Genomic DNA, 70,889 nt, shown 5'->3' on the forward strand with positions numbered 1-70,889 from the left:
CCAGGCTGACACGGGAAGGTAAGCGGGGCTCTGTCGAGTGCTCCTGCCTGCTTCTCTGCAGCTGCAGGTGGGGCTGCTAGAGGCACCATGGGGGGCGGGGGTGAAGGGTGTCTTGGGACTCAAGGTGCTCTGTTTACAGCGGGGTACTGGAGCACAATCACTCCCTCCCCGTGAGGCCCGGTGGGCAGCCTTAGGCTCCTGGGCGGCAAGCAAGGGACGACTACTGCTCCCATTGCTCTCTGCTCCTCTCCCCTCTGTTGGGGCCCTTGTATTGGGTGACCTTGGCTAGGCCTGACTGCCCACCGAACAACCATTGACTGTGAGCAGGGGCCGGGCTAAAGCGTTTAGCTGCTAACTGAGAGGTCAGCAGTTTGAGCCTTCGCAAGAGAAAACTGTGGCAGGCTGCCAGCCTTGGACACCCATCAGGGTCTCTCTAGCCTCGCCCAGCACGTGGCTAAGAGTCAGAATCCCCTGGCCGTGCCCGTGGGTTTGGTTAAAGGTCTCAAGTGGATGCTCCTCTAAGTGAAACACATCTTGGAGCCTGAAATGGTCAGGCCTCCACTCTCCAGAAAGGCGTCCCCCGCTTGCTTCATGGGGACAGGAGCAATAGAATCAGCCCCATTCCCCTCGGATTAGTCCTCCATTTCCTCTTCCTGTCCAGGGCTGGGGAGTGTGAGTCCTCTGTGACAGGAGCGGAGACAAGGCTGGAGGCCACACAGGCAGGAGGGGTGGGCAGGGTGGGCACCTGGAGCCATCAGCCACCAAGCTAGCCCCTGCCGCCACCCCCCAACCAAGTCGTAGGGCTGCAGCCCACCCACTCCCGCCCAATGGCAGGCCCAACTACTAATGAGATGAAGGAAGCTTTTCAAGTTTCCCAGATTGGAGACAGAGGCAGAGCTGGTACCTACCCTTTCCCAGTGTTGGAAGGCCCTACTCGGACTCTGTCCTGACTCCTGCGTGGCCTAGGGGAAGTTGTGTGCTCTCTCTAAGGCTTAGCAAGGAGCCTCATCACCCGAACGGCCCTCAACTCAGATCTGCCCTGCTCCTTTCCAAGTGGCCTCCCTGGGACTGTGAGAGATGTGACTGGAGGGTAAGTTACGCCCAGATCGCTCCCTTCTTATGGCAGCAACAAGGGCTGAGACAGGCCAAAGCACTGAGCCCTGGCTCCCGGTCCTGCAGGGTCAGTCAGCACACAAGGCCTGCCAATCAATGCCGGGCCCAAGTTTGGGCAGACTCAGTCTCTCTCTCTCTCTCTCTCTCTCTCTCTCTCTCTCTCTCTCTCTCTCTCTCTCTCTCTCTCTCTCTCTCTCTCAACTACAAGTCACTTCTGAGACTGTGTCCTGCAGGGAAATCCTGCTCTGGTGCTTTCCTGAAGGAGGTAGTCTTTGGGTGGGGCTGAAGTCTGGGTAGAACTTTGTTGGAGACGAGATAGCTTCCTGAGCACAGGTCTGGACACGGACAGTTGCAGGGGGGCATCGGGATAAGCAGATTGTCTGGTGAAACTGAGGATGTGATTAAGGGGGTGCTGTTGGTGGATAAGTAGGGTCAGACCCCCAGAGCCTCAAATGCCAGGCTGAAGCCATCATACTTTCCCCTGACAGGAGGGCCCTGCAGCAGGGGAGGGTCCCACTCAGCCTGTGGCTCAGAAGGCTCCTCTCCTCTTGTTCTCAGTCTGGGAGGTCCCTCACAGTCTGGACTCTGACCCCCATCTTACAGAAATGGAACAGAGGCCTCCAGCAGGTGGACAGAAGTGCCCACGAGCCACACAGCTCCAAGGGCATGGCCAGGATTAGAACTCCCACCAGTGGGCTCCGATGTGGGGAGAAAGGATGTGCTACACTTGGGGTGGGGAGGGATGACACATCTGTCGGGGTACGGGGAATTCTGAGGACAGGGCGTCGTTTGCACTGAAGGCAGTGGCTCCCAGGAGGCACAAGATGCACAGGTCAATTTCGCCATCCGAAAAATGGCCAGGAAGGGCTCAGAAGGTCATGCCTGGACCTCGACATTTCCCCTGAGTGTGAGTACCCTGTCCTAACGTCCCCACCCCACCGGACACCAGCTCGGGGGAGTGCGGCCCCTCCTCCCAGTGGTCCCTCTCTCCAGACACTGCTCACCCCCCGTTACTCACCCTTGGTTGAAAAGCTGAGGCCTCCCAATGTCCCATCAGGGTCCACCCATGGCTGCCCCACCCTCCTCCTCTTCCCAGCTCATCTGTTCAGGGCGAGCTCCTGCCTGGGGGACTCCTCCCTGGAGAGTGGTTCAAGTGTGAGCTCAGATGGCTTCCTCGACTTCTCTGAACCTTAATCTCTCTTTCTTTTGTTCATTTCTTTCTTCCCTTGCCATCTCTCTTCAGCCCTCCCTGCATCACCCTTCCCTCTCGTCACAAAGACTTTCTGAGCGGGACACCACTGGACACCAGAAACGTGGGTCAAAGCCAATGGGGTCAGGAGAATAAACTGCCCGGTTGCTGCTGTTAGGGAGGTTGGTGACCCTCTGACTGAACCCCTTTCATGGGCCTGGGGGAGCTGGGTTCTGTGCCCAGCACTATGAGTCCTGACCTCTGGGGAGTGGCAGGCTGGGGAATTAATACAGGTGGAGGAGAACATGTCCCTTTCAGAGAAGGATGGACCAAGGCAAAGCCCAGTCTTTCCTTTGGAGTAGGGTTGGCTGACACTGGGTGGGGACATTTCAGCTTGTGGCCTTCCTTCCTTAAAGCCCCAGTGTCCTCTTTGAGAGCATACCAACTCTTTCTCTTGGAAGCCCCTGGCCCTCAGCACTGGGTTCTGGGACACCTGGAGCTTGGGTTCAGAGGCTTGGGGACCCCAGTAATGGAGATTCATCACACACCAGGTGCCCAACCTCCATCATCTCAGTTGAGTCTCAAGCCACGTCTGAGAGAGAGAGTCTCAGTCCCATACCTGTGCCCCCCCCCACCAACCCCAGCAGAAACTTGAATCTTGGGCTCTTGACTGATGCTTAACGACCCTGCTCCTTTCTCTGCGCTGCAGGGAGTTTCTGCATCTGTAAAATGGACCAATGACAGTGCCTGTCCCCTGGGGCTGGCTGTTTCACAGGGTGTATTCGTGAGTTCATTCACCAAGGCCCACTTGACTCAGGGATAAGTATCCACTCAATACAGTGAGTTTATTCTTTGTGTTATGTGCCACATGGGAACGGAAGTCGGAGTGGTTTAATAGCCCCAGTCCATCAATAGGTGTGGAACTTTGTTCCAAAAATGAAGGTTGGTGAGGACACAAGTCTTGGCCCCTCCAGGGCCTTTCCTTGCTCAGGCCTTTGCTTCCAGGACAAGCAGCACAAGTGAGCAGGGGAAGAAGGGGCGACCGGAGGCGGGGCCCGCAGAAGGCCGACTTTGCCTCTCCTGGCAAACAGAGGGGCCTCAAAGATCACTGGATGGATGGATGGATGGATGGATGGATGGATGGATGGATGGATGGATGGATGGACAGACGGATGATGGGTAGATTATCTAGGGTTTTGCTCAGGAAAGAGGTGAAGGTGTGTTCCGTCTATCTGGTGGCATGCCTGAATGCCCACATGTGGGTGTGCATGTACATATATGCCTGTCTGAATATTTGCCTTTTAGTGTGTCTTTGGTGCATGAAGGAGCCCTGATAGCATAATGCTGTGATCCGAAAGGTCTGAAGTTCAAAACCACCAGCCTGCTCCTTAGGAGAAAGAAGAGGCCTTTCATTTCCTGTAAATAGTTACAGTCTTGGGAATTCACAAGGGGTAGTTCTAAACCTGTTCTACAGAGTCTTATGAGTCGGCATTGACTCGGTGGCAGCAATGAGGGGTATTTTTTGGAGGGGGGTGTGTGTGCATGAGATAAGCACATCTCTCCCTTTCCATTTGAGACAGCATGCTTATCTCCACCGCATCTGACACTGTGTGGGCATGTGTCCCGGTGCATCTGAACACCTGTCCAAATAAAGACATGTCCTGCGTGTCCCAGTATCCCTGTGTCTATGTCCCAGTGTGTCTTTGTGAATCGAATTGGATTCTGTGTTCAATTAGGGCCTAAGTGTCCAGGGGTGTCCAAGTATGTCCCCGTGTGTCTGGACTGTGTTTGTATCAGAGAGAGAGAGAAAGAGAGAGAGAGAGAGAGAGAGAGAGCGCTAGTGCTGTGACCCGTGTCTGGGCACCCATGTCCGGACACCTAGGTGGGCCTGTGTGTCCCGGTCTAACTCTGAATCTGTTTCCCTGGAGGGTGTTCTATGTGTCTGGGCGTGTTGTGTTTCTGTGCCCGGGTGTCTCCACGACTCTCCGGGTGTCTCCACGACTCTCCCTGTGACCAGGTATCCTGTCCCTGCCCCACTCCGTGCGCTCCCCAGGGGGCGCCCGTGCCGAGCGGCCGCGCCCGTCTCCCTCCCTCGGGCTCCCGGCACCTGGGTGCGCCCCAGCCGGCGGGCGGCGGGCGGCGGGGCGTGGGCCGCAGCGTGAGCCGGGGGTGGCCAGACCGGGCCCTCCGCGGCCCCGCCCCCGCCCCGCCCGGGCGGAGAGCGGACTATAAATTAGTGCCCAGCAGGACCTCCGCAGAGCCCGCCGCCAGTGGCCCCGAATTCGAACTTCGAGGATCCTGCCCGCGCCCGAGACACCACCGCCACCGCCGGACCATGGCCGAGAGTGAGTCTCAGGGTCTAAGGCCGTCCTGCTAGGACCGTGGGGATCAGGACTCGGCTGGGAGGTCGTCAGTAAGCCCCGGGAGTGGGAAGCACTGGGGAGTGGGGAGCACAGGCTAGCGGGCTGGGCGAACTGCCTTGGGGTTCCAGCCAGGATTCTGTGCAGTCTCAGTTTCCCCCTACCCGGGGCATACATACCAATCCCTGCCTCTATGGATCCTAGGAGCCCTGGTACATAGAGGTTACACATTGGGCTGCGACTCAAAAGGTCAAAGGTTCAGAACCACCAGCTACCCCTTTGGAGAAAGATGGGGCTTTCTATTTCCATAGTTACTTCAACTCTCATCAACTCACAGGGGCAGTTCAACTCTGCCTTAGAGGGTCCCTGTGAGTCGGAATTGACTTAACGGGAGTGCATTTGGATCCCACCCCACCCCTGGAGCCGATAAGGCAATGGAATATGACGTGAAGGCGCTTGTACAGTGCAGGCCATTGTCACTGGCGCCCACTCAGATGACTGAGTCCCTGCTGTGCACCAGGTATCATCCAGCTTTGGAGGCCATGCTGGCCTGGCTTCAGGACTGACCTTTGATTAGCCCTTGCCGGCAGCATGCAAGCCAAGCCTGGCTGATCTCTAGGTTCAGGGGCTCCACAGGCCGCTCAAGGAGTGGCCTGTGTCTCGAGGTTCCCTTCTACCTTGAAGCTCTGCCACCCTAGTGGTTGGCTGATTGTGGAGTCACTGTTTGCCCTCTCTTAAAGTGGGAGCAATGGGTACATCTGTGAGGGTTGGGAAGAGAGGAAACTAGGCTCACATACTGTCCCACCCACCCCCTGCCACACAGTGCCAACACTGCCCTCCATCTCCAGTGGAGGATGTCCCCACACTGAGGCCACTTAACCCAGGGACCTGACTAGCTCGTGGGTCAAGTCTACCACAACTTCTAAGAAGGGTTGAGGGGATGTGTAGAGACACGGGAGGAAGACCTGTCAGGGCTGAAACCCAAACAGAACTCGCTGCCATAAATTCCAACCCATAGCGACCCTGGAGGATGAGAACTGCCCCTGTGGGTTTCTGAACCTGTCAATTTTTATAGAAGCAGACAGCCTCATCTTTCTCCGGAGGAGCTGCTGGTGGATTTGATCAGGCAACCTTACAATTAGCAGCCTAACGCTTACTGGACAGCACAGCTCTGCCTGGCCGGTTGTGCCTTCTCATGCTGCCTGTCCCTCTCAGGGACCCAGCCTCCTATAGTCCCACTAGGGATCCAAAGTCAACTTGGGGGTGGATGGGAGAACTCAGTAGGCCTGTGGATCCTAGAGATACCAGTTGGAAAGACCCCCGTGCACCATTGCCACAGTGGTCACTCCTTAGAGCAGAGGTTCTCAACCTGTGGGTCTCGACCCTTTGGGGGAGTTGAATGACCCCTTCATGGGGGGTCACCCGATTCATAACAGTAGCAAAATGACAGTTATGAAGTAGCAACGAAAATAATTTTATGTTTGGGGGTCATCACAACCTGAGGAACTATATTAAAGGGTCATGGCATTACGAAGGTTGAGAATCACTGCTTTGGGGGTTCCCATGGACCTGGTCCTTTCTCGGTGCAGAAATCCTATGATTCTAGACCCGAGCATATCTGTCCCTTTGGAATAGCTCTTTGGACAATAACCAGAAAAAATGGCTGGTCGGCCCCAGACCAGTTAGCCATTCCCAACCATCTCTCCAGCCCCCACCCCCACCACCCGCCCCAAGTATGTGAGTCACAGTGATCTCTGCCCTGCTTCAGTTTCTCCCAGATTGAAGTTACAAAAAGGATTTCCTAGCCCCAGCCAGCCAGCAGGATGTTCTTCCTGGTGACCCGCTGAGGTCTCTCCTGCTGTGATTGCTGGAGGGCTGACTTCCCAATGCCAATGCTTTGGACGTGCAGAACCGCCTCCTCCAGAGCTGGAGAACAGAACACGGGGAGGAGGCGGAAAAGGAGGGGGACCGGGAGTAGAGAACAAACTGAGGGGAGCGGTCACCAGTGCGGGCTCCAGAGTTCTACAGCCCTGGATTCAAGTCCCAAAGTGGCCACTGGCTATGTGTAGCTGTAGAGTCTGTGTGGGGTCCTCCATGGCCAAGCCCCTGCGGTGTCACCTAGCCCCTTACTGTGCTTCCCTTTGGTGACAGTCCATGGTGGGAGGGAGACCCGGGCTTCAGCTGGACCACATGCTCTCAGATAAACCACAGTCCTGGATGCTTCCTGCCCCCACCTGAAGGTCTCCCCAATATTGTCCTTGACTTTGCTAAGATCATGAGGTTTGTGCTGCCCTCAGACCTCTATCAAGCAGTCAGTCCTGTTGCTGCTCTGTTTCTCAGCTGCCTCTGAAGAACTTTCCACAGATCAACCTCCTCCCTTGGAGATATCTGAGAGAGAGGCGCAGAGAGGGGCAGTTGCTTGTCCAGGGTCTCCCAGTAAAACTCCACCTGGAGTCTGAAAGACTCTGAAATCCCTTTTAAAAACAACGCAAAACAACTTTTTAACTAATGGGGAATATTGACCTTACAAACAAGCAGGGGGAATAACCTAAGACATTCTTATGTTCGGCTCACCTCTATCCAGTCACCACCAGCCCCTACCCACTCCTGCCCAGGCCCCACCCAATTCCTCCCCAGAGGACACTGAAGCAAATTCCAGACACCATATCAGTTCATCTGAAAATACTTCACATCGTGTTTCTCAGGACGTCCAGCTAAACCCTCTGGCATTTGAGTAGATTCTGCTTTGAGTGACCCTATAGGACCCTGAGAGTTGATGAGCCTGAGAATCATTCCCGGAGCAGATGGCTTTTCAGCCTCATCTTTTTCCTGAGGAGCAGCTGGTGGGTTCAAACTGTGGACCTTGTGGTTAGCAGTCCAGCACCTTACCCATAGTGGACCCAGGGCTCCTTATGCTAATTCAATTCAGACTCACAGGACAGAGGAGAAGTGCCCTTTGGGGTTTCTATACCTGTAAATCTTCTGAGAGTAGATCGACTCATCTTTCTCCCACGGAGGAGCAAATGGGTTTGAACTGCCAACCTCACCCTTAGATGAAGATGTTCTAAATTCCTTATTATTAGACATGTTGCGGTTGTAACTGCCACAGAGTTGCGCACCAAATCCCCCACCCCCACTGCCATGCTGTGACGCTCTGCAATCAGACCATGTGATCCATAGAATTTAAATTGGCTGATTTGGGGAAGTAGCTCACCAGGCCTCCCTTTCAGCTGCCTCCTACGTATCCTGAACATTTCAGATATTCTTTATAACTCTAGATTCGACAACAGTCTGTACATCTCCTTGGGTTGGCGTGTCAGCTAAGTTATTTTCAGGCCTCTGAATTCAGGGCCTGCTGGTTTGACCTCTTGCTGGGATGCCGCCTTTCTACCCTGATAGGCTCCATCAGAATCTACAGTGTAACGGAATCCCTGAGAAGTTCTTATGTACAATTGTATGGCTTACACATCCCCATTGGAGCTATAGCACCCTGGGATCCTGTGATGCTGTAGATCTTGAATCAGTCTGTCTTGGTGGGGGAAGGGGGGACAGTCAGGGTCTCAGCAGGGGGTCTAACTAGATTGAACCAGATTGAAGTCCTGTTGTTGGGTTTGGTTTTAAACCTGTAGGTTCACCCGCCAACTTTCACTTTCATTTTTTTTCTTTTTTCCCCTTGCAATTTATTTGTCGAAGAGGCAGAATTCTTTGCCCATGGTTTCTCCATGTGTCCATCGCAGATGGTGACGTGTGTGTGACGTGTCCCTCTGTCCCCTGTGTTTCCTGTAAATTGAAATTTCAATCTAGAGGCAAAGCCCATGGGTGAAGATGAGTTGCAAAATATTGCTGCTGAGGGTTCCAGTTCATGCATGGGTTTATGCGGGACAAAGCGTGTTTAACCTGTCTCTGTGGACAGAGGAGGCTGAAGGCCAGCTCTCCGGGTGAAACGTCTGCCTGAGGCTTAGCCCCGTGGAGGTGCTGTCAAACCAAGGTCCAGTCAAAACTGGCTTCTGGGGGCTTGGCCGGACCAGTCCATTTCAAGGCCGAGGAGATGGCAGAAAGTGGCATGGGGAGTGTTTTCAGACTCCCAAGGGATCGTCTTATCTGCTTATCTCAAAAAACAAAACAAACAAAAAAATCACACACAAAAAAAACCCAGGATGGACATGGGAGCTTTATTAGGAAGAAGTTTTAAGGAAATTGAAAATTGCATTAGGTCAAGGAATGCCCCCCACCTACTCCCTTCACAATACACCTGCTTATTCGTTGAAGATACCAAGGGATGCCCCAGAGAATTTCATTGGGGAACCGTACCCTATACCTCCTACTGCCCTCATCTTGCCCCCGGAGACTTCTTGTTCCCCCAACTCAAAGGACACTTAGAAAGAACATGATTTGAGTCCCTAGAGGAGGCTCAGACTGCCTTCTCAGCCTGGTGTAAGTGGAAGAGCTCAGAGTCCTCCAGGGGAGGCTTGGGGAGATGGGAGCAGCACCCTCAGCAGGCCTACAGGGGTCTAGATGAAGGCCAGGCTGAGAACCAAGAACTTCGCCTTTTGCTACTTGTTGCTTCTTAAAGGTTTCTACAATCCGCCCCCCCCCAATCATTTTATCGGGGGCTCATACAACTCTTATTACCATCCATCCATCCATTGTGTCAAGCACATCTGTACATTTGTAGCCATCATCATTCTCAACACATTTGCCTTCTGCTTGAGCCCTTGGTATCTGCTCATTTTCCCCTCCCTCCCCTCTCCCGACTCCCTCATGAACCCTTGATGGTCTCTATGATTCTGTAGCAATACTTTGGCCTAAATAACCGTCCAACAACTTCATTAAAACTCCTGTTTATTGAGCATGTGTTGTATGCCAAACAGTTCAGATTTTGTTTAGTGATCAGACAGCCCTGTGAGGTCGGTCTTAGTGTCCCCACCTGTGGACAGATGAACAGAAAGAGATACTGAGGCTCAGAAGAGTTTCTCTGCCTGAGGTCAGGCAGCTAGGAGGTAGCAGAACCTTCTCCCAACATCACTACAGGGAGCATGTCGTGGTTGAAAGGCTTGGGAGATCCTGCCGCCACTAGCCGCTCTGTATTCACAGTGTCGGTGTGCAATCAAACACATGGGGAACTGGGGCAGCCAAGAGAGGGAGGTAGAGAACAAATCCTGAAAGGAGGGGTTTACCTCCCCAATGTCCATGGACCACCAGGGCTGGGAGGATCTGAAGACTCCCACCCCATCCGAATGGTCTTGGCTGGCTGTGATGCTGAGACCCGTGCCCTTCCCACTGCCCCGTAGACCTGGACCTGGAGAGCTGTAACCTGGAGCTGGAAAGCAACGGCTGCGATCACCACACTGCCGACCTCTGCCAGGGCAAGCTGGTGGTGCGGCGGGGCCAGCCCTTCCGACTGACGCTGTGCTTCGGGAACCGAGGCTACGAGGCCAGCGTGGACAATCTCACCTTCAGTGTGATGACAGGTGAGTGCTCCGCTCCACCTCCTGCCAACGCTGGTCTGGTCTGTGATTTCCTTGTGCCCTGGGCAGAGAATGGGACAGGTCACTGCATGCCTTTCCCCTTAGTCTTAAGGGCCCCGTTAGCACCATTTTACGGCTGAGGGAAGTGGAGCCCAGAAAGGGGAGCGTTATCACCCTGGTCATCCAGCCTGGTAAACAGCTGTGTCCTTGAACACTGGGATTCTGAAGTCTATTGTCATCAGGACTGGGGCTCAGCTTCCTGCTGCACAGGGCCACCAAGATCCTGACTCCTCCTTCCACCCACATCAAAACAACTTTCTGACCTCTTATCAGCCGTCACCTCCTGACATCCACAGGGCCCCACTGGCCCTCTGGAGTCGGGCCAGCTTGCATCTGGGTGGCCAGGAGAAAACCCAGCCAGTCCCAGCCCTTGGAGTGGGCGGTTTTGCATTTCAGAGGGTCCCTCTGCCAGTCTTAAGAGGAGGCTTCAGGCTCCAGGCCTGCAGGGACAGACCTGGGTTCCACGGTGGGCTGGGCTGCCCACCCTCTGGGTGACCTGGGACAAGTTGCTTAACCTCTCTGAGCCTGAGTTTCACCGTCTGAAAAGCACTCAGGTGGGAGGAATGTTAAGTGAAATGTAGACATTCACCGCCACTGCTGGCACCAGGGGTTACAGGTGTGTGTGGATGGACATGGAGGGCCCGGTTGCCCCGTCCCTAGATGCCCAGTATGGGAACCTGCTCTTGAATACCAAATCAATTCCTTTGGCTCCTGATGGGAAACACTCCCTCAAGGTCAGCAATAGACCACCTGGCTGAGACTTGAGTCCAAGGGTGGGAGAAGCTGGCTCTGGGGTTTCCAGGGGCAGAGAGAGCAGCAAGCAGAAGGCCAGTATGTACCTGTGAGTCTTTTGATAAGGCTTATCACAGAGCAGGCAGGCTGACCACGGATATCCCCCCCATGCTCTTCCTCTCTCCCTCCCTGCCTCCCATCCCTTCCCTTCCTGACAAAGATACACCCACTACCCAGGGTGCACACGCGCGCGCACACACACACTCCACCACACCTCACACCCTTTCTAACAGAGCAAAGGTACCCAGCAAGCCTCTGCATTTTTGAGCCTCAATTTGCCCCTCTGTACAATGGGAGACTGGAGTCCATGATCCCCGGCCGGATGTGACTGGCTGGGGAGAGGCAGACTGAGGTGGTGGGAACGGCAGAAACTTCAAAGCCTGGGCGTGTCATGAAGCCCATCTTGCAAATGGGACAACTACTTAGGCTTGGGAAGGTCAAGTCCCTTGCCAGAGTTCGGAACAGAGCAGGATTCCAACCCCACCCGTGAGGGCTTCTCATGGCTACGAGCCCGCAGCAGGCACATTTACCTCTTCACCCCAAGTGCCTGCTAGGCCTCAGTGTACTCCTCTGTGCAATGGGTAGTAGGAGAGCAAACCACTGGGCAGACTCTGATTTCCCACCCTTTTCCTTCCTCCCGCCTCAGAATGTCTCCTTTCTTCTCCTCCTTCTCCACTGTCTGGGAAGCCGGGCAGTGTGTGATTAGGCGTCCACGTTCTGGGCTGGATCAGGGGTCCCAGCAACTGATCTCTGTTTGTTCCTCACTACTGATATACCTCAAACCATGGCCAGCCTGACCTGGTCACAGCCCCCCAGGCAGCTGGAGACCCAAGGTCTCCGGGTGGGTGCTCACGCCTTCCCGATTTCAGCGACTAAGACCCTTGTCGGGGGCTGGGGAAGCCGGAGGAACAATACTGGGAAGCCAGGCCCCCACTTCCAGATCTGACTAAAGGCCACGGCCTGACCCCAGAAGATCTATCCGGGGCCTGTGAAAGAATATTCTAACTTATAATCAGCTCGGGGAAACTGAGGTCCAGAGAGGGGAGAAAGCTGATGGAGGTCATTTGACAAATGGAGTGATGATTGGCCTGGCCCCTAGCAGCTGTGTGTACACTCCCCCAGGAAGGTCGAGCCCTCGCTGCTGTGGATGAGGGTGCAGACCACACCACACAAATACCATCCTTGTTGCCGGCCTAAAGTTCCGCTTCCCTGGGAGGGACAGGGGAAGGGAGGGGTGTGTGCAGGGGGAATAAGGTTAGCCTGAGGAGTGAAAAGAACCCTTATGAATTAATAGAAGACTTGGCTCTGATGGTTCCCCTCTCCCATCCCCACCCTTACTGTGCCCCCACCCCACCCCCGCCACTGTCTAAAATTGTGGCCAAGCTTCTCCAGGTCCCCAAGGCCACCTTAGCCAGAATGGCTCCAGTGTCGCCCGGCCCCACAGAGCACATGGCACAGAACCACAGCCAAGGGCAGTGCACAGCCTGCTTACATGAGGGGTGGGAGTGGGAACTATCTGAACAGCCTGTCCAGGGCCCACCCTCCCGCGGAGGAAGGTTGGGGGAGGGCGGGGGCTCTCGTACAACGCCACCACATGACGGAGAAAAAGGGAAAGTGTGTTTCCTGACCTGCCTCCCAAGAATGGTGTGTCAATAACCTCGTTGGCTGTGGGACCTGGCCAGGCCCGTTACCACGGTGACCAGAAGATGGATGATACAAACAGGAACATTTCTGGGAACGAAAAGGGTGGCGGTAATAATTATGTCAGGGCCATTGGTCTGGGGTCTCCGAGCACCCTGGGACGTGTGCTCACCCTAGGTCACCTCTCCCAGCCTCAGTGTCCGTCAGTCCAATATGCTCCGGTCCAGTCCTCATCATAGCTTGTCGACCCTGAACATTCTGACTGTGCATGGTCCCTTGAGAGGACATTGAGGGGGTGTGATCGCATTTACTGCATGCTCCCTGTGAGCCAAACGCTGTGTTTTGGAGGCCCTGGTCGCACAAAGGCTTAGGTACTGAGCTACTGACCCAAAGGTGGTCGGTTTGAATTCACCCAAAGACTTGTCGGAGAAAAGACCCGGTGATCAACTTCTGCAGTCACGGCCTTGAAAGTCCCTCAGACGGCCGTTGGACTCTGCACCCTACAGAATTACCTTGATGGCAGCCAGGAGTGGCTGTTCTCGCTGCTTCCCAAGGACTTCTTTGGGGAATCCAGGCATTAGTGCCAGGAGGTGGTGGCCAGGACCATGACGGGCAATGGCAGCTGTGACTTACTGAGCACTTACTACGTGCCCCAGGGGCAGATTCTACACTGGGTTGCTAACCATGGGGTGCATTGTTCAAACCCACCAGCCAATTGCTCCACAAGGCTGCCCGCTCGCTTGGAAACTGAAGTTTGGGGAACCCTAAGGAACAGTTCTTCTCTGCCCTGGTGTGTTCCATGAGTCAGAATCAATTCCATGGCAGTGGGCTTGGAGATCTTGACTTGCCAGGTCCCGGATGCCCAGGTGTGCTATGCTCTAATTGGTTTTTCTCCAGCTCCCTCGTTGCCAATGGACACAAGTGAAGTAGGTGCCTCGGGGGGGGGGGGGGGTGAGGCTTGCCCCTTCCCGAGAAGAATCCCAGAGGTCTGCTAGGGAGTCAGAGCAGGAGCCGTGGCCACTGTCCGTTGTCTGTGGGGGGACTTTCCACTTCTGCTTCCTCCTTTCCCCTTCCACTCCCCCCACCCCCAGCCCCCTTTCATAAGGCCCCTTCCTGGCCTGCTCTCTGTACATGTGATCTGGCACTTAGACGTAGCTGGCAAGTTACGATTTCATCTGGGAGACAGAACAGAGGCATGCTCCTCCCAGAACACGAACTGGGCATGCCTGGAAATGATTCAATGTCCCCCCCCAAAGACAAGAACCCCACCTTGGGGGTCCCCAGGCTGCTCCTGTGGGCTGTGCCTCCCACCCCTATCTGGCTTCTCCCGTGAGCTGCAAATGCCGTTTGGTCAGACCCTCAGAACAGCGTCTACTCTGAGCTCTGCTCCCTCAGCTCCCTCACTGAGAACCTGTGGCCAGGCTGACGTTCCACCTGCCTCATCTTCAACCCTCATGAAAACCATATCAGGGAGGGGGAGGGGCGGTTTTCTGCCCTTGACTTCATTTTTCAGATGAGGACCCTGAAGCACAGGAAGCTAAATACTAGTCCAAGGGTACTTAGGCAAGACCTTCCTGGTATGGATTCTCAGCCTATTTCTGCTTCGATGAGAAACCTGCTGACCAGAGAGGCCTGGTGACTTGGCTGGGGTCACACAGCACTCAGCCGCTAAGGCAGGATCAGACCTGACTGCCCCTTGAGCCTCAGGACTGTCCAGTTTCTCCCTACAACCTGGACTCTGGAAACCGAGAAATGTTTAAAGGCTTCGTGGTGGCTCTGGCACCTGGCAAGGCCCGAGAGGTCTGCATCATGGTTGTTTAGTTCATGGTTATATTTGGACCTGGGTGTGAGGTGGAGCTAGTGGGCAGGGGAAGAAGGCCAGCGTGGGGAGCGAGCCCCTGGGTGAGCAGTGGCTAGGCAGGGCTGCAGGGAGGGAGATGGAAGCGTAAAAATAAACTCTGGACAGCCGCCCACGGGGACAGAAGGCTCTTTTTCTCCTCCCTGCTGCCATCCAATGACTCAGGCCTGCTTGTCCCCAGCCCTCGCCTTCACCTGAAAAGGCAGCTGTCTTTGGGGCCAGCTCTCCACATCCCTGTGCCTTTCAGACCCTCAATCAGAAGTATCCTCCTGGAAGACACGTGGGGCCACAGAGCCTATAACCCTGGTTAGGAGACTAGCATAGCTGCATACCTCGGGGAGATCTTGGGGCGATCCCTTCCTCTCTGAGTCTCATTTGCTGGTCTCTACAAGGGGTTCGGGAAGTGTCAAGGGCTCAAAGAGTAGGGAGGACTTAGGGGTGGTGATGAGGATGGTTCGCCTCTGCTCCTAGGAGTTACCTTTGGAAACATGAGGGGGCTTCAAAAGGTCTGTGGGGAGAGGAATGGAGAGAGAGTAGACTTTTTCCCATCAATGTTTTGAAGCCCCTCACAGTGCCTAGCAGTCAGTGGGGGAGGGGGAGGGGGGAGCCTCAGAAGCTATTGGGCCACAGCCCGTTGCTGTACACAGTAAGGGGCTCTCAGTCTAGGGCCAGGGAACCATCCTTGTCGGTGTGCTGGCTTCTTTTCATAAGGGAAGATGGGTGCAGGTCAAGGCTGGGCGCAGGACGACTCTTGAAGTGCCCTTTCTAACTCCTGCCCACTGTGGGTGGACGAAGTAAGTCCACCGGAGGAGAGCCTTGTCCACAGTCACCCGTGGGGAGGAGCACATCACTGAGCCCAGGACTGCACGTCCCCCGGCTGCTCTTCACACACTGCCGCGAACCACCCTGCAACGTGGGGGCTCCGACCCCCCACTTTACAGCCGAGGACATTGAGGCTCAGGAGATGAAACGTCTTGCCCAAGTTCCTCCAATGGTTAACGGCAGATGGGAGCACATGGGTGCGTGCCTGACCCTGCCCATCCCCCCCCCCCCTCACTCATAGCCCACGCATCCTCTTTCTGCAGGCCCAGACCCCAGCGAGGAGTTTGGGACTAAGGTCTGCTTCCAGCTGTCTGACGCCATGGAGGAGGGCACCTGGGGCGCCTCGGTGGTAGACCAGCAGGACACCGTCCTCTCGCTGCAGCTCAGCACCCCAGCCCATGCCCCCATTGGGCTGTTCTGCCTGGACCTGGAGACCTCCACCGGCGACCAGTCCTCCAGCTTCACTCTGGGCCACTTCGTCCTGCTCTTCAACGCCTGGTGTCCAGGTCAGCGGCACACCCAGGTCCACCCATGCAGACCCAGGGGCAGGAACGCCACGCAGAAGGGAGGTCAATGTGGATTGCGTGAGGCCTGTTGTGTGGCACCTCACAAGCACTGCATGCCCTGCGTGCTTTCGTGTCTCTGCTAACTGAGAGCAGCGGAGACAGGACGGTGCCAGACCGAGCAGGGTTTCCTTCTGTTGGATGTCGGAGGGTCACTGTGAGGCAGAGCCCACTCGAGGGCACCTAAGAGTAATAACAACGTCCCCCAAGTGGGTGACTGTAACAAACAGAAATCCATTTCTTCACAGTTTAGGGCGCCAGGAGGCCTCACTATTAACTGGAGCCGGCCCTCGGGGCAGGCTTTCTCCTGCTCCATCACAGGCTCTGGGAAGCCCTGGCTGTAGTGGTCAGCACTGGGCTGCGATCGATCCTCATGGTGGGCAGTTGGGAACCACTAGCCGCTCCGCAGGAGAAAGAATGGGCTTTCTACTCCCATCCACAGTTACCGTCTTGGAAACCCACGGGGGTGGACTGTGAGTCAGCACTGACGCATGGCCTTGAGTTTGGTTTTTCCAGTTGAGCCATGTTGCTGGCTCCTTGGCGGATCACCCCTCTCTCTGATTCCTTGTTGACTCTTTTTTTAAAATCATTTTATTGGGGGGCTCGTAAAACTCTTATCACAATCCATACATCCATCCATTGTGTCATGCACATTTGTACATGTGTGGCCATCATCATTCTCGAAACATTTTGTTTATACTTGAACCCTTGGTATCAGCTCCTCATTTCCCTCCTCCCTCCCCCTCCCTCCTTCACAAACCCTTAATAATTTATAAATTATTATTATTTTGTCATGTCTTACACTGTCCAGTGTCTCCCTTCCCCGACTTTTCTGTTGTCCATACTCCTGGGAGGGGGTTATAGGCAGGTCATTGTGATTGGTTTCCCTTTTCTCCCCCCACCTTCCCCTTCCCCTCCTGATATTGCTCATCTCATTATTGGTCCTGAGAGATTTATCTGTCCTGGATTCCCTGTGTTTCCAGTTCCTATCTGTACCAGTGTACATCCTCTGGTCTAGCCGGATTTGTAAGGTAGAATTGAGATCATGATAGTTGGGCGGTGGGGGGGGGGAGTAAGCATTAAAGAACTAGAGCAGTGGTTCTCAACCTGTGAGTCTTGACCCCTTTGGGGGTCAAACAGCCCTTTCACAGGGGTTGCTCAATTAATAACAGTAGCAAAATGACAGTTATGAAGTAGCAACAAAAAATAATTTTATGGTTGGAGGGTTACCATAACATGAGGAACTATATTAAAGGGTCAGAGCATTAGGAAGTTTGAGAACCATTGAACTACAGGAAAGTTGTATGTTTCATCCTTGTTATACTGCACCCTGACTGGCTCATCTCCTCTCCAAAACCCTTCTGTAAGGGGATGTCCAGTTGCCTACAGATAGGCTTTGGGTCTCCACTCAGCACTCCCCCTCATTCACAATGATATCATTTTTTGTTCTTTGATGCCTGATGCCTGAACCTATTGACACCTCATGATCACACAGGCTGGTGTGCTTCTTCCATGTGGGCTTTGTGGCTTCTCAGCTAGATGGCCACTTGTTTACCTTCAAGCCTTTAAGACCCCAGACACTATCTCTTTTGATAGCCGGGCACCATCAGCTTTCTTCATCACATTTACTTATGTATTACTTTGTCTTCAGCAATCCTGTGGGGAAGGTGAGCATCATGGAATGTCAGATTAATAGAACAAAGTGTTCTTGCATTGAGGGAGTGCTTGAGTGGAGACTCAATGGTTGACTCTCTTTTATATCGCAAAGAAGGTTGACTCAATACCCCACCCTCACCTGAGCTCGTTAACATAACAAAGACCAACAAAGCTTGCCCAAAGGGAATTCTAACCGCCATTGTTCAGTGTCCCTGAGCGGAACCTTACCATCATGGTGCAGCCCCTGTGTCAATCCGTGCCATGGGGGCTCTTCCTCCATGTCACCGACCCCCTACTTTACTGAGCAGTGTCTTCTCCAGGGACTGAGCCCTCAGGGTGACATGTCAAAAGTGTGCGCGAGACAAAGTCCCATCATCCCTGATTCTAAGGAGCATGCTGGCTGTACTTGCCATGTACGGTGGATTTGTTTGTTCTCCTGGCGATCCCCGATAGTCCGTATCTCCACCAACATCACAACCCAAATGCACCAGTCCCCCTCTGGTCTTCCCAGCCTTCCCAGGCTTAGGAGGGCTGGGGAATACCACTGGCCAATCAGGTTGTTTACTTTAAGACTAGTTTTTATGCACTGCCTCTGAGAACAAAGAGCAAGCAGCTGGGCCATGGTTCCCAGAACTCAGCCACTTTCACATTTGTTTTCCTTGCTAGGATCCGGGGGAGGGGTGGGTATCCGGGTGGAAGACCCACTCAAACAATAGATAGTACAAGCAAAGTGCTATCTTTGCTTGTGAACACTTTATAATCTGTGCATCAGATTTGCCCAATCATAGGCATTGAAAGCACACACACACACACACAAAACCCCTCCAAATTCACTGCCATCGAGTCAATTCAGTGTCTCTATCGGGCAGAGTAGAACTGGCCCTGTGGCTTTCTGAGACTAATTCTTTAGGGGAGCAAAAAACTCCGGCCTTCTGCCCCAGGACAACTGGTGGTCTCCACCTGCTCCCCTTACAGTCAGCAGCCCGAAGTATGACCACGCCACCAGGCATGTAGGGGTTGGAATTTACATTTATTTGGAGGACACAAGTCAAATCCTGACATCTTTTTACCCCAATTTATAGACGAGTAAACAGACTTTGGGAGGTTACAGGACACACCCAAGGCTACACAACCCCTAAGGAATTCCACCCCAGTTCCTTCCGAGGCGAAGGCCCAGGGGCTCCACAGCACCGAGAACTGAGGCAGGCTGGCATCGTGGGTCCCTCCCAACTCAGGCCCAGAGCCATAGCGCTAGCCTGGTCCTGGCTCTGTTTCACAGACTCTTTTAAATCTTACCAGACTAGTGTAGGGAGGGAAACCGAGGACAGTGAGAGAAAGGAAGGGAGGGGTCCAGGAAAGGTGGGTAAGATCAGTCTAGTTTCTGAAGCCCCTCCTTGCACATCTTCTCAGTGACTGCTCTCCACAGTCCCAAGGGGAGACATTAGCGGTCCCTTCTCCCAGACAGGAAATAGAGGCTCAAGTGTTCAAGTGGCTTTCAGGAGCACTCTCACTAAGTCAGGAGCCCTGGTGGTGGTGTGGTTATGTATTGGGCTGTGATCTGCAAAGTCAGAAGTTCAAACCACCAGTCCCTCTGACTCCTGTAAATAGTTAGCCTCAGAAACTCAGGGGCAGTTCTGTCCTGTTCTATGAGGTCACTGTGAATTGGCATGGGTTTGATGACTGTAAGTTTGGATGACTTTTGGTTCACTCAGCAAGTCAGTCATCAGGGCTGGAAAGTCCCCAGGAAGCCTTGGGGAATGCTCCTGGGACTGCTTGAGCCACAGAGAGGCTGTGGGCCCCCTCCCTCCTCAGGCCTTGTTTCCCTATTTAACAACGGAGGCGTTTGGATCTGACAGTGGTTTCTTCCTGCCCCGACACTGTGGGAGTGGGTCCTGCCCTTAGAATTGGCAGCTCCCCACTTCCCCTCAAAGCCTGGGCGGGTGGTGGAAATTCTGACCTTCCCAGCCCTGGACACCATGGTGGCTGCTTCCTTTCTCAAAACTTCAGCTTTTCTTCCCCACTTGGGGGCATTTTATAAACATTTGAGCAGAAAGATTTGTTTTCCTCTCGTTTACATCTTCTGACTTTCGTGTCTTGTTATTACAGCAAGATAATAGGCTACCAGATCCTCCTTATCAAAGAGCCAAGCCCCGGACTGGTGCGAGCGCCACATCTCTAGCCCCGCCTCCCTTTTTGTTTGTTTAAGGGACACCACTGAGGGCCTTGTGGCAGAGGGACATCCTCTCGGGGTCATCGTGTGGTGTGTGTGCTTGAGAAAGTGCCATATTTGGCTTTCTACTCCAGTAAAGAGTTATTCTCAGAAGCGAGCCCACAGGGGCAATTCTACTCTGTCCAGTTGGATCGTTAGGAATCAGAACCCACTTAATGGCAGAGTTTTGGTTTGGGGCATCTTCAGACATAAAAAGGGCACCGTATATATATACAGTATACATCCGTGTAAAAGGGAGAGGGGGCGTGCCAGGGAAGGTCGCTGGGGAGCCATTCCCACCCATGGCGTCCCCGCGTGTTACTGCGCTCCACCGCGTGTTCTGGGCTTCCATCTTTCCGGAAGTGGATGTGCGCCGGGCCGAGCTTCCATGGTGCCGCTGTCTGGATCCGAACAATCCACGAACTTGTTTTTCCCTTCTACTGTGTGTCTTGAGATCGTGCTGTATAAATCTGCATCCATCCTTCTTCTTCGCTTTGAGAGCCCCAATGCCTTGCTTGGACCTTCCCGGGCATGGGGACCCCTTCCAGATGGCTCCCCCGGGCTGCAGGGAGCAGCACTCCCGTGTCTGGTGTCCGTCCACAGGGAGTGGTTCCAGGCGTGTTTGGAATGGGTGCCCGTTTATAGGGGCTGAGACTAGTTGGCAGCCCTGCGCCAAGCATGCACCAGCTACAAAAATGGAAGGAGTAGTAGGGATCTGGGAGGGCCCCTTTCCCCCCACATTCTCCCCTCCCTCCCTCCCTGCTGGCGGAGAGTTGAGGTGGCGGTCAGCCAGGCAGCAGGGTGGCTAATGTGACCCATATCCCAAGGGTGGAACTGGTGATCAGGAGGCAGGAAACTGTGCAGAGGGTTGGGGGGTGGGGAGGAAGTGCCAGGGAATTGCTCAGAATTGGGGGGAGGGGAGGGACAGAGACCCTCTTCCCCCTGGTCTCCCAGACTGACATAGCTCAGCCCCAGTCATGTGCTTCTTGTCCCCAATGCCCCCAGGGACCTTTGCCAGAGTGAGACCAGCCCAGGGCCTGGCTGGGGGCACTCTCCCTGGGCTGGTGAAAGCCTGATTTTCCTTTCTTTTCTGATTGGCAGAATCAGGTGGCTACTGTAAGACTCATTTTTACGCACTGCTGGCCGTGGTTCCCAGAACTCAGCCACTTTCACATTTGCTTTCCTCGCTGGGATCGGGGGAGGGGGTGGGTAGACCGGTGGAAGATCCACTCAAACAACAAAACTCAAACTGACGGCCGTGGAGTGCATTCAGACCCATAGCAACCCTGTGGGGCAGCGCGGAACGGCCCCTAGAGGTTTCTTGAGACTAACTCTCCACCTTTCCCCTGCAGTGCAGCTGGTAGCTTTGAAAGACAGACCTGAAAGTTAGCAAGCCCAACGCATATCCACGCTGCCAGGGCTCCCCCAGAGTAGCTTGGGTGCAGCCTGTCCCTTCAGGGAATGCTTGGGGGCCAGAGGGCTGACTTCCGCCCTCAAAGCCCAGGGGCCGGGTCTGGACGTGTTGCTTTTGGAATCAGAAGAAAGCATCCTTTTCAAGTCAGAGAAGATGTCTCTAGATAGGCACCTCTGTGGGTAGATGGGGAATCTCTGGGCAGTGCAAGGTTTAAGGGGCTCAGTGGCTACCCTCGAGGTTTGTGGGTCCAGCCTACTCAGAAGGCCCTGCTGAGCTGCCTCTGCATATCCAGTCTTTGGGGTACAGTCCTACACACGGGGGCACCTGAGTTTGGGTCGCTGCAATATGTGGTTGTGGTTACTGCTATCGGGTGCCAGGAGTCATGGTGACGGAGTGGTTACACATTCGATCTGCAGGAGAAAGAAAGATGCGGCTTTCTAGGGTCGCTGTGAGCCGGCAGCGAGTTTGGTTTAGCTGGTTGTTATTGTCAGGTGCCATCGAATCAGCTCTGACTCGCAGCCACCTGATGGACAACACGACCAGGGGTCATCCGGCACGGTGCCACCCTCACGAACAGTAATATAGCTACTGTTACCCAGTGCAGTCCTAAGAGGAAAGTGTTTAGTTTTCAGTTATCCTTTTTTGATGGAGGGAGGGTCTCCACGATAGCAAAAACGCCCAGGGCTCACCAGCAGCCTCAGGCGGCCCCGCGTGTCTGGCCTCAGTTTCTTCCTCCGTGAAGTGGGCTGTAAAGGCCATCCAGCTTCCAGAGCCCCTCCCTCTGGCCCCAGGACTGAGTGCCCTGCATCTTCTGAGGGGGTGTTCCTTAGCACTCTCTGTCCTCGGCCTAAAATACTACCCCTCCAAGTACCCAAGCCTTTGTCATTTAACAAGACAGATGCCACCTCCAGGGAGCCCTCTGGGAACCCACCCCTGAGTTGGACAGGAGTCCACTGCACCTGAGCTGCAATCTCCCTTGGTTGGCTTTCCCCTCTTGCACTGAACTCTCTCCACCTTGAATTAGAGCATCCCTGCTTTGTGCCGGCACCCTCGTGGTGCTAACTGAAGGGTCACCAGTTTGGACTCACCGGCCATGCCGCCGGAGAACGATGCAACAGGCTGCTTCCGTAGAGATTGTTGTTGTCATTAGTTACCGTCGAGTCTGCTCCAACTCGTAGTCCAACCCCGTGCACAACAAAAGGAAACAGCGCTTGGCCTCCTTGGCGTCTGGCAGCCTCACCTCGTCCTGATGTTTGAGCCCATAGTGATAGCCACTGTGTCCATCCATCTCCTTAAGGGCCTTCCTCATTTCCATGCCCCTCTACCAAGCGTGGGTCCTTCTCCAGGGACTGGTCTCTCCAGACAACATGTCCAAAGTATGTAAGAAGAAGTCTGACCATCTTTGCCCCTAGGGCGCATTCCGGCCGTCCTTCTTCTGAGACAGGACTGTTCGTCGGCTTGGCAGTCCATGGTGCTTTCAATATGCTTCGCCAGCTCTACATTCAAATGCACCGATTCTTCGTTAAGATCTGGAAGGATTTTTTTTTTGGTCTGGATTTTTAAAGACACGATATATTTCAACACAGCCTATCTCAAGAAAGAAATCAACAATTTCTTTAACAATAGCCTGTTAAACCCTCCATATATGTGGTTCTGTTTCTCCTCCTCCTCCTCTCAATAACCTTCCCCCATCCTCTCTCTGTTCCCACCCTGGTCCGTAGCCTTCTTGTAGTCATCATCATGGTCTTGTCTATTGCTTTATAAACCACATTTCTTTGTTCTTTTCCCCCTCTCACTGCAGTGGTGCTGTTTATCTTTGTTACAATTGACTGGGTTTGCTAAGCATCGTGTCTCAAGGATTAGTTTTCACCATCACAAGAGAGAAGAGCTTTGGAGCCACCTGCCTGGTCTGGGGAGGTGGCACCCTGCTTGCATGTCTGCAAGGACCCTGGGCCGCACCAGCCCCAGAGCCATTGACCCTTCCTTCCCACCCACAGCGGATGACGTGTACCTGGACTCGGAACAGGAGCGGCAGGAGTACGTCCTCACTCAGCAGGGCTTCATCTACCAGGGCTCAGCCAAGTTCATCAAGAGCGTGCCCTGGAACTTTGGGCAGGTAGGCTACGCTGTCCTCCATCCCTCACACTGGTGCTCGCAGGCCCTGCTGGGTGCCAGCCCTGGGCAGCCAAAGGTGCAAGCAGGTGCCAGGGAGGCCACAGAATGGCTTGGGGCTCAGAGAAGGCTGACCTGACTACCAAGCTTCAAGGTGGGGAAGGCACCAGGAGGGAGGGGCAGGCAGGGCCACATACCATATCACTGGGGAACGCCCACTGTGGGCTGTGGCGGTTAAGCCACAATCTTGGCCAGTGGACCTCAAATGTGAGTTCACATCACAGCCTCAGGGTGAGTGAATTAACACCCCTGGACAGACTCCACCCTTGAAGTGTCTGATTCAGCAGGTTTAGAGTGGGACCTAGGGGAGCCTTGATGGCATAGTGGTTACCCATGAGCTGTGATGCGCATGGTCAGCAGTTCGAAACCACCAGCCACTCGGAGGGAGAAAGACAGGGCTTTCTACTCCCGTGAAGTTACAGTCTCGAAAACTCAAAAGTAGCAGTTCTACCCTGTCCTATAGGGTTGCTGTGAGTCGCATCCACTTGATGGCAGTGAGGTTTGTTGTCTTATTTTTTTAATAACAGTGGGATCTGAGAATGTGTGTTTCTAGAAGGTTTGAAGGTAGCCATGAGGCTGGGCCAGGAAGCACACTTTGAGAACCACTGGATTAATTGTATGAATTAGCTATTGCTAAGTAACAAAGGAGCCCAGAATTTAGATGTTTAAAAAACCACCACTTATTTCTACTCAGGGAGCTAAGGATCAGCCAAGGACTGGCTGTCTGACCTGGGGAGTGGCGGTCCGATGGGAGAGCCCTTGAGCATGGGGGAGGGTGACAAGAAATGAACTGGAGTGGTGTAATGGAAGGTGACAGGGAGTGGGTCCTGCTCTGGATACAAGATGGCGTTTGACTTTTGACCCTAAGGATGAGAAGGTGGGAGCCAGGCACAGAGCAAGCCGTGGGAAGAGCATTCCTGGCAGACGAAACTGCCAAGACCTGTGTCCTTTGGCAGTGAGCCTGGGGCAGAATGAGTGTTAAGTGGTGAAGGGTGAGCTCACACTGGTTATGCAGGGCCTGGGATCCACCTCAGTTCCGAGTCGAGTGAGGTACGGGCCTCTCTGTGCCTCTGAAGGGTGAGTGGGGCCCTAGGACAAGTGGGGGATTCAGACGAGCAGCAAGGGTACAGGGTACCCTTGTGGGTACAGGGGTCATGAGGTGACTGAGGGTTTCTGGGTTCCCCTTTCTGTAGATCCACTCCCAATTCCCAGGGTGCCCCATTTGGGCCCTCAATGCAGGTGCATTGGCCACCCCTTCCCTCCCTTGTGTCACACATCCATGGCCTACTCAGTGGCTGCCTGCACCCTCCACGGCCCAGAGACGCTGGCATCTCAGAGATGGGGGTGACACAGACTGGGCCCCTGTGTCCGCTGTGTGAAGTGGCGTGGGCAGGCAGGGCCTCAGCTGCTGGGGCCTTGGAGGGGAGCTGACGTCTCACGCCCTTCGTTCTCCCTCGTTTCCTGGGTCACAGTTTGAGGAGGGGATCCTGGACACCTGCCTGCAACTCCTCAATGTCAACCCCAAGTTCCTGAGAAATGCCAACCGAGACTGCTCCCGCCGCAGCAGCCCCGTCTACGTGGGCCGGGTGGTGAGCGCCATGGTGAGTTGCGGGGTGGGGGGGAGACCCCCCCACCGGGGTCACATCCCACTCAACCCCGGGGTCAGGACTCCTAGCACCTCCCTGGCTGTGATAACACAGGTCTTGCTCTGTGCTGGGCAGCAGCAGGAGGAAGACCCAGGAGATGGGCAGGTCTGCGTGTTTGGGAAGACCAGGTTCCCACAAAAGAGAGTGGCACCAACCAGCCCCCCAAAGCTCCATTCCACCATTTGCCAAATGCCACCTGTGCCCCAGGCACTGCAGATACCGTTGGCCACAAGATATCCGCGGTCTCTGACTTCTCCGAGTGGAGGGAAGCCAACACTGGCCACGCTATCACAGGCCAATAATGAGAGCAGCCAGTTATTACAAGGCATGACGCGTATGATTGAGAAGCCCTGAGTGGGGGAGCCTCAGACCACGGCGGGTGGGGGTGGGGCTCAGGGAGGACCTCCCAAAGGTGGGGAGGCTGGAGCTGACTCAGTAAGGGGGAGGAGGAGGAAGAGTGCAGCCCAGGCTGAGAGCAAAGCTATGCAGAGGCTCCAAGGAGGGTTTGGGGACAAGAAGGGACGCCAGTGTGGCTGGAGTGACATGAGCCAGGGGCCTCCAGCATACAGAGAGCAGTGGGCAGGGGCCAGACCAGGCATGGACTGTGACCAGGAAGCAGGATCTTACTCTGGAGGTGATGGGAGTTTGCGAAGCTTGAAGGGAGGGAGGAGAAGTGGGGCCAGGGTGGATTTTTGTAAAACTCAGATCATACCACATCACCCCCTCCCTAGCGGCCCAGCACTCCGCAGACAGACCCACATCTCCAAGCCGAAAACTCTTCATGGTGCCAACGCCTCTGCACCTCTTCTCTTCTCCCTTCTTCTCCCCACCTCCCACAAACTGCCATCTGTCACACCCTGGTCCCTTTGCCCCTGCTGCCCCCTCCTCCTGTAACTCCGTCCCCACTCATGCCCATCGGAGTGCAGCAGGCACCTCTCCCAGGCTCTGGCCCCTCGTGACGCACCCCCGGGTTGCAGGTCAACTGCAACGATGACCAGGGCGTGCTGCTGGGTCGCTGGGACAACAAGTACGAGGACGGCATCAGCCCCATGTTCTGGATCGGCAGCGTGGACATCCTGCGGCGCTGGAAGAGCGAGAGCTGCCAGCGGGTCAAGTACGGCCAGTGCTGGGTCTTCGCCGCTGTGGCCTGCACCGGTGAGTTGCACGATCAGCAGGTGGGAAGGGCCTGGGACCTGCCCTTGGCCTCTATGCCCCACCCCCCCTAAGTGGAGTCAGAGGAGCCTGGTCCTGTCTCTTTTGCGTGCTCTGCAGCTGGCCCCGCCCTCTCTAGCCCTGTTTCCAACAACTGCTCTGGGCGGGCGTGGTAATTCGAACCAGGGGACGTGGTGGAGAGCCCTGTGGGCTCTGGATGGAGAACATGAGCTCTGGAGCGAGCCAGTCCTGTCTGCAAACGCTGCTCTGTCATCCCCTTGCCCTGTGACCTTGGGGAAATGTCTCCTCTTTTCCTCACCTGTAAAACGGGAACAATAACAGAAGCTACCCCTAGGCTGGTTGTGACATCGAGGCTGGCCCAGTGCGGCTCTCAGGAAGCGTGAGTTATTAGTTACTGGATCATCATGAGCACGTCATCACTGTGGAGAAAGCAAGCGGTGCCTAAAATGCAGAGGAGGAAAGAGAAAGCCAGTTTTTTGCAATAGAGAAACAGATCTTTTTAAAAAAAAAAGCCCATCTTGAAAATTCAAGCCCAGGGACTACGCAGGGCTGTTCCAGGGTTGATGATGGTGCTGGTCTGAGTGGAGGAGCATTTTTGAGTTAAGCATGTGGACTGTGGGCGTCAAGACCCGGGTTGAGATCCAGACTCTGCCTTTTACCCGCGTGTGGCTGGGAGAAAATCATTGATGTTCTCAGAGCCCCAGTCCCGGGATGGTTGTGAAGATGACAATGACTAAATCTATGTGACCTGCTTAGGATGCTGACAAGCACATAGAAGCAAAGACATAGTAGCTATGTATCTATCTATCTATCTATCTATCTATCTATCTATCTATCTATCTATCTATCTATCTTGCTATTGCTTCCTAGCAGGATGACTGTTTGTGTGAGGCGGGCTGCCTACAGAAACAAAGCCAGTGACGCCCATGCCCACATGTGTAGGAGAAAGAACATTATATCAAAAAGTAATTTCGTTGCAAGAAGGCAGCCCAGCCCAGCCCAGCTCCGGCTCAAGGCCACAGGTCTGATGCCAGCCAGAGCCCCTTCCTCTTCAGACGAACAGAGCTGCAGGCCAATGATGCAGGAGGGGGAAGCAGAGAGCAGAGAGCTCACAGGCTGGTGGATACAGAAGCTCATGGATCCAAAGTCGAAGGGAACACGGCCAGGTGTGGGCACTCTCCAGGTTGGTGACCCACCTGGGGCCACAGCTGGAGGCAGACACAGAATCCCAGCAAGGAAGAAGGCGAAGGGCCAGAGAGAGCATTTTTTCAGTCTCTCTTATTAAAAAGACCACACCCCCAAGGGGGCATCACAGGCTGTGACCTGATTGGTAGGTTGGACTCCACCCCTACCCTTTCCCACAGGTGCAAGTTGACATAAAATCTAATTACCACACTTATCTCTAATGGGCTCAGGAAATCGAAGGTCCCTGGTTTTTCTGACTCACAGGCCTGAGGGGACTCTGGGAGTTGGCCAGCATTGTTTTCCACCCTAGCAGGTAGGGACACCAGCTGGGCTGAGCTTGATCCCTGTCCCCAATCTCCTGACTTATTGCTCCCTTGTGACCTCTGAATTCCCTTCCTCAGGGAAATTTCCTCATCCCAGACCCTTTGCTCAGAAAGACCGAAAGCACTTCTCAGAGAATCGCCCGGGGAAACCACACAGACCGTGGCTTTGGTCACCAGATTTCCCCTTCGATGCCCTTTCACCCTGAGCTCTGACCCCTCGGAAGGGTCAGCAGCAGGTCTTGCTCTAGATGGTCCTCTGCACACAGCAGGCCCGGCCAGGGTCATGGTTGCCCCAGGCACCGCCCAGGCCCAGTGTGTAACAGAGGCAGGGACATCTTGGTCAGCTGAGGGGCCTCAGTGAGCTGTTTCTGTGGGCAGCTCGAATCCCAGCTCTCCCCTCAACCGGGGGGTGGACTCAAGCAAGCGAGCGGATGTCCCCAAGCTTCCGTTTCCTCACCCGTTTCCTCAATGTTGACGCCCTGACTCCACACCTCCTGGGACCCCGGGAGATGTGGCTGAGCCATCTCTCGCTCAGGTTAGGTTTGCGTTTGGGGGTTTCTGAGGGAAGTTGGGGGTCCAGCACCTTCAACAGGATCCCCAGGCATTGTCTCTGTGTCCACAGGAACTGGGCAGGCGTTTGCAGTGACAGGCAAAAAAAAAAAAAATCCCCTAAACTCACAGCCTTGGAGTCAATGCCAACTCATAGGGACCCCCATAGAACAGGGTAAAACTGGTCCTGTTAGTTTCCAAGAGGGTAACTCTTTATGGGAGCTGAAAGCCCTGTCTCTCTCCCAAGGAGAAGCCAGTAGCTTCGAACTACTGACCTTGCAGTTGGCAGGCGGATATGCGATTACTATGCCACCGAAAGCTCCATGTGGTGTCAGGCACTGTGACGCAATTCATTACTCCACAGACTGCCCAGCACCTCCTCAGGCCCGCCCTAAGCTGGATACTGACCATGCAGAGACGGGCAGAGGAGCGCTGCCCATACCCAGGGTTCCTCTCTGAATCATCACACCATTCAGAAGAGCTGGTATTTATGATTCGATCCTCTCTCACAGGAAGAAATAGGCTCAGACAGGGGAAGTGGCTGACCCTAGGTCACACAGCTGATGGGTGGCTCAGCCAGACATGGAATCAAGTCTGTGTGGATATGGGACACCTCTTGGCCTTTGACCGTGACGGTGAGGCCTCCCAGGCCATCGTGGGGCAGCAGTGGTGCCTGGCTGCCCCCCAAGCCTCTGGCCCAGACACTTAGGCCTGAGGTTGGAGCCCCACCAGGGAGGAGGGTTAGGGGAATTCTGGCTCCTGCCCTGACCTCGGGGCACAGGAACTGGGCAAGAGGTGGGGCCTGAAGATCATAGAGGATCCTCCCAGTACCCACAAGACTCCTGGCCAGAGTCCAGGGCCATGGGCAGCTCTTGTCCTGGCTAACAGCAGGCCCAGGGCAGAGGTCACAGCCTGGGCCCACCCAGGGGATCCACCTCAATTGAAGCATGGAGGAAATTGGCCTTTTAGTTTCACTTGCCTCTTCAGATGTCCTGTTTCTCACTGTCTCCGGGGAACCTGTGACTTAGAATACAGATCAGGAGCACACTGAGAACGAGGGCTGGAGCTCTCAGCATTCCTTATCTAGGGCTCCTGCGACACATTCGCCGCCCCCAGGAATGTGTGCTGCCCGCAGCCTCTGCACTCTTTCCCTGCAGAGCTGACCTGGGTCAGTCCTCGCCAGCTGACCTGCCTTCTCCTCCCCCGGCCCGGTCCCAATATTTACCCACCTGTGTTAGTCTGGGTGGACTAGAGAAACAAAGTCATAGACACTCATCTGTGTAGAGGAAAGCTTTATATCTAAGAGTAATTGTGTATTAAGAAAGCATCCCAGTCCAGATCAAGTCCATAAGTCCGATATTAGCCCCCCCATATACCCAGTACCAATCTGTAAATTCTTCTTCAGACTCTTGCAACTCGTGCATTGACACTGAGGCCAGGAAGTTCACAGGCCAGTGGGTGGAAAGTCTTGTGGACTTTATCCACGTGGCTCCTCCTGCTCCAGGGCTCTGGCTGCCATCAGCATAGCTCCATGTGACTTGTCAACAGGAATGTCTCACAGGGAGCGAGCGTGTGTCCTGCCTGTAGCGAGCTATTTATCTCCTTAGCGCCTCCAAATGAGGTCATCAAGCTGGGACCTGAAGGACAGGCTAAACTCCACCCCTTCACACTTAATAGTCTGAAGTGGACAACAGATTATGTAACTACCACACCCCCTCTGTAAGCAACCCTTGGTCATGAACCCAGACCCTCCTCCAAGAAGCTGATGTGGTGACCCTGGTCAGTAGGAGGAGAAAACAAGACCCAGAGAGGGGCAGAAACCTGGCCCAGGGCAGAGGGCCAGGAAGCCACATAGCTGGGGTTCAGTGGCAAGTCTCCTGACCCTGCTCTCTCTTCTGCTTGCTTTTCAGGGACATTCTGTCATTCCCTCCCTCCATCTCTGCGTCTCCTTGCCCCCCTCTCGCCTTCACCCCACCTGACAAAATACCCAGTGCCCAGGGTGCTGGGCTCTGGGGCTGTAAGAGGAGACCGACTCCTCGCCCTGCTCTAAGTAGGGACTCCCCACTTCCCCGGGCCAGGGAGATGGTGCTGAGTGCAAATGCTGCGGCGAGCTAGGCCTGGTGGCGGGGCCTTCCAGGCTCAGGGGCAACAGGTGCCAGTGCCCTGTGCTTGGCAGGAGCGCTCCAGAGGCTAGTGTGCCAGGCGCAGAGTATGTACTGAGTGACTAGGGGCTAGACTCTACAGGACCAAAGTGCCACCCCGGGAGATCTGTGCTTGACCTCACGGACCATGGGGTGCCACTGAAGGTCTCTCAGGGACGTCTTGAGGTCAGGTTTGCATTTCTGTCTCCCACTGGCAACCATGATGAAAGGGACGTAGTGGACAGGATGTCAGCCTCGGGCGAGGCACCCTTGTCCAGGAAAGAGGGGGTGGTTCTGACCCCCCCACTGCCTGTACAGTGCGATCCTAATGAGAATGCCAAGGCCCAGGCAGATGCCTCCAGGGTCTCAGCCCATCCACTGACCCCTCTGTCCTTCCTCTTCCTCCCCTTCCCCAGTGCTTCGGTGCCTTGGCATGCCCACCAGGGTGGTGACGAACTATAACTCAGCCCATGACCAGAACAGCAACCTTCTCATCGAGTACTTCCATAACAAGTTTGGGGAGATCCAGGGGGACAAGAATGAGATGATCTGGTGAGGATGGGACCATGGGGCGGGTGGAGGGGGGACAGAGGGACATCTGGGGAGGCTTCCTGGAAGTAGGCCTTAAAAGATGAGCTGTGTCTAGACAGGAATAGAAACAGATTTGGGGTTGGTGAGGGTTGGGGGGAGTCATCCCAGCAGAGGCCCAGCAAGGACACAGGCTTGGGGACAGGCTGTCAGTGAACATACATGGAGAGGCGGCCAGAGGTGGGGGAGGAGACACATATGGGTGAGGAGAGACCATTAGGGGGCCTGGGTCAAAGATGAGGGGACAGGGTCAGGGGCTCGGGTCTGGACAAGACAGGGCAGAGCCAAGGAATTGACAAGAACATAAATGTAAACCCACTGCCACCAATGCCTGTTGACAGCGACCCTATAAACCAAAATCACACTCACTGCCACTGAGTCGATGCTATCTCATAGCAACCCTATTGGGAAGGCAACCATCGTCCCACTGAGTTTCTGAGACTGTAACTGTTTATAGGAGTAGAGAGCCTGTCTTTCTTCCTCAGAGCGGCTGGTGGTTTCAAACTGCTGACCTTGCAGATCACAGACCAACATATAACCACTACACCACCAGGGAAACCCTATAGAGCAGAGAAATGCCCCCTCTGTGTTTCCATGAATGTAAATATTTATGGGAGCAAGCGGCCTCCTTTTTCTTCCATGGAGCGCCTGGTGGGTTTGAACCGCCAATATTTCAATGCATCAGTTGACAAGAGGCGCCACTGAAGCAGGAGGTGAAGGAGGCAGGGGTTTGAAAATGACTTCTGGGTGCAGGAGTATTGAGAGGAAGCACCAGTTCAGCTTTGCACAAGGCCCTGGGTGTCTGGGATGAGCCCCAGGGAGGTGCCCAGGAGGAAGGCGGGCAGGAAGTCCCCCAGTTTGCCGTTTGGCTAATGTTCTGCTTCATTGCCCCAACAGGAACTTCCACTGCTGGGTGGAGTCGTGGATGACCAGGCCTGACCTGCAGCCGGGCTATGAGGGGTGGCAGGCCCTCGACCCCACACCCCAGGAGAAGAGTGAGGGTGAGTAGCAGTGGACCCATTCTCTAGACGAGGAAGCTGAGGTTCAGAGAGCTGGAGGACCTCCGCTCAGGAGGGCCAGAGCTGGGATGCTAGCCTGGGTCTGTTTGACGCCCGAGACCATTGGCTAGATATTTCCATATCAGTTTGTGGGCGGGTACGTGGGTGTGTTCTTGGTCAAGGCACTCAGCTGCCAACCAGAAGGCTGGAGCGTTACAAGGCCCAGACGTACGTACGCTGAGAGAGATACACGTGTTGTTGTTGTCAGGTGGCACCGAGTTGGTTCCAACTCATAGCAACCATGGTGCGCAACAGGACGAAACACTGCCCGGTCCTGTGCCATCCTTACCATTGCTCCTGTGTGTGAGCCCGTGGCTACAGCAGAGATGTGTGCGTACTCTCACTCACTGTCTTGTAATGCCAAAGAATGCCAGTGGTGTTACAATATCATAAGTGAAAGTTTTATTTTTATGTGGTATATTATGCTGCCTTTTTAAGTTGGGATTTTATACATATTTAATAAAAAAGGTACAATTGCTACCATAATCAGTTTCCAAACATTCCTTTTCTGCATGGACTTCTTGACATTACCTCCCTTTTACCCCCTCTCCCCCACTGTATCACTTCCCCCTGAGCCCCTTATTCTACTGACTGCCCCTATAGGTTGATCGATCCTGGGTTGCATATAAGCAACTAACACAGCATCAGGAGGTTGACCTCCATTGACATAACTCCTCTGAGCTAACACTAAGATGAATAAGCAAAAACCAAAGAAAACAATCAAACCAAAAATACAGAAAATTTTGGAAACCAGGTCAGGTCCAACCTGCATCATAGGGGAGAATCTACTGACAATGTTTTTATTGTTCATGTCAGATTTCTGCCTTTGACCTTGTGTAGTCCTCTCTCCCAAGCACTCTGTTTAGTGACCACTTTCCTCCCATTCCCTCAATTTCAGATGCAGGAACTTCTTCGGAGGTTTATTTCCTGGGTAGTTCCACAAATGAATCTTGGGCTCCCACTGTCTGCCCGCGAACGTTTTATGTTTAATTTGTGATATCAGAATGCATGTGCTCCTTCCTAAAACGGGAATCCGTAGCTCCGTAACTTCCTGGTAGACATGGGTGTAAAGGGCATCTCCAACCATCCGTGACCATGCTGAGGTGTGCTGTCTGCGTGGCTTCATCCCCCTCCCCGTGACAAGTCACAGGTGCAGCTGACACTGCTGTGTGGTGCTTGGGAGCCTTCGTTTGCACTTGAAGGAAATTCACTGTTCCAAAAACAGTGACAAAGGATGTGATATTTTTTTCCCCCAACCAAGTTCGTGGACCCCTGAATTCTATTTGCAGCACCAAGGGGATCCATGGACCCCAGGTTAGGAATTAGGAACTCCTGATGCTCCTGCTCCGCCGGTCCCCCACATAGCACTAACATTTCTCCCTCAGTGAACATGTTCCATGATTTGAATTGGGATCGGATGTTACCATGTCCAAAAGAGGGATGTGCTATGGCATAGCTGGGCAGCCCCTGGTCTGCAGCGCTGAGATCACCTTTCAGCAGTCCCCATGCCCTAAGGTCAGCTGCCTGCGGGGCACAGACTTCAGGTTCCCCCGAACATCCAGCAAGATGGCCACACTCCTTCCAATTGCATTGGCTACTGCTTGGCTCCAGCCTGGGGATCCAGCCTTGGGATGCACGTCAGATTTCTACGTTCAACCCTTAGATGGCATTTAGTGGGTGCCCAGAGCCTTACGCATAGAACTCCTGAATCCTCATTGCTGGGAGGTGCTTCGGAATTGTAGCCGCCTCTTATACAGCAGGACACGAAGCACTGCCCAGGCCACCCCGTCCTTTGTTGTCACATCCGATCCCATTGTTCCAACCCCTGTGATAACCCATCTCCTGGAGAAACTTCCTCTCTCTCACTGATGTCCTTCTGATAACACGGCCAAAGGACACATGACCAAGCCTCGCAGGAAACAGCAGCTGAGAGAAGTCCAGTAACTAGCCCAAGGTCACACACAGGGCTGGGCTGGTGTTCGAACCCTGGCAGCTGTGCTCACGAACCCTATTTTCAATCTTGACTGCCCTGCTAGGGATGCAGTGATTGGGTCAAAGGACCCATGGATTTTTTTTCTCCATGTAGTTGATATGTGGAAGGGCCTGGAGGGACCCTCCTCTTCACCCCAATCTATCTCCCTTCTTTTTACCCCAAACCAGGGACCTACTGCTGCGGCCCAGTTCCAGTTCGTGCCATCAAGGAAGGCGACCTGAGTACCAAGTACGACGCCCCTTTTGTCTTTGCCGAGGTCAATGCCGACGTGGTGAACTGGATCCAGCAGGACGATGGGACCATGCACAAGTCAGTCAACCACTCCCTGGTCGTGGGGCTGAAGATCAGCACGAAGCGAGTGGGCTCTGACGAGCGGGAGGACATCACTCACACCTACAAGTACCCGGAGGGTAGGCACCTGCCTGCTCAGAGCCCTGGGCCCTTGCCTTGCAGATAAGCATCCCATTTCCTAGCCCACCGGCAGCGTGCCAGCAGCCTGGGCCTTTTTAAGTGCCGACATGCACTAACGACCTGTCGGTTACACTCTGTTGTTAAAAGTCCCTTAGCAGCTAGTACAAGTTTAGCAGACACCGTAGGGGATGGTGGTAAAAAGAGTTAGTCACATAGTTTAAGGGTTATGAGTTGGGCCGCTAACCTGAAGGTCAGCAGTTTGAAACTACCTGCCACTCAGCAGGAGAAAAATGAGGCTTTCTATTCCCATGAAGAGTTAAAATTTCGGAAGCCCACTGGACAGTTCTACCCTGTCCCATAGGGTCGCTGTGAGGCCAAATTGATGGGATGGCAGTGAGTGCGTTTGTTTTGTTTTTGTAGAGAACGCCAGCGTCCATTAAATAAATTTTTTTAAATAACAAAATCATTGGCTGGTGTCAACTCTGACTCAAAGCTACCCTATAAAAGACAGGGTAGAGCTACCACTGTGGGTTTCTGAGACGGCAATAGAAAGGCCTCATCTTCCTCCCAGGGTGCCGTTGGTGGCTTGGAACGGCCGACATTTCGAAGACTGATTTGTTGTTGTTGTTGTTGGTTGAACTCTTACTAAAACTGAAGGGAGAGGTATGCGTCTTAACAGCCACCGCCCTGCCCGTGTGGTGTGTGGCGCTGCTCGTGGACGCGGCGTTTATTTTCCGTACCGGGAGGACCTGCCGCTGACAGGTGCCTGCTCACGTTCTCTTCCTTGGCGGCACGTCCCACAGAAGTGTGGCAAGTAGGGACTCCCTCGGGACCTCTCTCAGAAGCCAGTTTGCCGTGCCCATGCTCCATCCCATTAGTCCCTCGTCCTGTCGTGACGAAATTCCTCCTCCACAGGGTCCGCAGAGGAGAGGGAAGCGTTCTTGAAGGCCAACCACCTGAACAAGCTGGAGAAGAAGGAGGAGACGGACATGGCCATGCGGATCCGTGTGGGCCAGGGCATGAACTTGGGCAACGACTTTGACGTCTTCGCCCACATCACCAACAACACCTCCACCGACCAAACCTGCCACTTGCTGCTGTGTGCCCGAACCGTCAGCTACAATGGGGTCCTGGGGCCCGAGTGCGGCACCCTGGAGCAGTCCGAGGTCGCCCTGGAGCCCTTCTCCGGTAAGGCTCAACCTTCCCGGGCCATTCCTAGGCCGTTCCTGGTTCTCATGAGCACTTAACACTTACACTTGCCTTACACTTTCAAAACCAAAAGTACTCACCGTCCGCAAGTTGATTCCAACTCACAGTGACCCTATAGGATGGAGTAGAACTGCCACTGAGGGTCTCCGAGACTGTACATCTTTATGGGAGTGGCAAAGTCACCTGTGGTTTTGAACTGCCGATCTTGCTGTTAAAAAGCCCAGCATGTAACCTACTATGCCACCAGGACTCCTTGTATATCGCTTATTCTGGGTGAGGCCATATTCTAAGCACTGGGCAAAAGCACTGAAACCTTATCACCAAAGTGGGTGTTTGATTCTAAATAATGGAAACACCCCATTTCCCAGACGTGGAGACTGAGGCACAGAGAGATGGAGCCATTGACCCAAGATGAGAGACTTGGGAAGTGGCAGAACCGTGAGCTGGACCTGGATTTTAATGATGACCCTCTTCTACTTTGTTGTATCTCCCTGGGGTCTGAAAGACCCAATGGCAGTAAGAGCTCAGTAGCTCAGACCTGGAGAGGAAAGTCAAGTTTCCCAAGAACACAGAGCAAGTGAGAGACAGAAGGAGGAACCACCTGAGCTGACAGGGTGGGGCATGGGGGGTGGGATCAAGCAGCCATGTCCTAGAGGTGTCCCCTGGCCTCTGGAAGGCCCAGGCTCGCTCATTCCCTTTCTCCTTGAGTTCCCTCAGTGGGGCAGGAGCCCTGGTGGCATAGTGTGGTGAGTGTTGAGCTGCTAACTGCAAGGTTGGTGGTTCAAGCCCACCTGCTATCCCATGGGAGCACAATGAGGCCGTCAGCTCCAGTAAATGTTTATAGACTCAGAAACCGTCAGGTGCAGCTCTGTGAGTTGGAATGGAATCGGCAGCAGTGGGTTTGCTTTTTGATGTATTGGTGGTGGTCGTGGTCGTGGTGGTGGTGCATCATCTTTCCTTCAACAGCAAGGACCTGGTATCCCTCCCCGACCCCCACCCCACTTTTCCTCCCGGAAGTGGTGTCAGTGAACTATGGCTGCATAGCAAGCCACAGCACCCCCACCTCAGTGTCTGAGTGTCATCCATGTCTGCGGCTGCTCACATGTCTGACCTCTGAGCAGTTCTGCAGACATGGGCCAGGCCTTACCCATGTGTCTGTAGCCAGCCAGTGGTCAGCTGGAGGCTAGCTGGCCTCCGGTGGCCTCCCTCACGTGCCTGGTCCTAGCTGGAGTCACCGTGTGTAATGATAGTTTCACGAGAGGGGGAAGACCACACAGGGATCGGTGTGACGATTCTATCAGTCTGGCATGGGTGGCACACAGTGCCAGTCTCTGTGCAGGGGAGAGGAGTCCGTTCCAGGCCCTTGTTGGGGAACCCCACTTGAGAAGGGCAAAGCTGGAGCAGGCTCGGTCGCCTTGTCTGGTTATCTTCCAATAATGCACGTGAGGACCCAAAGGTGTCAGGGCTGCCTGTGGCTGCACAGAGCCCAGACTCGAACCCAGGACTCCTGGCCCACAGCACCCAGTCCCGTTCTCTTCAGCTTGGAGCCCCACATGCACAAGTTAGGCAGAGGGGTCCTGCAGCTGGGGGGGCTGTCGAGAAGGCCTTAGATGTGCTTAGAAGAGCAGCATGATCATGGCAGCGATTCGCAGCCTGTGGGTCACAACCCCTTTGGAGGTGGAATGACCCTTTCACAGGGGTGGCCCGATTCATAACAGTAGCAAAATTACAGTTATGAATAGCAACGAAGATAATTTTATGGTTGGAGGGTCATGAGGAACTGAGGAACTGTATGAAAGGGTTACGGATTTCGGAAGGTTGAGACCCACTGCGGTAGAGCATCTTCCCTGGTGCTCAGGGAGGAGACTGTGTCCCTCTTCCAAGCCCTTGACACGTCCTAGCTGGCAGCATCTCAGGCTGCCCTGCACCCTGGGTGGGACAGCACATCAGGGCTCATCCTGGGCCCCAGGAGTGGTCTGCTGCATGGGGACTGAAGGGCCCCAACTCATCCCAGCTTGCTGTGTGGCCTGAGCAAAGCTGTGTGACCTGCTCTCTGGCCCTCGTTGGACCCAGCAGGCATCTTGTACGTGCAGTTGGCACTCAGTGTAGGAGCCGTAAGATCACCCCTTGGGACGGGGTGGGCCCAGGGCAGAGAGATGCTGATTATGTTTTAGGGGTCTGCCTGCCTCCCCCACTCCCCCACCTGGTCGCTCCAACAGGGCCAGTCTTTATTCTCCCTCAGCCCACAGGTGATCAGGCACAGCCTGCGACGTTGCCTTCCTCAGAAAGCACCTGCAGTAGGCAGAGGCCACCTCTGAGGTCTGCCTGGGAACTCCTGGAGTGCCAGCCCACCCAGGGCGACCCTCCATGTCTGCCAGTCAGTCCTGAGTTGGGCTGAGCCCTCCATGGGCAGAGCCCTTGGCACCAGGGACAGATCCTAAAGCCAACCAGACTGGGCTTGGAACCCGGGGCCGTGGGTGTGGCAATGGCTAGGTGACTGAGATGCTCGGGCAGGCTTTTGCACACAGCGTGGTACCCTTGCTGCTCACTTGATTTGCAGGGCACGAGGAGCAGAGCACCCAGCAGGGCAGGAGGCCAAGGAGCCCCTGGGACCTCTCCCAAGCACCTGCAAGGCTAGGACCCTCAGCCCTGTGTGCCTCGATGAGCTGGAACAGGGGCTGTGTGTCTACTGATCTGAGATGTGTGGGGGTAGTCAGGATAGCCACCCCACAGGTCCTGAGAGTCAGCCAGGCCTGGACTCCCCTGTTTCTCTCCTCCCGCCAGGCCTCGGGCCCCCACTTTGGCACCGGTGGCTCCATCTTTAAGGGTGCTCGCCACCCTTTTGTCTCCATGCTGATCAGCGCCTTCTGGTGCTCAGAGCCACTCCGATGGGGACGCAGCCTCTTTCCTGGAAGGTGAGGGGGCAGAGGTGACCTCCAGGCCTGGGCCAGGTCTCCGTCAAGTCACTCTTCTCTCCCAGTTACCACTGGCCCACCTGGGACGAGCGCCCAAAGGGGCTTCAGTCAAAGGGGCTTCAGTCAGTTTTTCTTATCACCCTGGGACGTGTCTACACGGCATGGGTCCTTCCTCCTGCTGGACTCCCACAAGGGGCCCAGACTTGGGGTGCAGGGAGAAGGGGGTGAGAAGGCAGAGACCGTGCATGTTGCCCACCAGCTGGAAGGTGGAACTGGCTCGAGATGCCCCCTTTGGGGCCTCCCATGTGAAGCTCAGCTGAGACAGACCCCACCACGCCTTGGCTGAGTGGCTTGTTATTCTTTGTTGATAAGGGCTGGAGATTTCCATGTGCCTGTGGACAGGAAGCCAGGCCCAAGAGAGCAGAACAAGACCCGGTCACCCCCACCCCTGTCGCTTGGCTCAGCTGTGCTCCCCCTTTTCCCGTCCCTGCCCTCCCTGCCTCCCCAGGTGGCTCACTGGACTCCAAGCCTCATGACCACCACCACCACCCCCGGGGCAATCTTCCAGAACAGGGCAAACTGAGGAATGTTTGGGACACACTGGACACAATGGCTTTTCCAACCAGCGCCTGGTCCATGCCTGGGGATCGCGGCTCTCAAAGGCCCGCCCACCCTGGCCTCAACCTCCTGGAAAAGTCAACAGGGGGTGAGGGGCGGTCACATCCTCAAAGCTTTTGGAGGACATTGTTGGCTTTCTGTCCTGGGGAGCTGCCCAGAGTTTCCACTCTGCACCCTTGACCCCTCAGCTGGTCCCCTCTTTGCTTTGGCAGACCTCTTGATTTCTTCTCCCCACGCCATCAGATCCACCCTGGAAAGACTCAGGCTGGGCGGGTCAGGGCAGCATCGCCCAGCGCTCCAGGACGCGTGGGCACAGATGGGTCCTAACCCTTGAATCACACGCTGATCAGGGGACCTCAGGAGGAAGGCTTAGCAGGTGCTACCTGGTCTTTAACATCCCTGACCCGGGGCTAATTTCCCACTTAACAGCACATTCGGGGCGAGCTCCCTGCAGACAATAGTATCCAGCCAGAAGTGTCTAGCACAACGGTTTGCTTGTATTCTCCCACTCCTATAGAGATTCAACCGGCTGCGATCGAGTCCATTCTGACTCGTAGTGACCCTATCAGACAGAGTAAAACTCTCCCTGTGGGCTTCTGAGGCTCTCACTCTTTATGGGGGGAGACAGTACCCTCTTTCTCCCACAGAGCTGGTGGGCTTGAACCACTGACCTTGTGGCTAGCAGCTCCGTGCAGAGGTTCTCCTCCATCCAACGAGGTCGCTCTGAGTCAGACGTGGATGTGCTGGCACCCCACAAGGACCGCCACCTTCCACTTGGAATCAAGGAGAGTGACGGGCTGCTGCAAGGAGCCCTGGCAGGTGTGGGCGGGGAGGTTCCATGTTGAGCTGCTAACCACAAGGTCAGCAGTTTGAAACCAGCCAGTCAATCGATGGGGGAAAGATGAGGTTTTCTGCTCCCGGAAAGAGTTACAATCTGGGAAACTCACAGGGGCAGTTCTACCCTGTCCTGCAGGCTCGTTGTGAGTCAGCATCAACTCGACGGCACTGAGTTTGGGCTGGGGGTGCACTGCAGCTAACAGTGAACGGTACCTAAGAAAACAATAATTTAAAAAGCCACACGGAACCAATTTAAAGATAAATGATGAGCAGTTGCTGAGGAAACAGACAGGATTCTGAAATGTGCATGGTTGGAGTTTGGAAAACTCTGGTCTCCTGGGGAGGGGGAACTGGACACAAAAAAGGAGGCAGCATCATGTCCTGTGCCGGTGCTGACCCCACCCTCTTGGGATGACTGGCCCCAGGTTCATTGTGAGTGGACAAGCAGGGCCTCTGGACTCTCCATCCAGTGTTTTTTTTTTTCATCTCTCCTGCCTACTGCTTATGAGCGCGAGCAGATCCATAGTACCTGGGGCTTCAGTATTCTTGCCAGAAAAATGAGATTAAAACACACACACACACACACACACACACACACACACACACACACACTCCAATTCCTCCTGGCTTCTTTCTTGTTTCCTCATCACTGGGCAGTTTTTGCTCCAATACATGTTCTGGGCTTCGTTCTGCCCAGCAGGCACTGGCTATCTCAGGGAGCAGAGAGGGCAGGTCATCACAGCCCAGCAGGTGGCCGAGCAGAGGGTGGGGGGGCACTGAGGCCAGGCCTCCAAGCTGTGTGCACGCAGGCAGGCATGTTTCTTCATCAGTAAAATCCTGGGGGCAGTGAGTTCCCAGCCCTGAAGGGGGTGCTGGGGAGTATCGCTTGTGCATTTCACTCTGGGTCTACCAGCTGCCTGGCCAGGACAAGTGTCCTCACGGCTCCACCTCAATGTGCTTATCTGTGAGTTGGGCACTAATAAACATCCAACCTGTGGGTTTTTGAGAAGGAGGCTTTGAGGTGGGGAATATGTACCCGGCACTTTCCCACTGCCCCCTCAGCTCATGCCCCTGTGGCCCTCACCCTGGGCACAGGCGAAGCAGCTGAGGTCCTGAGGGGCAGAGGCTTGCCCAGGGCATCGGCTAGCAAGGGACGGAGGCAGGGTTAGAAACGGCCTCTCGGAGCTCAAGTGCTCCCCCACTGGATTCTGGTCCTGCCTCCCCAACTGCTCCCAGAACTAGAAGGATTTGTGGGGGTGCAGCTCGGCAATCACACGCTCCCCTTCTCCCTCCTGCAGAGAAGAGCATCCCCCTCCGCATCCTCTACGAGAAGTACTGCGACTACCTGACCGAGTCCAACCTCATCAAGGTGCGGGGCCTCCTTATCCAGCCAGCCCTCAACAGCTACCTGCTGGCTGAAAGAGACATCTACCTGGAGAATCCGGAAATCAAGATCCGGGTAAGGGATGGGCTGGGCCCCCCAGAGAGCACCCCACAAATGCATGCACCTGCAGCCCTGTAACTCCCAGGCCTTTAGAGTCTCGGGCCCCCAAATCGCAGCCTCATCAAAGTAAAGCATTATGAAGGCAAAAGAATTAGGGTGAGCTCTAGAACCTCACGATGATGCATCCTTGGGGCAGATGAAAGAACATTGCCCCAGTGCCCCTTAAAATGCTAAACTAAAGCTGGGCCCGCCAGGCTCTAGTGGCCCATGTGGGGTGGGGTAGGGTGGGAAAGCAGGGGCTAAGGGGTTAAGGAATCAGACTGCCTGGGTGTGTGCCTGAATGGCCTTGAGTTCAATACTCCACCTTCCTATGCCTCAGTTTCTTCGTCGGTAAGATGGGGTTACTAATATGCCCATCTGTATGAGAGTTGCATATGCATGTAGATGGAAGCAGGTGGAAGAATTGCGGGCATATTATAAGAGCTTAATAACAATGGACTACTGGCACCATCACCATCGCAGCAGTTCAGGCAATGGCCCCTCAGCCCAGAACCCCACGTGCAGCATTGCAAATAAATGGTCCACCGCTGGGGCCTGGGCCCTGAGCACTGCCGGAGTCTCCGCCCGGAGCGAACCCCGCACCTGCGTTCCGCTAATCCTCATGAGGCCTGAGTTCAGGCATTTCTCTCCCATGAAGACAGCAGGGTGGCCGAAGCGAGATCAGCAGCCCACCGCTGATTGCTTCCAGGTGGAGGTTCCGGCCGACCTCTTCTCCAAAACACATCTACCAATTGTGAAGGCAGCATCCCTCCCGCGGCGCTCTGCTCTGCGCTGCTCCGCAGGCCTCAGCAGTGCATGGCAAGGGCCACACAGTACTCACAGAGCTGCCCCGCCTCCTCTGCCAGCCATGCTCTGGCTGCTGTTCCAAAGCCCTTTAGCTCCCTGAGGCCCCCACTCTGCCATTAAGTCTCAGTCCGAAGGCTCTCAGTTTTCTGGCTCAGGGGGCCATGGAGCCCCCTCTATTCTGTCTCTGTTGCTACCCTTTCTCTGTCCCCGTTTCTCATTGTCTCCACTGTTAACAGCTCTCTCTCTCTCTCTCTCTCTCTCTCTCTCTCTCTCTCTCTCTCTCTCTCTCTCTCTCTCTCTCTCTCTCTCTCTCTCTCTCTCTCTGATGGTGAGGTCCCATACCCACCCCACCCCCTGCTCTGAGATTGGCTCCCTTCTAAGCATAGCAAAGATCAAATTTAACCAATCCCCTCATTAGAGTTCCATACACCTTATTTGCATGATCTCACCCCTACAAGGGTGCCATGCACCTTATTAAGATCATGCATTTTTAGCAAGTTATCCAGGCCCCCTGGTGGGCGGGACCTCATGGGCATAGCCCACCCATGCCTGGCGGAAGTTACGAGACCATGTCTGAAAAGCCATATCAGAGCGATCCGCTGTGCCATACCAAGGTTCACAGGGGATAGCCATTTCCCCAGGGTCACACAGAGGAAGGAGCAGGGGCCAGCCCAGCCCCCCACCTGTGATCTTCCCACTGCAGACCCTAGAACAAGCATACGCTTTGTTTCCCATCCCCTACTCCCACCCAAGTCACAGGGCACCCCAGGCAGAGGATTCTCATCCATGCTTTCCAGATGAGGAAACTGAAGCACAGAGTTAGGAAGTGCTGGTGGCAGCCCGGGGCATGGCCCATCGAGCAAACACTGAGCCGAACTGTCGCAAATGCTGAGATGGCCCAGTCAGTGGGCCCTGCGGCCTGAGGGGCTCTGGGCATGGCCTGCTCCGTACTACCTGACGCTGCTTCACCTCTTGCCCAGGTCCTCGGGGAGCCCAAGCAGAGGCGCAAGCTGGTGGCCCAGGTGTCTCTGAAGAACCCACTCACGGTGCCCCTGTCAGGCTGTTGCTTCACCGTGGAAGGGGCTGGGCTGATCCAGGAGCAGAAGACCGTGGAGATGTAAGTGCTGGCTGAAGTGGAGGGTGGGTGCTGATGGGGTGGGGTATCCTCCCCTGGCCCTAAATATCTCCATGCCATCCCCCAAAGACACCCTCTCACACCTGCTAATCTCTCCCCATGTCTACTCAGTCACCCAGCTTGCCTGGTTCCAGCCCTCACACCCCTGCTCAGCATCCAGTTCAGCTCCAGAACACATGCTTCTCCACACCCCACCCCCACCCCAGACCAACAAACTCACTGCCCTGGAGTCTGTTCTGAAGCCTAGTGACCCCGTGGGACAGGGTAGAATTGCCCCTGTGGGTTTCCGAGATGGGCACTCTTTATGGAGTAGAAAGCCTCCTCTTTCTCCCAAGGAGCAGTTGGTGGTTTCAAACTACTGGCCTTGAGGTTAGCGGCCCAAGGTGCAACCCACTACACCCTCAGGGCTTCCCGGGTCCTCATGTAACCTGAGCATTGCACCCCAGATGTCTACAGGCCTATGTGCACACACGTGCCTGTGTGGACGTATCCTCACACAAGGGTATTCACATACATACCCCCGCCCCAGCACCAGCACTTACACATTTTACTTTCCAAATTGTGAACTAAAAGAGAGACGATATCAAGAAGTCCATGTAGAAAAACAAAGTTTGGAAACTGATTGAAGTAGCAATTGTATATTCTACTTGGCGTGATTGAGATTTGGTGATATGATATATGTATTAAATCACAACTAATAAAAAGAAGAGGTAGGCATTTTCAGTAACTGGATGACAATTGGGAAAGTTCATCTAAATCAGTGGTTCCCAACCTTCCTCATGCCGCGACCCTTTAATACAGTTCCTCATATTGTGGTGACCCCAACCGTAAATTGTTTTCATTGTTACTTCATAACTGTAGTTTTGACACTGTTATGAATTGGGCAACCCCTGTGAAAGGGTTGTTCGTTCGACCCCCAAAGGGAGAACCACTGGCCTAAATCAAAGGAAGCCAGTCTGAAATAATAAGTATGAAATATAAAATAAATTGAGATTGAAAGCCAAAATGAACAGACCTGAAAAACAGTATTAAATTGGCTTAACAAAGCCTTTTCTTGTAACGGAGGTTGAAACAATCAACCTCAGTTGAAATCCTAAAAAAGGAAATGTGACAGAAATGGTTTCTGGGGTGGACACTACAGTTTCTGATGAAGCATGTGTGCCCAGCCGTGTTACCATGTCCAGCTGTGGCCATCTGGCATTCCCCCTCTGACCCGCAGGGACATCGTGTCCCCAGTGCACACATGGGCATGGACAGAAGCAGGACAGAGTGTCCAGGCCCCCAATATGGTGAAGGGACCTGTTTCCTTGTTGCCATTCATCAGCTGTTTGTCGTACGGCCTAGGGTGGGGGGAAGCAGGCCTGACCCCTCTCCTCACCAACCCCACCATCTCTCTCCACAGCCCGGACCCCGTGGAGGCAGGGGAGGAAGTTAAGGTTCGAGTGGACCTGATGCCACTCCACGTGGGCCTTCACAAGCTGGTGGTGGACTTCGAGAGTGACAAGCTCAAGGCAGTGAAAGGCTACCGGAACATCATCATTGGCCCCGCTTAAGGCCTCCTGAGCCAGCCCCCTTCAGCCCGCTGAAAGCCCCCAACTAGACCCCAAGCTTGATCCCAAGTTCATAAGCAAATTCTGCCCCTCAAGCCCCAGACCCCACGTGCCCACTGGGGGACCCTCTGGAGTGAGCCATACTGGGAAGGGGGGTGCACAGCCTTCAGGGAGGGTGCTGGGGAAAGCCCTGCTGACAGCCAGCACTTTGCAGCTTCGCACAGCTCCGGGGACAACAACGTGAGCCTGCATGCAGATGTTCTGTATAAATAGCGATCTGTTGCACTACGGTTGGGTACACGCTTTGGGGTTTCAAGCAGGCGGTAGATATGCTTTGAACCACAGGAGCCAGCCCTGAAATAAAAGAGTTTATTTTTCACATTCTCACAAGGCCTGCCCTGGTCCTTTGGGAGGTCTGAGGAGGGTGGATGGAGGAGGGCATCCCCTGGGGACCAGCCACATCCTGCTGCAGGGCCTTCCCTGAGCCCCAGCCCCTCCCTGGGGTGGCAGTCCTGGCATTCAAGGCCCCCTGCAGTCAGACGCTGTCCCTGGGATCTTTCCCCAAACAAAGCATGTTGGTGCTACAGCCTGCGAGCCTCAGCCTTCGCACATGCTGAGGCACACGCAGGCCCTGAGGCTGGCGAGCCCTTCCTCTCCCTTCTCTGCCTCGCCAATGCCTACGCATCCTACAAAGCTTAGCACCTACAAAGCCGCACCTACAACCACCTCTTCTTTGAAGCATCCCCCAAGCTCTTCACGAGGCCCCCAGACCCCCTAGTATGGGCACCAGTGAGAGCATGTAGCGCAGTGAACTTTAAGCCCCCTTGGCATCGCTGACTCCCTCTTCTTCCTATCAGAAGTCCCCCAGGACAAGAGCCCAGTATCTTTTAGATGGGACCAGTTATGGTCCAGCCGATTCAGACTCCTGGAGCCCCCATGTGTGGCACAGAACACTGCGCCCCACAGGGTGTTCGATGACCGTGGCCTTCGGAAATAGACCGACAGGCCTTCTGAGGTGCCTCTGGATGGATTCGAAGCACCAACCTTTGGATTAGTTTCTGAGCACTTAACTGAAGCTGAGCTGGTGCCATCCAGAGACTGGTGCCTCTAATACGGTGGGCACCTAATACGAGGGCTTCACAAGCTCTGAGTCTGTCCCGCCGGGTCGTTGTGCATCGACGGGGGGGTCAGGGGGGAGGGCGTTGGGTCTTTTCTGCGTGATTCATGCCCGAGTGGCTATGTGAGTGTGTTGCACAAGGCCATCCCAGTCCCATAGAAACAGCACTGGTGTCACCTGCACTTTAAGATTCCTGGGTGGCACTGTGTGTTAAGCCGGGCTACTAGCTGCGGGATTGGAGATTCACACACCAGTAACCGCTCTCCAGGCGAAATAGGAGGCTGGCTGCTCCTGGAAGATGTACGTCCCAGAAACCCAGTCTAGGGTCTCAGTGAGTCGGACTAGAATCCCGGGCAGCGGGTGGTTCAGGAGCCGCTGTAACAGTCCAACGTGTATCTAGCACCCTCCCATCCGAGGCCATGAGTCGAGTCTGACTCATCGTGACCCTGGGTTGAGTTTCCGAGGCTGTATTTTTTTTTACATTTTATTAGGGGCACATACAACTCTTATCACAATCCACACATATACATACATCAATTGTATAAAGCACATCCGTACATTCTTTGCCCTCATCATTTTCAAAGCATTTGCTCTCCACTTAAGCCCTTTGCAAAGGTCCTCTTTTTTTTTTTTTCCTGAGGCTGTATTTTATGGGAGCAGACAGCCTCATCTTTCACCCAAGGGGCAGCTGGGGGCTATGAACCTCACACTTTGTGACAGCAGCCCAGTGCTTACCCAACAGCCCGTCGGGGCTCCTTCAGTCAGCCCTGTGTATCTAAAACACCACCGGTTTCCACATGTGGTCGGTATAAACATTGTTGGAGGTACTTTGTCCTCTGGCTTTCAGGCTGAGCTTTGAAGTCCAGTGCGCGCTTTGCACTGAGAGGGAAGCTCCATGTGGACTGGCTGCCATTTAAGCGTTCTGTCGACACAGCTGGCTGGAGTCTACCAGTTGGACCGTGGCTCCCCCAGTGCAGAGCCCCTTCATCTCACTTCCCATCACCTAGGCCTTGATGATTGTTGAGCGAAAAGATGATGGAGGACGGCCCCTGCCCTGGGGAAACTCGTGGTGAAAGGCATGAGGCACACACAGATGATAAATCACAATAAAAACATGACATCCCCTTGGCTGCTGGCTGCCTCTGTCTGTTCCCCTGAACATGACATGCAGGTTTGGGGCCCTGGGCCGCCAGAATTGTAAACATTGGTGATCCGCTGAAGAGCAGGAAGCACTCCGCCCTTTCACTGAGGAAGGGCATTAGTTCCTTTGTGGAGGAAAGTAGGGTGTTACCCAGACGCCTTGCCCCAGCAGCTGGTTTCCCTGGGAGCCCAGGAGCCTCGCTTACCACCTAGAAGCTGGAGCCTAGGCACTGCTGGAATCTGCAAAGCCTGCACCAGTCTGTTATGGCTGGAGCCAGAAGCAGGCCAGCATCCCCTATCTTCCTACCTTCCTGTTCTCCCACGGGCGGGCTCTAGGCCAAAGCCAGATGGCAAGGGACTCTGGGAAAGTGAGCTATTCAGGAAGAGGTGGAACTGCTAAGCTGATGCCCAGGTTGCTGCCTTTGCCAAGACACACCATCATCACCCCTTAGGGGACTCTCAGCCCCCAAAGCCCAGCTCCAAGGAGGCCTTCTCTGCGAAGCCTTCCCGAACTACCACCAACGTGGTCTGCGCTGCATGTTGTACCAACTCCTGCAGTAGACACTCGTCTGCGTGGCTGGCCCAGGCCTGGAGCACCTCATGAGCAGGGTCAGGACACACCTCCAGCATGGGGGTCACCAAGCTGCGTGTGAGACTGCCAACTCTGACTTCCCCTGAAAGGGCAGGATAGCGCTGCCCCACACAGCTCTGCCATGGGAAGGCATACTTGAAGACTCTTCTCCTTTTTTTTTAAATAGTTTTATCGGCATCGGTGTCGCATATCATACAATATAATTGTCCGATCATCTCAAGAAGATTGGTACAATCATCGCCACCATCCATTTCAAAACATTTTATGCTCATTCCCATTGTTGTTGGCTCCCCATTTGCTCCCCTCCCTCCTGCCCCGCCATGCCCTATGGACAATTATCCATCCAATTACTGTCTCTGCATTGTTGCGAGGTGCCATCAAGTTAGCTCCAGCCCACGGTGACCCTATGCCCACCAGAATGAAACACTGCCCAGTCCTGAGCCATCCTCACAACTGCCCCTATGTCCAAGCTCACTGATGCAGCCACTGTGTTAGTCCATCTCCAGGGCCTTCTGCTTTTTCACCTCCCCTCCGTTGTACCAAACATGGTGTCCTTTTGTACCGTCTCTAGAGATCTACCTATAGCCTGCATTTCATATACCAGAAAATCATACAAAACACAAAAAGAAAGCAAACAAACAAAAACCAGCAACAATGACTAGACAACACAGAAAAATCTCAATCAAAAGCAGAAACTATTAAAAACGGAAACAACTTTAATGTGGCTCAAAAGAGATCAAGTGATAAGGCGTTACATTTTTAAGCTAACTACACCTGACATAATCAACAAGGTCGTGTCTGATAACAAGGCTATTCACACCCCTTGACTTTGATTGGAAAGGATTCGCGGGAGGTGTAATCCATGGGGGGACCCTGAAGATGGATTTGGGGCTTCCCCTCTCATTCAGAGCCTTCTGAAAAGTTGATGCTCATAATTGAAACTCTGATATCATTCCCTCCTTCAGAATTGGATAATATTATTTATAATCCTTGGATCACCCAGGCTGATGTACTTCTTCCACGTGGACCTAGGTAGTTGATGTCTCGCTTGCTTCAAGACAAGCCTTTGAGACCCCAGGCAGGGGCCCTGGTGGCATGGTGGTGATAAGTTAGGCAGCTACACCACAACTCAGCAATGCAAACCACCAGCCACTCCGAGGGAGAAAGACAGGGCGCCCTACTCCCTTTATAAAGAGTGACAATCTCAAAAACTCACAGGGACAGTTCTCTCGTGGAAGGTGGGATGACTCGATGGCAGTGAGTTGCTGATTTCTTTTTGTCTTTGGGTTTGTTCTTGCTGACAGCTGACAGCATCTGCTTTCTTCACCACACTTTGCTACAGCGCCCGTAGCTCCAGTGATCTCTTCACGAGGGCGAGCACCGAGCAGGGACATGTCATAAGAGCATAATTGTTCGTACATTGGGGCTAGAATTAAGGGCAAGCTCACAATCCAGGGAGAGCTGCTATTTGTATATGTCTCTGGTTCACTGTAGAGCCGTCATTCTCTTTTGTGATAGAGAACATTATAAATCATCCCGCCCCCCGGGGGTGGGGGGGTGCATAGAGAGTTCTATTGATAGTGACATTAATTTATCCATGAGTATAGGATTTAAGACACTATGGAGAAAACAAAACTATACAGGTCTAGGCTGGCTTTTCAGACCCCAATATGTAAATTGCTGACATGTACTGATTAAACATTGAACCAACTGGACGCTATTTACAGGAACAATGGGGCTCAGAGATGGGACAAGATTTTCAATAAGACTCATTTTACAAACTATAGCATTGGCTAAGCAACACAAGTTTAAGCGGGCTTCCAATCGCCGTGCAGGAATTGTTTACTTGTCCAGATTAAACTCTGAATGACTGAACACTGTTTGCACAAGCAATGGGAAGCAGCTCCCCCCGGTTTACCCACCCAGATAAGATAGACTTTTCTGAGACATACAAGTCCCCCCCGCCCCCACCCCATCTTGATTTCGCATTTGCAGTAATCTTCTATTTTCGCTCTGGTAGGAGTGCCTGTTGATTTGGCATGACCTCAGCATGTGCTGTATGGCAGCGACGGTGTGGTCTTCTCACATCTGAAGAAACTCACCCTGCTAAGGTAACAGTCGGTCTCCTCTGTCGGTGTGGTTTTTAAGATGTGCGTAGAAAGTGGGTGATACGTGGTGTACAGGCACTGGGCAGGCTCTCTGCCTCATTGCTTGGGAGACTGGATTCGATTGTATGACCAGAGTGGAAAAGTATGCTGTTTGTCTCAATGTTTATCTGATAGGAGTGGACTCATCCGGTATTTGTCCTTTTGTGATCAACGAACTTCACTCAGCATAATGGTTTCCAGGTCCCTCCGTGTCATGAGGTGTTTCATGGTTTCAGGGCTGTTTTTGAGGGACAAAGAGAATTCCACTCTGTGGATGAACAGCGTTTCCTTATGCCTGCTTTCCCTGATGCACATTTGGGGTTTCCCCCCAGCTTCCTGCTATCGTGAACTGTGCTGCAATACACATGGCAGATCATGTCTGTATGGCAGATCATGTCTGTTGGTGTTCTGTCTCTTATTTCTTTGGGACATATGCCCAGCAGAGGTACTGTGGGGTCATGGTATTTCTGTTCCCAGTTGTTTTAAGTAGCCTCATAATGCTTTCCACCATGGTTGTACACCGGAGCCTCTTCTGACTAGCCCTAAGCCTGCCCACTGCTGGGAGCCCACTCCCCAGGGCTTCGGGATGAACCTCTACAGGACCAAGTGGGTGGGCTCTGCTCCCTGGCAGCTCCTTGCTGCAGGGCCCCCACTGGAGCTCAGCCCATACCTCTGGAGCCAGGGGTCTGGACTCAGACACTCAGCAGACCCAAGATCAACATCTGGCTCTGCCGTGGATTTGCGATGTCGCCTTGGCGGTCTCTCAACCTGTCTCTGTCCCACGTCCTTATCTGTAGAAAGAGACGAACGTTGTGTCTGGTTCATGGCTGATGGGCAGGCTCAGTCTACCAGTACACAACTGATTCCTGGCCCGTCGTCATAATAGCCAGTATTGACTGTGGGTCAGAAACCTGGGTGCGCCCGGGGTGACTGATTCCCCAACTAACCCTGTTGGGAGAGTGTTGTTAAGATGATTGCGGTGGAGATAGTTGGGTTAGAAGGTACTAACTTATTTAATCTCTCTTTTGACCCATTTTAAAGCTGTTTGCATTAAAACTAAAGTGCACGCGGAAATACACACGGAGTATGCCCCTGGTGAATCCCCTGGGACACAGCCAGGGATGTGAACAGCCAGGTTGACATGCAGAACGCTTTGGCTAGTGGAGGATGGCGAATGTAGTTAGGTTAAAATGTAACCTCGTATCGTCTGATCTCCCCTTTGACCCATTTTAAAAGTAGTTCTAGTTTTTAATCTTTTCCATGTTCTTTTTGCTTGAGGTTTTTCTCTGTTTTACTTTGCTAAAGTTAGTTTTTTGTTTTGTTTTGTGGGGTTGGGGGGGATATAGGTTTCTGTACATGAAATCTAGGATTGGTAACTCTATAGAGACTAACTTGATTAATCGTTTCTTGGGAATATGGTGGGAGCAGGCTGGGGGGAGGGGTTGGGGAGCTACTGACAATGAGTACAAGAGGGAAGAAAATGTTCCTAAATTGATTGTGGCAATGATTGTACAACTCTTCTTGATGCGGCCAAACTCTTGCATTGTATGATGTGTACATTATATGCCAATAAAACTATTTAAAAAAACAAATTAATTAAAGAACTCTGTCAGCCTCTTCCTTCATTTTACAGATGAGGAGACAGAAAGAGAGAAGTTAAATCATTTGCCCCAAGTCTCACATATCATAAGCTGTAGAGTTGAGAGTTAAACTCAAGCCTCGGGGCCCACCCCAGGCCAGAGCAGGAGACCGCTGCCAGCTCCAGGACTTATGAGACAGATGCCGGCACGCAAGCCCTGACAGCTGTCACAGGGTGGGGACGGGTCTGGTCCAGCTCATCCTCCCTCCCCTAAGAGCTTCTCTCTCCTCCAGCTGATCTTGCTTACCTAGGATGCCTGCCATCTCATCCCATCCACGGGAAGCCAGCAAGATGTTGATGGTGTCCAGGAAGAACTGCTGAGCAGGAAGGGCATTTGGGGCTTCCCAGAAGTACATTCCCCTTGGGGCTGGGATTGCATGAGCACCTCCATTCTCCCTGCCCCCCTGCTTTCCTCTCTGATGAGGAAAGGCACAGCCACAGGCACCCCGCAGCAGCGAAGAGCCCAAGCAGCAAATACCAAAGGGACACCAGCAGCAGCCCAAATAGAGGTGGTGAACCTGTGTTGGGGTACACACACAATGGGCTCACCTGATTGGGAACAAAGGTGGCAGCTCCCCACCACCCCGGTGCAGTCTGGTAACCGTTAGACTGCTAACCACGCCAACGACCCCAACTCACCCACGACTCCACAGGAGAAAGATGCAGCTGGCAGCTTCCACAAAGGTTTCCAAAGCCTCAGAAGCCCTGCACCCCGCGGGGCTGGACGTGGCTCACTGGCAGTGGGTTAAATGCTGAGTGGAGAAGCAGACACATATACATCCCCACTACCTAGTCCTCTGAAGCCCAGGCACTGATGACCTGCAGGGTCGAAACTGGGATGGCATCCAGGGCAGGGGGTGGGCAGGGGGACTGGCATGGTTCCGGTTTTTCCCATCTGGGTTCCGAGAAACCAAGTAGGTTCGGTTTGTGGAAATGGCGATGCATTTGGACTGTGGTGCTGGCGAGGAGCATGGATAGTGCATGGGCTGCCAAAAGGACACATCCATCTGTCTTGAAAGAAGGACAGCCAGAGTGCCCTTCAGCAGCAAGGGAGGCCGACTTGATCGCCTATACTTTGGACAGGTTGTCAGGAGAGACCGGTTTCTGGAAAAGGAAATCATGCTAAGTGCCAGCAAAAAATAAGAGGCCCTCGAGATGGATTGACCCAGTGACCCCAACAATGGGCTCCGATGTGAGGACGGCTCTGAGGACAGTGTGTCCTGCTGCTTTGAACAGGGAGGCTATGAGTAGACACCTCCCAACAGCCACCACTGCAGGCTGCAGCCACCGAATGGTGCTCTCTTTGGGTGGCATCTTGTCCTTGTCAAGTGCTGTCAAACAGTGACCCCGTGACACAATGGAACAAAATGTCTCCGGGCTATGCGCCTTCTCCCAAAAAATGTCCAGAAATATAACTCCTCAAAGACTCTGAGATAAAATCAAAGAGGGCTGGAAGGGAGGGTGTCCACCTGCATTGGGCAGCCCTGCCAGGTGCCCTGTTGTCCCTGTGGGAGCCTGCGGCAGATCAGATGCCTGGGGTGGCTCCACTCCAGCACCAAGCTGAGTGGCCTCAGCAGAGCCTGGTCTTCCCCACGACCTTCTCTGGGAGATGGAGAATCCAGTGGGACATCACTCCTAGGGGGGCGGTGAAGCTTCATTGAGATTTGTTGACCTTGGAGTCAGGTAAATCCAAGACTGTGCTGTGACAAGAACTCAGAACAAACTAACTCACAGCCTTCCAGTCCTTTCTGACTCACACAGATGCTCTGGGGCCGGGTGGAACTCACTGCCCTCTATGGGTTTCTGAGGCTACACATCTGCATAGGAGCAGAAAGCCTCCGCTTTCTCCTGAGGAGCGGTTGTTGGTTTTGAACTGCTGACCTTGCAGTTAGCAGCCCAACGCATAATTCTCACAGGAGCAGACCAACTGGGCTTGCACAACCAGGACTCCTTTAGATGAGATTCTTCACACGTGAATTCAAGATTGTAGGGGCAGGCATGCTAACTGCGTCCTTTGCTGTGATCAGAGTGTGACCTAGCAGGGACCATGTATGTAAGCCAGGCTTTTAGAATCTCTGCCAATTCTTTTCACAGACCATTAAGGCAAGGATTGACAGGCCCTTTTCCCAGATGGGAAAACTAAGGCTCCGAGGTTCAAAACTGTCACTCAAGGTCACCCGGTGTGTTTGAGGCAGGGCAGCGGTGAGAATCCAAGTGGCTCTCCCATGGCACACCACAGAAGAGCCTAGAAATGGAGGCAAGAATGTGTTCCCCAGACCCTGACGACGAAAAGTAGCATGGTTCCCCTGCCAGCCCTGCGAGGTCGGAGGAAGGCAGAATCCGAAGACGCCGTGTGGCCCGGCATTCCCACTCCTGGGTGCAAGACCTAGAGAAACGAAAACGATGTCTTCATGAAAACTTGCAAACAAACGTTCCCAGCAGCGTCATCCCCAACAGCCTGAAGACAGAAGCCACCCCATACACGCATGAAATCGTGAATCAGTACCTTCCATGTGGAATGTCCACGCAAGAGAATATTACACAACCGTGAAAAGGAACGAAGGAGGAACCTCGAAAGCATTATGTTAAGCCAGGGGTTCTCAACCTTCCTAATGCCCAGACCCTTTCATACAGCTCCTCATGGGGTGGTGACCCCCCCCCAACCATCAAACTGTTTTCATTGCTGCCTCATCACTGTCATTTTGCTGCTGTTATCATGTAACTATCTGATAGGCAGGATGTATTTTCATTGTTACAAATTGAACATACTGAAAGCATGGTGATGAATCACAAAACAATATGTAATTACATATTCTGAAATCTTTATTTCTAATGACAAATAAATGAAAGTTTGTCTTGAAGCATGGTGCGTCATGGCTAACAGTCTTCACACCGGGTACTCGTAGGTGGGTGTATCTGCATGTGGACTGACCCGCCTGGAGACGGATAGAGGAGTGGTGTCTCAGTTCCTAAGACCATCGGAAATATGTGCTTTCCAATGGTCTTAGGCGACCCCTATGGAAGGGGCGTTTGAGCCCCCTCAGGGGTCGCATCCCACAGGTTGAGAACTGCTGTGCTAAGTGAAGAAGGCAGTCACAAAGGGCCACACTCTATTACTTCACTCATCTGAGCTGTCCAGAAGAAGCAATGATATACAGAGAGACCAAGGTGGTTGCCTTGGGCTTGGGGGACAGGGAGTTTGGTGGGGTGACAGCTAAGGAGTATGGGGGTTTCTCTCTGGGGTAACGGAAAGGTTCTAAAAGTTGGTCGTGGTGACAGAAGCACAGCTCTGTGCCTATACTAACGACATCCTTCCAAAGGGTGGGCTGTGGGGTATGTGAACAGGTAGCTCAGTAAAGCTGTTTGGGAAATAAAAAGAAGAAAGCCTGGGGAAACAGAAGAAGGCTGAGGATCTAAGACCAGATTCTGACTCGGGAGGTTGGCCTCTACATGCGGGGTCCCCTCGGGAGAAACACGTCTCTTCCTGAGTCCTAATGACCCCTGTTGCCGAAGTGGGGAGAAGAGAACTGGAGCAGACAGTCTGTGGAATGCCACCGTCACGCATTTCATGACATGGACGACGTCATCATCACTATGTCTTGTCCGTGTCATGGGGCCAAAGGTCAACTGGGGGCTGACTACTTAACCCCGAATCCTACATCAGAATCTCAGCAATTGCCTCCAGGGTTGACTTCAATGGGCCGCCTTTTATCAACATCCTGTAAAAAAAGACTGCAGGCATGGGTGCTGATGAAGGGGGAGGAGGAGAGAGTGGAGCTTATCCTGGCCCACCAGGCCTGGAGGACGATGGCCTCAATTAGAGCAGCCAGTCCACAGAGAGGACCACATGGTCAGCCCCACTGTGAGACATGACGCCCCTCAGTGAACCATAGCTCTACAGAGGACATCACCAGAGACACAGTGTGGGAATTGCGCCTGATCTGATCCCGCCACACCGAGGCAAAACACTAAGTGGGTGCAACAGAACAGCAAGGGAACAGAGCGGCGATGTCCCCAAGGAATTCTGAAGGTGGACTCCCGGGCCAGGGCGTGGTACACCAACAGACTGTACTGGAAAACACTCCTAAAGGACAACAAACGATCCTTGAACTAACTATAAGCTTTTCTTTCTTGTATTTTGTTTTGTTTCGTTTTGTTGTATATTGTTGCTTGGTTTTGCTCTGTCTTGTGTTTGTGCATGTTATGATCTCCGCAGGTCTGTCTAAATAAGATAGGCTGGATGAACAATCTGGAGGAGAAAACAACAGGATCAACAGTTCTGGGGGGAAATGGGAGAGGAAGAGGTGGGTGGTGGGGGAAGAAGTGGAATTAACAAACCCAGAGACAAGGGGGGAGTAGGGAGGGAGGGGAAAAAAAAGAGGACCTGATGCAAAGGGCTTAAGTGGAGAGCAAATGCTTTGAGAATGATTGGGGCACGGAATGTATGGATGTGATTTATACAACTGATGTATGTATATGTATGGATTGTGATAAGAGTTGTATGAGTCCCTAATAAAATGTAAAAAAAGAAAAGAGGAGGAAAAAAAAATAAAAACAAACCCAGGGATAAGGGAACAACAAGTGATCCAAATTGGTGGTGAAGAGGGTGTGGGAGGCCTGGTTGGGCATGATCAAGGGTAATGTAACAAAGAGGAATTTCTGAAACGCTGGTGGGGACTGAGCATGATAGTGGGACAGGAGGAAAGTCAAGGGAAATAGAGGAAAGAGCTGGGAGGCAAAGGGTATTTATAGAGGTCTAAATAAAGACATGTGTATATGCAAATATATTTATATATGAGGATAGGGAAACAGATCTATGTGCATATATTTATAGTTTATTATTAAGATAGCAGAAGGACATTGGGACCCCACTCAAGTATTCCCTCAATGCAAGAATAAAAATTGACATTCTATGATGCTCACCTTTCTGACACAACCGCTGAAGACAAAGCAGGAGCATAAGCAACTGTGGTGAAGAAAGCTGATGGTGCCTGGCTATGAAATATATAGTGTCTGGGGTCTTAAAGGCTTGAAGGTAAACAAGCAGCCATCTAGCTCAGAAGCAACAAAGCACACATGGAAGAAGCACACCAGCCTGTGCGATCACGAGGTGTTAAAGGGATCAGGTATCAGGCATCATCAGAACAAAAAATCTTGCCATAGTGAATGAGGAAGGGGAGTGCAGAGTGGAGATCAAAAGCCCATTTGTCAGCCACTGGAGATCCCCTAGCAGAGGGGTCTCAGGAAGGAGATGAGCCAGACAGGATGTGTTGTAGCAACGATGAAAAATACAACTTTCCTCTAGTTCTTAAATGTTTCTTCCCCACCCCCAACCCCACTATCATGATCCCAATTCTACCTTGCAAGTCTGGGTAGACCAGAGGATGTACACTGGTACAGAGAGGAACCAGAAACATGGGGAATCCAGGATGGATGATCCCTTCGGGACCAGTGGGGTGAGTGGTGATACTGAGAACGTAGAGGGAGGGTGAGTTGGAAAGGGGAAACCGATTACAAGGATTTATATGTGACCTCCTCCCTGGAGGATGGACAACAGAAAAGTGAGTGAATGGAGACGTCGGACAGGGCAAGATATGACAAAGTAATAATTTATAAATTATCAAGGGTTCATGAGGGAGGGGGGAGCAGGGAGGGAGGGGAAAATGAGGATCTGATGCCAGGGGCTTATGTGGAGAGCAAATGTTTTGAGAATGATGAGGGCAATGAATGTACAAATGTGCTTTACACAATTGATGTATGTGTAGATTGTGATAAGAGTTGTTTGAGTCCCTAATAAAATGAATTTGAAAAAAGACTGCAGGTGGTATTGTGGATTGAATGATGGTCCCCCCACAATATGTTGAAAATCTTAATATCTATGCTGGACCCCTGTTTGCCTCGTGGTTACACGTTGGACTGCTAACTGCAAGGTCCAAAATTTGAAACCCCCAGCCACTCTGTGGGAGAAAGACCGGGCTCTCCCATCCCGTAAAGAGTTACTGGCTCAGAAACTCACAGGGGCAGTTCTGCTCTGTCCTGCAGGGTTTCTGAGTGGGCATTGCCTCAATGTTTGGCTTTTGTGTTTTTTGAGTTAGATTTTTGGGTTTTTGCGCTGATGGTTATAGTCCTATTTTTAATGGGATGTCTTTGTTGTGCCGATGAGGTAGGGTTAGTACAGGGCGTGTTTTGTGTCAATCTCCTTTGAGGTAGGAAAGAGATTAAACAAGTGTGCCAGGTAGAAAGGGGATAAGAGAGATGGTAGGACACGTGGAAATATCCAGGGACCCAAGGAGAAGAAGCTGAAGAGACAAGGACCTTCTCTGAATTTAACATCTGAATTCAACATCTGCCTTTCTGCACTGTGAGGAAATAAATGGCGGCTTGTGAAACCAGCCACGGTTGGGTTCCCATGCTCCTAACACTGAATAACTGAGACAGAGGGAATCCAGGCAACATTTCTGGCGCTGTGGAAGTTGGATGAGCTCACAACATGATTATCCTGAGCTCATCTTTAAGCCTTTACCCAAACACATCCCTGGAAGTCTTCTAACTAAGCAACAAGTAAAATAAATAAATAAATAAAAATAATTTTTTTTTACTAAGCAACAATGTAATATAAATAGCACCACTTGTCTGTCAGTTTGTAATATGTGTGTGTTGCTGTGATGCTGGAAACTATGTCACTGGTATTTCAAATACCAGCAGGGTCCCCCAAAGTGGACAGGTTTCAGCAGTTTCCAGACTAAGAAGAGACTACGGGGAAGGGCTCAGCTATCCCCTTCAGAGGAATTAGCCACTGAACACCCTGTGGATAGCGTGGAGGCGGCCAGTCACTAGAAACCTCACGAATCGAAGCAGGACACTGTCAGAGGCAGGGCCGGAAGATGGGCTCCTCGATGGGAAGGCACTGAACATATGACTGAGGAAGAGCTGCCTTTTAGAGTCACCGATGATGTCACCCCAAGGACACGGATGGAATAAAGCTGTGGAGGTACGGCCTTCAGGGCCTACATTTGCTCCCGGGACTTGACTCAAAATGAGAAGGCACAGCTACTGACAACAATTAGCAATTGAAGCGTGGAGCGTACAAAGTATGAATCAAGGAAAGTTGGAAATCCGTAGAAGCGAAGTAAAATGCATAAGAACCAATATTCTAGGAGTACTGAGCCGAAATGGACGGGTGTTGGCCATTTTGAAACAGAAAATCTTAAGGGTCACTATGTCAGGAATGACATGGTGCATTTGTCATCAAAAGGACATGTCAGGATCTATCTTGAAGCACAATGCTGTCTGTGATAGGATAACATCTATCTGTGCGCAAGGACTTCCCATCAATACAACTACTATTAAAAGTTATGCACCAACCTAGTGATGAAGAAATTGCCAAGTTCTACCAGGGTCTTCAGTCTGAAATGGATTATGTTATTCCTAGGGTAGTAACTTACAGGATTTCCTGATTCAAAATGGCAAAGACCAGCCCATCTCAGCTCATTCCCTCCCACAATATCTCTCTTCACGCAATCCATTTCACTTCGAAGGACCCCAGCTTTCCAAGACTGATGCTTCATATATGCCGCCTTCCGATTATTAAGGGATGTGTTCAGCTGTTTCTTCTCATGTTGAGCCATGCCCTATCCATAAAAGCAGGTCCCATAGGCTTTATTCCCATACGGTTTCCTCCATCCCCGTCACCAAACATGTGATAGACTTAAAACACGATGAGCCATGTAACCCACCGCACCGCCAGAGACGCTGCTAAGTGGCACTGCATTGACACCCTTGCCTCAACAGACCGCTTTAAACATGTTATAAAGGAGACCTGTCACCTTGCGGGCTTAGGTGCCCATGAGCCCAGTGATGCTTCCCGCTGTCCCTCACGCTGGCGCAAGCTGGGCGGTGGGTAAGGCAGAGTGGGGAAGAACTGGAATTCTTCCATTGCGCCGTGGGGAGCAAACCCGGACTATGTGGACAGAGGCCACGGGGCGACCCCCTGGCATCGAGAACAAGGCATTTCTTCTCACAAGCTTTGGCTCTATTATCAGAAGAGCCGTCATGATTCTTAAAGAAGACGCGTAGTGAAAAGCCGTCGAGCAGACGGATTATACAGGGTTCACACTTGGGAATGATCGGGAGGAAGGGGCAGGGCCAGGCAGGGTTCGGTTCTGGTATGCGTATGGTTGGTTCGTGGGCACTGTGCCCATGACACCTCACAGTAGTAGCAAACTGCCTCCTTACATAACCGCAAAAAATACCTCACTCCGAACCGCCTCCAGCTGGGAACCATGGCCCGGCGAAGGTGCTGTCTGAATGTTCCCACCCAGGCAGCCTCGCTCTTGCTCTGCCAGTCAGCCTTGGTTTCCAGCCGATGTAAGTTATCTCTGTCTGCACGAAGTCAGCTAGTGGATATCTGATGAGACGGTTAGGGCTGCGTCGGGAGGACGTTCATATCCTCTCCACGTCTGCTAGGTTATGCTTGTTGGTGGTGTCGCGTCTGTTTTCTGAATACTTGCTGAAATCGTTTCGGACCTGTTACTTCTTCCACGCTGAATTTTGGTCTCTTGCAAATGGAAAGGGGAGGGTGCGGGGGGAAGATGATCGAAGAGCTACCTCTCCAAATATAGCCCTCAGCTGCTGCTCCGCATCCAGAGGGAAGCCAGAGGTGGGAATGCCTCTTGCTCTCCGCGCACTTCATTCTGAGCTCCACGGTCCCTCTGCACATGGATTCCTTCCAAAGCCAAAGAGACTGATGCAAAGAAGTGCCGCCCAGGCCAGTTAGACGAGGATCAGCCTTCACTAAGCTCGCTCCATTTACAGATGAGCGAACTGAGGCCCAGGTGGGTCAGGGCTATGTCCGGGGTCCCAGCACCAAGGACCAGACCCAAGAGTGTCTTCTCTGTCCTCCTCTGGAACAAGCCGAAGTAGACTGTGGTGCTCACGGGAGGGTTGAGAGAGAGAGAGGCCCTTGCTCCAGGACCACAGATAAGGCACCCTGCCCTGGGGCTCCTGAACTGTGTCCCAGCTCCTACCACTCTCTTCCTGGGTGACTTAGAAGAAGCCCCTCACCCTCCACAGGCCTCCGTGACCTCTTGCCCAACCCTGGGATGAAGTCACAGAGGAGTGGGCATTGTGAAATGCAGAGGGTTGGGGACATGGAACGCTGGCCACAAACCAGAGAAAGGCAAACTCGGGGAGGGTGGCCACTTATTTATCTAATCAGTGCCTACTTCAGGGAGAGTGGGAAAACGTAGCTACTGGCTTCAGGGAAGAGACGGGGCTGGCCTGGATGTGATGTGGGCTGTGGGCTTTAGAGGCCTGGGCAGGTTAGAGCTACAGAGAGGAGAGTCATTCACTCAACCACTTGGTTTTTCCCTATTAACGTGGTGGTGCTGGGGGGTAGGCGTGGCTGCTAGCCACAAGGACATAGTTCAAACGCACGCAGCCACTCCGTGAGAGCAAGAGGAGACAGGCTGCTCTGGGGAAGGCGTAGTCTGGGAACACCCCTGGAGCAGGTCTTCTCTGTCCATTGGCTCGATGGCAGTGGGCTGTTTCATTGTTGTTCTTTTAAGGTACCTGGCTCTGAATTGGGCTCTGGGGTTACAGCAGTCGCCAAGGCAGGCCTGTCCTACCGAGCATTCAAGCAGATCCCCAGTGTGAGCTGAAATGCGTCAGAGAGGAGAAGACTGCAGCTCCGTAGAACTCGACCATTTAGCCGCTGTAAGCACGCACCAGTAGATCCCATGCATCCATCTCCTGACTCTTCCCCCCTCCAGCATGCGGGAGGAGCGAGCATTGCCAGTCCTCCTCTACAGACGAGGAAATGGAGACCTGAAGCAATTACACGACCGGTCCGGGGTCACACAGCTAGACAGTAGTGGCACCAGGACCCCAACCAGGCAGGACTGCTCCTAGCCTCCGATGGTGTCCTTTGTCGCAAGACGTGAACTTACCAAGCAAGGAGGCTCTCCTTCGACAAAGTCCAGGAAGGCCTCTCTGGGGAGCTCTGATTTCAGCTAAGCCCCTCAGGAGGAGGTGCTAATCCAAGAAGTGGTTGGAGGTGCCTCCGGGTGGACAGAGGAGTCTGGGAGCTGAGGGTGGAGAATTGGACAGGGCCAAGACATGGTCGAGGGCCAAACAGGGGAAAGGTCCCACGAAGGTATTGGGCATATGCCCCACGACCCTTCCCTCGGTGGTGCAGAGCCCTGTGTAAGCTGCGCGGCTGGAAGGACGGTCTGCCGCGCATCCTGGGCGAGGAGGGAGCCAGGTTGTACCTGGACGGCACTTCCATGGAAACTTCCTGGGGAACAGCCTCCAAAGCTCTCAGGAGAAAGGAATGTAAAGGCTGCAAGTCTCCTGAACGTTCTTCCACGTCCCTAACAAATATTCCTTGTGGCGCCCAGTTTGACGGTCATCGTTTTCATGATCTACTCTTCTTTGTCGAGCAGGTCCCCGAACCGCGCAAATCAAAGGCACAGATAATACTAATGCAGCACCAAAATCAAAAAGCCCAAAGACCAACGGAAAAGAGACGATCAAATGTTAGCGAAGGTGTGGCGTAAGCAGACCTGATACAGCAGTGTGGGTGTCGCTTAACAGAACCACTTCGGAACGTTGTTGACAGCATCTGCTAAAACTGAAGGGACACCGGTGCCCGTAACCCAGCAGTGCCTCTCCCAGCCATATTCCCAACAGAAAGACAGCAGGGGTGTCCAGTGCAAGCTTCTTCACCCCCATGAGACCCCCAAACTAGGAAAAAGAAAACCAAAAGTCTATCACGAGCAGTTCAGCAACATACATGATAGCGCAATCTTCCGGTGGGGCATGGCAGGAAAGAGAGCAGGCTGCTGTGACATGTAACCAGCCCATGGAATCTCACCAACACGTTGGAGGAAAGAAGATGATCCCAAATAATTTTACTCAGAAGAAGTTCAAAGCCAGGCAAAAGGAATCTGTGATGTGAGGAGTCAAGATCAAATCATAATAAAAACAAATAACTAAACTCACTGATGTCATGTCGATTCTGACTCAGTGACTTTAAAGCCTCGTCTTTTTCCCCAGGAGTGGCTGACGGTTTCGAGCTGCTGACCCTGAAAGTTAGCAGTCCAATGACTAGCCACTCATGTCACCAGGGCTCCAGCAGTCAGGATTGGGCTCACTTTTTTGGAGAGCAAGTTTGGGGTAACAAGCGAAGGATTCTGTGGAGTAACACACACCGTTAACCCACTCCATGGCTAACTGAAAATGTGGGCGGTTCAAGTCCATCCAGAGGTGCCGCAGAAGAAAGTCCTGGTGGCCCACTTTGGGAAAACCAGCCATGGGAAACCCAATGAGGCACAATTCTCCTCAGACACCAATGGGGTCGCCTGAGCTGGAGGTGACTCCGTGGCAAGTGAGCTTGGAAGCAAGTGGAGAGAGGCACTGGCCGGGGGGTTCAGGTGCAGGTGGTGGTCTCACTCTTGCGCTGTCGCTGGTTACGTGGCTGTGCTCAGTGGGAGAAATGTGTTGACTTAGGATCTCTGCTTTTTCTGTATGCGTGTTCCGCTTTAAAGAACGCTCCTGCCACCCCACCCTGAACACGCACACACATACACACACACACACACACACACACACACACACCGAGAGGATAAGGTTCCTCAGAGTCAGCCAGAGGCTTAGCAATTGCTCTGGTGCTGTGGTTCCCCTAGGGCAGCAGTTCGCAGCCTGTGGCTCGCGACCCCTTTGGGGGTCGAACGACCCTTTCACAGGGGTCGCCTGATTCATAACAGTAGCAAAATGAAAGTGATGAAGTAGCAATGAAAATAATTTTAAGGTTGGGGGGTCACCACCACATGAGGAACTGTATGAAAGGGTCGCGACATGAGGAAGGTGGAGAACCACTGCCCTCGGGGCTTTGAGAGGTACCTTCGATACTCCAGCAAGCCACCTGCAGCTGTTCCAGGGCGGAGGTTAGCGAGGGCCAGGTAGAAATGGGGGACAAGCAGGGAGGCGTGGGACAGCGGTGAAGTGGTTCAATGTGGGAGGCCTGGTCTCCAGTTCTTAGCAATGAACTCGGGTTGCTCCCTGTCCAGCTGGCGCGTGAATGGGTGTACAGCCCTTCCCGAACAGAGCATCCTGGCACCACCAGGCCCTGTTCTCCCTGACCAGCTTGTTCTCTGGCCCGGCGCCCCTCATTCCTTCCCAAGGCTGACCATCCAGCCATACTCATGGACACTTCCCAGGCCGCCCCACACCCGGTTCTTGGCAGCCCCTCAGACTCAGCTTATCTCCCTTCTGCATGATTCGAATTTTTCTCTCGCCCTTTCCTGGTTTATTGTAAGCCCTTGTGAGCCTCCCTGGGGCAAACGTCAAGCTTGAAAATGCTGCATATGATTGGCGGTCACTAGGGACACAATGGTTTAAGAGCTCTGCTGCGAACTGAAAGGTGGCAGGTTCAAACCCACCAGCTGCCCTCTGGTAGAAAACTCCTGGCTATTTGTTCCCATAGAGATTCAATCCTGGGAAGCCCTATGGGGCCGTTCGACTGTCCTGTAGGATCACGATGAGGCCGAATCAACACGAGGACAGCCCACGCCAACAAGTGGCCGTGGTGATGTGGGTAACGCTACCCCATTTCACAGATGAAGACAGAGGGCCTCTAGGACAAGATTAGCAGTAAGGGGCAGCGCTGGGTTTTGGCAATGCTAATAAGAACCACTGGCGTTCATTAGCACTGACTAATAAATTCTGTGCGAGGCATTGGCTCCCTCTGTCCTCATAAAAGCCTCGTGGAAGGAAGACAGCGAGCATGATGACCTTCCCCTCCTTGAGTGGCTGAGAGAACAAACACATCTGTCTTGGAAGAAGTAGAGCCAGGATGTTCCTCAGAGGCGAGGCTGGTGAGCCTTTGTCTCATGTGATCGGGAGAAACCAGGGCCTGGAGAAAGACATCCTGCTTGCTAGAGTAGAAGGTCAGCGTAAAAGAGGAAGGCCCTGGGCAAGATGGCGGGACACCGTGGCTGCAGCAATGGGCTCAAGCAATTGTAGGAACCACTGTGAGGTACCACCGGACCCGGGGCAGGGGGGGGGCGTCCTGGTGTGGTTGTAGGGTTGCTATGAGTCAAAACCAACTCAACAACCCCAATTAAGAACAGCCTTTTGAAAAAGCTGTTCGTTGAAATATCACATACCTGTGCAGGAAAATACACCAAGTCCAGCCGCTCGGCACCCACAGAACACGTCCGTGGATCCAGCGCCCAAGTGGAGAAATAAAACATATCATTCCGAGGATGTAAGATATGAAAATCATTATAATTTATCAAGGGGTCATGAGGGCGGGAGGGTGGGGGAAGGAAGTGAATAAAGAGGAGTTGATACCATAAAAATGTTTTGAAAATGATGATGGCAACAAAAGTCCACATGTGCTTGATACAATTGATATATGGATTGTTATAAGAGCTGTAAGAACCCCTAATTAATAAGAGTTGTATGAGCCCCCAATAATATGATTTAAAAAAAGAGCCCCCAATAAAATGATTTCTAAAAATAAAAAGATACAGAGGCAAGAGAAGTCCATCTGCTTGGTTGGACTCATTAAGGAAGGTCCGCAAACCTAAAAAGCAATTTAAGAGTTTGATGAACATGCTTTTGTTGAACACATGAGATTGATGCTCCTATCTAATGGAATGGACTTGATATTGTTCATGTTTTGTTCATAGTGAATTGATGTAAACCGAATGCTATTTTCCCTGTGAATTTCACTTTTAATTATTCTTGAAATGCAGCTCTCATACTAATGTATATACATTTTACCACATTTTTAAAAGACAAAGCAGTCAGGAATCTAATCAAATTCTATAAACATTTAAATAAAATTTAAAATTTCAAGGACAAAAAAAGATTCCAGAACAAAAGCCCAGGTGATTTTTTTTTAAGGAGACAGATTCGCTGGATTCTGTCGAAATGAAAGGCGTTGGTGCTTCAAAGGGTGCCATCAGGCAAGGGAAAGAAAGGACACCAACAGGGGGGTGCTTGCAACTCACGTATTCTTGTAGAGAGAACACTAAAGGACTCTCCAACCCAACAATAAGAAGACGGAGAACTCAATTTAGAAAAGTGCAAAGGCCTTTAGTAGCTATTTTTCCCAAACCATAAGAAAAGATGCTCTGTGTCATTAGCCCCTGGGAAATGCAAATCAAGACCACCATGAGCCACAGCTTGCCTTGCTCCAGATGGCGAGAATCAAGATTACGAGAGCGAGTGAGAGCGAGGATGTGAGGTGATGGGAACATTCATAGACCACTGGTGGAAATGTAAAGCAGTGCAGCTGCTATGGAAGAGCCTAGTCATTCCTTAAACATTAAGTGTAGAGTTATCACTTGACTCATATATTCTGCTCCTAAGTCTATATGCCCAAGAGAACTGAAAAAAAAAATAGGTCTACAGAAAAACACAAATGCACATAGCAGAATTGTTCTTAATACCTAACTGGCCATCAGCTGATGAATAGATAAATAAAATGTGGTATATCCACGTTGTTGGTGCTGTTGGTTGCCATTGAGTTGATTCTGACTCATAGCCCAATGTACAACGGAACAAAACGATACACTGCTGAGACCATTGGTACAGTCACTGTGTTAATCCATCATCTTATCTAAGGCCTTTAGTTATTTACTTATTCTTTGCTGACCCTCTACTTTCCCAAGCATGATGTCCTTCTCCGGGAACTGGCCCCTCCTGATGACATGTACAAAGTATGTGAGACAAAGTCTCACCATCCACGATACTAGGGACCATTCTGTCTACACCTCTTCCAGGACAGATTTGCATGTTCTTCTGGCAGTCTGTGTTCAATGTCCTTCATCAATAGCATAACTCAAAGGCATCGGCCCTTCCATTTTCCTTATTTATCTTTCACATGCCTATAAGGTATTTGAGGCTACCATGGCTGGGTCAAGTGCATCTTAGTCCTCAAGGTGACTGACACCTTGGCTTGGTAACACTTGAAAGAGGCCTTTTGCAGAAGATTGACCCAGGGCAATGCTTCATTTAGTTTCCTGACTGCTGCGTCCATCTGATGTTGACAGGAGATCAAGTAAAATGAAATCCTTGCCAACTTCAGTATTTTCTCTGTTTACCGTGATGTTGCTTATTGCTCTAGATGTAGGGGGGGGGTTGTTTTCTTTACATTAAGAAATAATTTGCACTGAAGGCAGTATTCTTGGGTCATCAATAAGTACTTCAATCTTGTTTGCTTTCATGAGCAAGGTTGTGTCACCTTCAGACTGTAGGTTGGTCGTGAGTCTTTCTCCAGTCCTGAAGACGTGCTCTTCTTCATGCCGTCCAGCATCTCACATTATTTTCTCAGCATACAATTGAATAAGTACGGTGAAAGGATGCATGCTTCATTCATACTTTTCCTGATTTTAAGTCATGTAGTGTCTCCTTGTTCTGATTAAATGACTATTAAATGATCGAATGTCCTTATACAGGTTCCATATGAGCACAATTAAGTGTCTCTGAAATTTTCATTCTTTGCAGTGTTTTCCACAAGTTGTTATGATCCACACAGTCGAAGGCCTTTTGTATAACTGATCAAACACAACTATTTTCACCCAAAATCCAACTGACCTCAACAATGATACAACTTAGTCCACTTCCCCTTCTGAAGCTGGCTTTAATGCAGCTGATGTACTGCTGCAACCATTTCTGAAATAGCTCCAGAAATTTTTTAGATTTCTTTTTATTATTATTTGGGGCTTTGATATATCTTATCAAAATCCATACATTCATCCGCTGTGTCAATCACATGTGTGCATATGCTGCCATCATCATTTTCAAAGCATTTGCTTTCTACTTGAGCCCTTGATAGAAGCTCCTCATTTTCTCCACTCCCTCCCCCACCCTCCCTCCTTCATGAACCCTTGATAAGTTATAGATTATTATTTTCATATCTTACATCATCCTCTGTCACCCTTCACTCACTTTTCTGTTGTTTGTTCCCCTGGGGGTGGGTTATATGTTGATACTTGTGATCAGTTCCTCCTTTTTTCCCCCACCTTCCCCTTATCCTCCTGGTATCTCTATTCTCATTGTTGGCCCTGAGGGGTTTATCTATCCTGGATGCCCTGTGATGTGGGCTCTTATCTGTAGCAGTGTGCATGTTTTGGTCTAGTCTGATTTGTAAGGTAGAATTGAGGTCATGATAGTGGCGGTGGGGGCGAAGTATTAAAGAAGTAGAGGAAACTTGTATCATCAGTGTTAAGCTGCACCATGATTGTCTCATCTCTTCCCTGCGACCCTTCTGTAAGGGGATATCCAATTGTCTACAGATAAGCTTTGGATCTCCACTCTGCCCCCCACCCCCATTCACATTGGTATGATTTTGTTCTGGGTCTTAGATGCCTGATAACCTTATCCCACCGACACCTTGTGATCACACAGGCTGGTGTGCTTCTTCCACGTGGGCTTTGTTGCTTCTCATCCAGATGGCCGCTTGTTTACCTTAAAGCCTTTAAGATCCCAGTTGCTATATCTTTTGATAGCTAGGCACCATCAGCTTTCTTTACATTTACTTATCCACCCATTTTTGTCTTTGGTGATCATGTAGGGAAGGTGAGCATCACAGAATGCTGGATTATTAGAATAAAGTGTTCATGCATTGAGGGAGTACTTGTGTCGAGGCCCAATGTCCATCTGCTACCTTAATTCTTAACATATAGATATAAGTACGTAGATCTATTCCCCTCTCGTTATATATAAATATATTTACATATATACATGCCTATATTTAGACCTCTATAAATGTCCTTTGCATCCTAATTCTTTCTTCTATTTCCTTTTACTTTCCTCTTATCCCACTATCATGTTTGGCCTTCCTTCAGGTTTAGTAATTCCTCACTGTTACATTGCCCTGGATTAAGCCCCACTAGGCCTCCTATGATCTTCTCTCCATTGAGCTTAGTTTACTTGTTGCTCCCTTATCCTTGGGATGGTTGACCCCCGACCCCCTTCCTTTCTCCCACTTCCCCTTCTCTCCTATCCACCCCCCCCCCCAAATATTAGTCTGTTGTTTTTGTCTCCAAGTTGTTTATCCCATCTATATTATCTAGATGGGCATGCAGAGACATAATAAACACAAAAATCAGGCAAAGCCAAACAAAATAACAGAGGAAGACAAAACCAACAAAACAACAAAAATAAAATAACAACAACTAAAAAGGAAGCCAATGACAAAAAAGGAAAAGCCTATAAATAGTTCCAGGTCTAATTTTTTACCTTTAGGAGGGTTTTCCAGTCAAATCTGATGGGGTGCCACATTCTGTCCCCAAAGTCTATTTTTTATATTCTCCGGGGATTTTATCGCTTTGCTCCCCTTGCTGCTCTGTTGCATGCCCTTAGTGTTTCACCCCAGTGAGGTGGGTTCAGATCGGGCACAATTCCTGCACTGTGTCTCTAGTGTTGTCCCCTGTAGCGCTATGGGTCAGTGAAGGATGTTGTGTCTTGTAGTGGGGCCAGCCCTATGGTCCTCTCTGTGCATTGTCTAAGCTGGGCAGGAATATCGTCCTCAAGGCTTGGTGGGCTGGGATGTGTTCCCATCACTTTCCAGCCCTCTTTGTTTGCTCCTGTGTGCTCTAATCAGACATGTGCCTCTCCCCAAGCTGTAGCTTCAGTGCTATCCTCTGAAGTGCATTCTTCTGGGTGGGGGCGGGGGGGATGTCCACATAGTTGGGATTGGGGCAGGCCCTGCAGACTTCTCTATTGGTTCCCTGGTACATGCTGATAAATTGTATTCATGAATTGACGCACCAGGTTGAAGCCTGAGCTCCCTCTTCTGTGGAGATATAAACAATACCTACCCCTTGGGCGGGTTAGTGCCCTGCTTCCCCCCTACCCATACCTTCTCTCTTTCTCTCTCTCTCTCTCTCTTCTCCCCCTCCTACTTAGTTGGTTTCTTCAGCAAAATTTTACTTGCATGTAATAGTAAGGACATTGGATCACTTTTCTTTGGACTCAAATATAAATCTCTTTGTCAGTTGGCCAGGTAGCCGTCTTCCAAACTGCGTGACATAGACGTGTGAGCGCTTCCAGGGCTGCATCAGTTTGTCGAAGCATCTCAATTAGTTTCCATCAGTTCTTGGTGTCCGCTCAAGCCTTCGGGGCAGCTTGGACAGCTTCCTTCGCTACACTTAGCTCTTGATCGTATGCTACTTTCTGCAAATAGGCTGAATGTGGCTGGAACCGTGACTCTGTGTACAAATAGGCTGAATGTGGCTGGAACCGTGACTCTGTGTACTCCTCCCATCCGTTGGAGGCTTCCTGCATCGTTCAATACTTTGTCCACAGACACCTTCAATGTTTCAACTTTAGGTCTGAATTTTCTTCTTGAGTTCTTTCCGATTGAAAAGTGCTCATCGTGTTCTTTCTTTTGGTTTTTCTAATTCTGGGTAGTTTTGTTTGAACAGTTTTATGACATAGTCATTTTATTATACTTTACTATAATACTTTTTACATTGACTTTACATTTTATGGTCATTCTTCACATTGTCTTCTCAAGCCTTTGAGGTCATCAGTTCAGCTCTTTCTTCCAGTTACTTCACTGCACTAAATTCAAGAACAAGGTTCACAGTCTCCTCAGGAATCCAGTTTGATCTTTTCTTTCTTTCCTGCCTTTAAATGACGTCTTGCTTCCTTTGTAGTTGATGTCCTTGATGTTCTCCCACAACCCGTCTCACCTTCAGCCGTCAGTGCTCAATCCGTCATAGCCATTCTTGAGATGGCATCTAAATCCATGTGCAGGTCGTATTTTAGCTCCCATGGACTTGTTTTCATTTTTTTCAGCTTCACCTGGAACTTGCATTGAGCAATTGATGGTCTGTTCCACAGCCAGCCCCTGGCCTTGCTCTGACTGATGATCCTGAGCTTCTCCATCATCTCGTTCTACAGATGTAGTCTAATTGATTCCTGCACAGTCCGCCAAGTGAGGTTCATTTATGTAGTCACTATTGATGTTGTAGAGTATTTGCAACAAATAATTAATGGGTCTTGCAAAATTCTATCATGCCGTCTTCTGAGTCAGTTCTATCAGCAAGGCCACACCAATCCTTCCTTGTGCCCAACGTTAGCATTTCAATCATGTAACTATCAGTGCATCGTGATCGCATGTTTGATCGATTTGGCGGCTGTAAAAGTTAGTAAGAATCCTCAATTTCCTCGTCTTTGTTATTAGTGGTCAATGAGTACATTCGACTCATAGTCAGATTAAGCTTGTCTTCCTTTTAAGAGTGTGGATATTATTCTAACACTGATGGTGTTCATTTCTGAATAGATTTTCAAATGTT

General features: G+C 52.4%; 1 protein-coding gene across 1 annotated transcript; it reads left to right on the plus strand.

Moving 5' to 3' along the window:
• Positions 1 to 4,301: 4,301 nt before the first annotated feature.
• Positions 4,302 to 45,328, plus strand: TGM2 (transglutaminase 2). The gene is made up of 13 exons (XM_075528760.1): positions 4,302 to 4,647; positions 9,954 to 10,133; positions 15,567 to 15,809; positions 23,143 to 23,261; positions 24,790 to 24,918; positions 25,941 to 26,118; positions 30,751 to 30,886; positions 31,820 to 31,923; positions 34,141 to 34,383; positions 35,300 to 35,572; positions 41,262 to 41,422; positions 43,234 to 43,370; positions 44,791 to 45,328. Exons 1-13 carry the CDS (start codon positions 4,638 to 4,640, stop codon positions 44,939 to 44,941), a joined length of 2,064 nt encoding a protein of 687 aa, XP_075384875.1. The 5' UTR covers positions 4,302 to 4,637; the 3' UTR covers positions 44,942 to 45,328.
• The last annotated feature ends 25,561 nt before the right edge of the window (positions 45,329 to 70,889 follow it).

Source organism: Tenrec ecaudatus, chromosome 12 (assembly GCF_050624435.1).
Source record: "Tenrec ecaudatus isolate mTenEca1 chromosome 12, mTenEca1.hap1, whole genome shotgun sequence".
Taxonomy (NCBI): Eukaryota; Metazoa; Chordata; class Mammalia; order Afrosoricida; family Tenrecidae; genus Tenrec; species Tenrec ecaudatus.

Excerpts from the sequence above, each read along its gene's own strand:
- TGM2 (XM_075528760.1), top strand. Across the intron at positions 10,134-15,566 it reads CACCTTCAGTGTGATGACAG|GCCCAGACCCCAGCGAGGAG; the intron begins GTGAGTGCTCCG and ends CTCTTTCTGCAG. Across the intron at positions 30,887-31,819 it reads GACAAGAATGAGATGATCTG|GAACTTCCACTGCTGGGTGG; the intron begins GTGAGGATGGGA and ends TTGCCCCAACAG.